The sequence below is a fragment of the Amphiura filiformis genome, chromosome 3 (assembly GCF_039555335.1).
Source record: "Amphiura filiformis chromosome 3, Afil_fr2py, whole genome shotgun sequence".
NCBI classification, from domain to species: Eukaryota; Metazoa; Echinodermata; class Ophiuroidea; order Amphilepidida; family Amphiuridae; genus Amphiura; species Amphiura filiformis.
Window position 1 is genome coordinate 7,875,815 of NC_092630.1, and position 72,089 is coordinate 7,947,903.

Consider the following 72,089-nt stretch of genomic DNA (forward strand, 5'->3'; position numbering starts at 1 on the left):
TTGGTTCCACATGCGACCATTAAACTTACCTCAAGTTTATAGGGATTGGGATCAAAAACAAAATTGAAGTTATAGCCAATGTTAGATTCACAAGCAGAATTGTTTATATATTGTATCATAATTAGTGCCATCAGCAGTAGATAGTGCTAGTTGCACAACATATCTAGTCAGGACTGCACATTCATTCATTCATTCATTCATTCATTCATTCATATTTTATTTCCATAAAATTCAATATCTAGCTCAGTGGTGAGACCCAGTAGCCCACCTCAAATGATCGGATCATTCATTCATTCATTTATGGTTTATTAACACAATGCATTGTAGCCCGCAGGCTAAATTACAGCAAAGTTTACATTAAAAGACATATATAATATATACAATAAAGAATTATGGCAAAATGCAAGTGAACAACAAAATAAATAAACAAAATATTGCAGCAAACCCTATAGCACAAACCATACGAAAGCAAAACAAGTTAATAATCCACCCCAAGAAATCCAACCCAGACTACTCACAAGCACACAACATTTGCACAGCACAATCCACTTACAGTACACTGGAAGGGCACATAACCACTCACAACAGTTGCACACCCACACCACTCAGCATGACACATCCTGAATTATACTACAATCAGAGTTCTCACTCCAAAAAAACTCTTGCCTCAAATCTTGCCTCAAATCATAACTGACACTTTTACTAAATTGTACAACCAGCACAAAATGATGCTAGCAGAGTAGAGCCATAATGAAATAATTTCAAAATAAATGTAATAATACAACTCTTTTGATCTGTTTATATAGGTGGCCAAAGACCATAGGAATGACCAGATGCAGCAGAGCATTTACCAATGGATACAGCAGGTATGTTATTTTGGGTGAAACTTAGTTCCAAAATAAAAATCATTCACTCTGAGAGAAATGTTGTGCCAGAGTTCAATTTTCAATAGGGTTGAAAAAAATTCTTTCATATTTCAATTGTAGGGTAGTTTCTGGCAAAAGTATGATGCCCATGCTAGTATCTTACAGACAAATACATATCCTAGGCCAATTTTTGCATTAACCTTATTAATTTTTGTTTTTAGATAATTTCCCCATGGTCCGATTTGAACTTGCTCTGAAATGACAAGTATTTCATTGTACCTTCTTTGTAGGCCAAAAATCTATTTGCTAAAACTTAAACATTTCTTTTGCCCACTTTCTCACTTACAGGAGAACTTGCCCAAGATGATGATAGGCTCATTTGTGTGTTGCATTTGTGTGTCCGTCATTCCATCCGTCCATTGGCAGCTATTTCTCAAGATCCGGTAGGCCTACAACTTGGTGGAAGGAAGGATATCCCGCTCCTAACACAGGTAAATTGGAAATCTTTAGCTTCAGTGCGAAATGTGTAAAAATAATCTAAATGAGTATCAGACCTTCTGCACTTATTATCGGAAGATCTATCTGGTAACTTGTAGCAAAACATGGTGGGAATATGTGGCATATGTACCTGGTTCTCATCTGATTTTGGGTGGAAAGTATACAATAGGTAATTTGCACAATTGTACAAACAACCCAGCAAACACAAAACGTTTTTGACTTAATTGGCAAAAGGTTAGAAAAGTTTGCCATCAAACATTTAAATATCGGGTTATATAAAGGACATAGAAAGGGTATAAAACATTTTCATAATGTTCAAAAACATTTGTTGATAACATACTGCAACCTATTCTAACATAATGTTATTTAAGAATTGACAAAATATTTGGCAACAAATGTTTGTAAAAATGATTTATAATAACATTTTGAAAACATTTTAAAAATATTGTTGCAGTGTGTTTTCATACAAAACGTTTTAAAACGTTTGCATGACCTTTATATAACCCAACATTTAATGTTATTACTACATTTTTATCTAAACCAAAACCCAAAATATAACATGTTTTAAAACGTTTTAAAAACGTTTTTGTGTTTGCTGGGAATACTCACAAAAGTGATTCTGAACCAAGTTGTGGACAAATCATCTCAAATCAAAATACTTGCATAATTTATGTGGAAATCCTCTAAAATTCGGTCTAATCTGCAACTCTTTATTTGAATGAAACTTGTTGGAAGTTAATACATGTATTTTTATATATATATATATTTGTTTTACTTGAACTTTTTTTCTTTTTCCTAAGGTCACTTGAGGAGATCTCCCACCTTACAATTCCTGCCTCGTTAACAGGGGATGAGATGAGAATGGACATAAGGCAACACCCTACCTGATGTAACAGCTGGTCATTAGTACAAATCCTTCATATACAAACTGGAAAATTTCCACTGCAGATATATTTTTTCATTACCAGAGCAAGCATGTTATGTGTTATATGTAAAAGTATTTGAAGTTTATTACCTTATGTATTCATACCGTTGGTCGCAATACATCGCGGCGTACGTGAAGGACAAGATACATGTTTCCGAGCAAAACCTGTTTGAAGGATACTACTAATAATAGAGTCGATACTACTCCACTGTTATCTCTCAGTGGCCCGATTCCATTTGAAGGTTCAAACTATTAAACTGAATAGTTAAAAGGGAATAACTATTATAGGATATAGCTAGTTCTAATCCTTTACGCCACTATGTGAAATGGAAAATTAGGAAAAATCACTCTACGCCACTGTGTTGCAAGTATCATGCAAAACACAAAAAGTCTCCTCCCGCAAAATGCTAAAATGCAGATACAACCTTTTTGCACTCAAGCAATGATATGCTATTTACATAAATATTGGCAACAAATACGGGTACTTGAAACGAATTGGTGTTTCAAATCTATCTGATGTTTTTGGTTGTGTAATTCCCCCATAATTTTGTTTGTGGGTTTGGACTTTAGTATAGTGTACCTGGATCATTATGCAGCCAATGATACAGTGAATTATACACATAATCACTTGGTTTTTATAGGCTAGCATATTGGGTTTTTTTCTTTGATTCACTAAACTTAACTGTGGTATGGTATATGAGAATACATTGTGTATCACTTTGAGGAAAGTAAAATGAAATAGAAGCTACATAAAATGGCCAAAACTAAGAGCAAAGGTGATAGTATTGGATAACAGACAGCCAAATATAAAGATGATCTATAATCACTATATTGTAACATCATAGCAAAATACCAGTAAATAATGTCTATTTGTGAGAGTCAGTATTTCTCTTCCAGTAAAATGATAATTAAGCATTTTTTACTTATAGATTACTAAACCTTCGTAGAGTACAGGGTGTCTATTGGTATGACAAATGTGGTGCTATCTGTAATTAATTTTTAAGCACAGATCCTATGTTTACATAATTATGTAATTAGCATATTTTTTAGCTATCTTCTAAGTTCTTACAAGACCAATTTTGTGATTTTCCTTTGACTTCAGCCAGTGGATGGCACACATCAATGTGAAGCACAGTGGCATTTCTTCTTATAATATTATTTTAATATGTTCTGTTACAAATATAAATTACTTAATTGGATAATCGAAGTATTGGTTACAAAGTAAAATGCTCCAAAAAGTGTGTCTGTGTCGTACTATTGACTATAAGTACAACTTAAAATGAAGGAAAAGAGCAGATTGGTCAAAGTTTATGTTTCATGTCATAATTATCTTCAAAACTAGTTCATCACCTTTTTGGGATATCCTATAAGGTTGAATAAAACACCACATGGTACATGTTTTATATATCTTTATGTACAGCATACTCTTTTGGATTTGGTTGTAATTTGTATGGACCAATAAAGCTCATCACATAGTCAAATTAACATGGTAGATAATTATTGTGAATTCAGTTTTTGTCTCATTAGAATATTGTATGATATCCACTGTATCCCCTAAGTGAAATGTATTCTGCAAATGGACATAGGAGAAGTGTGAGATTGGGCAGTTATTTGTTATGTACAGTATGTGTAACATGAAGCTTAACCTTGGGGTCAAAATTGAACCGACTAATCTTTATTTTGAATCCAAAAAGTATTTGGACAGAGTCCTTCACAGTGTGGCACATTTTGGCAGATCTAAGTAAAATTATGTCAATGAAATACATTATTTTATCTTGCTCATATCAGTATTAATTTTCTGCTTGACATCACTGTGTTTATGCATGCTTGTCAAGATTTCTTTCCTAGCAAGCGCAAATTTCTTCAAAACAAGGACAAGTTCATTGGTCAGGCAGATGATATACATGACCTACATTTTGTTTTCAATTACCAAAATAGGCAAGACACCAATAACATTCAAAGGCAACCAACCATTGTTGTAATATGTAAAAATTGAATCAACTGTGCACTTGTGGAGTATGGTTATTTTCAAGGGTGCAAAATCCCGAAACCTGCTGATCTGCTCAAAAAAATAAAAAAGTTACAACTTTTTGCAAAGTTTCACCTGAGTATCATGTTCTGTAACCCAAAGATCTCATATTTTAACTTTAATAGCGGCAATTTGCACTTCCAATTATTCTTAACAAAGCCTTTCAATATTCTAGGTTCACAGGGCAGTTATCCAAGACCCACAGTTGTTTTTCTTTAAAATGATATACTCCCAATGACCCCTAAAGTTAATTGTTTAGTTTCTCTTTACACTGGGTCCATCTATATTAACCAAATTTTAGTATCTATAGCTTCTCCCAGACATATTGTAGCCCGGTCCAAAAGTCCCGCGTTGCTCAATGCCCAAAGCCCGGGGCACATACACTTTTGGTGGGTATGCTCCCCCGAAATTTTGAAGTGGTGGGTCTTTGGGTCAATGCTGACGGCGTAGTAAACGGGTGGAGGTCTTTTGGAGCTGCGAACAGGGAGGGAATAGGGGATCTTTTGGAGCTGTGAACAGTAAAAATGAAGGGTGCATTCATTGCTTTCTGATTGAAAATTGCCTTAAAAACATAAATGCAAGGAATGATGAATTTAGAGGCCTTTTAGAGCTTAAATGATCACAATCAAGGGTCTTTCAGAGCTTTGTTTTGGTAAAGAGTCGGGGATCTTTCAGGGCTTCGCAGGCCAAAAACAGTTCTTTCCGTATGGTCATTTGTGTTGAGTGCTCCCCTCCCCTGAATACCCCACATTTTCTTATTTTATTCACGAAATGACCATTGAGTGATAGGTTCAGAGTTATTTGTATCGATTTCAGTTCCACCCATGCTTTTGGGGCTGCGAACAGTCAAAATCAAGGGTGCTTTGACTGCTTTCTGGTTGAAAATTGTCTTAAAAAACAGACTATGAAATGTGAGAATCTAGGAATGATCAATTTAGGGGCCTTTTTAGAGCTGAAATGATCACAATCAAGGGTCTTTCAGAGCTTTATTTTGGTTAAAGAGTCAGGGGTCTTTCCAAACACAGTTCTTTCCGTATGGACTTTTGTATTGAGTGCTCCCCTCCCCTGAAGCGCGAAGACCCCACATTTTCTTATTTTATTCACGAAATGACCATTGAGTGATAGGTTCAGAGTCACTTGTATCGATTTCATGTTCCACCATGCCCTCAATTAAATTACAATCCTTCCCCAGTCCCACCAGTCAGTTCATGTATTAAGAGAGGGATCATTATTTACGCCAGGGGTGGAACGGAGGATGTTTTGATTGACTTGTGGGGCTGGGGACATGACATTTTGATCTTAATATTGGAAACGTAACACGGAATACAAGGAATAGAGGATTCAAGGGGGAGGACGTGAAAGTTTCCCTTCTATATGAGGAAAATATATGAAAATCCTCCGCCCCCCCCCCCGCGTAAATAATGATCCCTCCCTAAAACATGTAAAATGAAATATGTTCACGCATTCGGAGGCTACGCTTTGTGTGCTCGAAAGTTTTTTTAATCGCTTATAACGGCAAAGAACTATCTTCAGTATATATAACAGGCCTTCTCAAAGGTCTAGTTGTTTCTGCCATCATGGTCATGCATTCACTCTTATATTCCAAAAGTCCCTGAAATTTACAGGTTCTGCAGCCTCTTTAGAAAACCAAAAAAAGGTTTTTCAGGGTGATGATCAAGGGTGCTTTTATCAAGAATCATCAAGGGTTCTCTTGAACTTTTTTCTAAAGAGTTGTTATACGCAAATTCAACAGAAGATAATTTATAATCTACACTTTATCATGATGACGCCTGATCGTGGTCAAGAAATCAAATTTACAAAAGGGGTTGGTATTAATTTTTACCCCCAAATTTGGACTTGCTCCTCCTTCATGAGTACAAAAAAAACCCTGAAAATTAAATTTTTAGTGGCAATAAATGCCAAATTTTCTAAATAAATGTTTACACCCCCGCAATTTCATTCTCAAATGAAGGACTATGCAATAATTATGAGCCCGGGAGGGTAAAATTAGGCAATTTTTGGCCGGGGGATCAATTTTTGGCACACATTAGCTCACATTCATGGGTGACTTTTAAATGAAAAAAAAAGGCTTAGGAAAACATATTTGGCATGTGTAAAGGGGGGAGGGCAATGTTTTTGGCAGGCCGAGAGGGGAGGGGCACAATCATTTTTTGGCCGGCGTTTGTAAATCCCCCCCTCATAATTATTGCACAGAACAAAAATTCTGAGATGTGCGATCACCCAAGTGGCAGGGCCATCTCCCTTGAACTTTGTAATAGCCAGAGTATACAAAAAAATGGGCAAGTGGACTACGGGGAAGTCTACACTCACGTATTTCATGATTGGGAGCTATTGCGAATTCGATTTCTTAAATTATTTTGTCGTGGGTTTGGTGGCATGATTTTATTGAAGTCAATGAATTGTTGAATTTGTTCATAGCATGATGGAATAAAGCTGAAAACATCTTTGTAAAAATAATGCAAACTCATGTCCACAGTTGGTAATACGCGTTTCGAGAGGCCTAACGCAGGCCGTATATAGGGGAGCATGACCTATCGGTGTTTTCCTGACACACGAGAGGTATGGTTCCCGGGGTATGGTTTTATAAAGGAGATCCACATGGGGTGTCATTTCCGCCCCATCATGTGCATGATTTGGGGAAACGCTTAAAGCTTTGTTTTGCTATTGTTTTATTATTAGCCTTAACTCAAGAATCGCAAGACCTATATGGAAATGTAGATCTATATGCCACACTTCCGTGACTCATTTCCTATCAAACTATGGCTCCAGTGCCATCCGACTTCCCTTAATCAAAGAATATTATGCAAAACTTATCTAGTAAAGGGATGAAGAATACTTTGCTTCTAAAACAGCTTTTTTGATGGGATAACAAGAGAAAGTACGTCAGAAGGTCTGCTATCTACTGAAGATAGCGCATTGCCTTTACAGTGCATGTTGGCGTGTGCATTTAAGATTCGTCGTATAATAAATTGATTTGTGGTATATATATATTAATATAGGCCATATTCTATAATTACCATGTGACGGCATCAAGAATTTTGTCGGGGGGGTGGCTAGGGTGGCATGTGGAATGCAATGTGCGGGGGATTCCCCCTGAGCATGTGAACATTTGCCTAAAATTTGGCATTTTGTCTGGTGATTTTTGTTCCGGACGGGGGAAGGCCCATGAGTTTAAGGGAGATGCCCCGTCATACAAGACCCTGCCGCTTGATCGATCGCTCATCTCGGTGTCTCCCCCCCGAAAAACATCCTGGCGCCGCCACTGGTCTCAGGGCTGTGCAATGACTATAATGAGCCCGGGGGTAAAATTTCCAAACACCGTGCCAAAATAGCTGCCCCGCTCTCGGTCCGTCAAAAATCGCTTGTCCCCTCCCCCCCCCGTGATTTTTTCTCGACAGGGAAAAACGCTTTAAAGCCTAGCCTTTGTTTTGCTATATTTCATTATTAGCCTTAACTCAAGAATCGCAAGACCTATATGGAAATGTAGATCTATATGCCACACTTCCGTGACTCATAGAAACTATGGCTCCTATCCAGTGCCATCCGACTTCCCTTAATCAAAGAATATTATGCAAAACTTATCTATAGTAAAGGGATGAAGAATACTTTGCTTCTAAAACAGCTTTTTTGATGGGATAACAAGAGAAAGTACCTCAGAAGGTCTGCTATCTACTGAAGATAGCGCATTGCCTTTACAGTGCATGTTGGCGTGGTATTTAAAGCTTCGTCGTAATAATAAATTGATTTGTCGTATATATTAATATAGGCCCTATTTTATCATTACCATGTGACGGCATCAAGATTTTTTTTGGGGGGGGCGAGGGGCTAGGGTGGAATGGGGAATGAAATCTGCGGGGGTGGGGGTCTAATTCCCCCTGAGCATGTGAACATTTGCCTAAAATTTGGCATTTTGTCTGGTGATTTTTGTTCCGGACGGGGGAAGGCCCAAGTTTAAGGGAGATGCCCCGTCATACAAGACCCTGCCGCTTGATCGATCGCGCATCGCAGCTCAGGTGTCTCCCCGAAAAACATCTTGGCGCCGCCACTGGTCTCAGGGCTGTGCAATGACTATAATGAGCCCGGGGGTAAAATTTCCAAACACCGTGCCAAAATAGCTGCCCCCGCTCTCGGTCCGTCAACAATCGCTTGTCCCCCCCCCCGGTGATTTTTCTCGACAGGGAAAAACGCTTAAAGCCTAGCCTTTGTTTTGCTATATTTCATTATTAGCCTTAACTCAAGAATCGCAAGACATATATGGAAATGTAGATCTATAGGCCACACTTCCGTGACTCATTTCCTATCAAACTATGGCTCCAGTGCCATCCGACTTCCCTTAATCAAAGAATATTATGCAAAACTTATCTAGTAAAGGGATAAAAATACTTTGCTTTTAGAACAGCTTTTTTGATGGGATAACAAGAGAAAGTACGGTACCTCAGAAGGTCTGCTATCTACTGAAGATAGCGCTTTGCCTTTAAAGTGCATGTTGGCGTGTGCATTTAAAGATTCGTCGTATAATAAATTGATTATGGTATTAATATAGGCCCTATTCTATCATTACCATGTGACGGCATCAAGAATTTTGTCGGGGGGGGGGGGCTACGGGGTGGCATGTGGAATGCAATGTGCGGGGGATATTCCCCCTGAGCATTTGAACATTTGCCAAGAATTTGGCATTTTGTCTGGTGAATTTTGGTTTGTTTTTGTTCTAGACGGGGGAAGGCCAAAGTTTAAGGGAGATGCCCGTCATGCCCATCTGCCACTTGGGTGATCGATCGCGCATCTCGGGTGTCTCAGGCAGTGGCAGCACTACTGGGGGAAGGGGGGGTATAAACTGGAAAGATATGGCGCCAGTGCCATCCGACTCCCCTTAATCAAAGAATATTATGCAAAACTTATCTAGTAAAGAGATAAAAATACTTTGCTTTTAGAACAGCTTTTTTGATGGGATAACATGAGAAAGTACCTCAGAAGGTCTGATATCTACTGAAGATAGCGCTTTGTCTTTAAAGTGCATGTTAACGTGTGCATATAAAAGCTTCGTCGTATATAATAAATTGATTTGTGGTATTAATAGGTCCTATTCTATGATTACCAATGATGGCATCAAGATTTTTTTTGGGGGGGGCTAGGGTGGCTTGGGCAATGAAATCTGCGGGGGGATGTAATTACCCCTGAGCATTTGAACATTTGCCTAAAATGTGTCATTTTGTCTGGTGATTTTTTGTTCCGGACGGGGCCGTGCCCAGTCATACATGACCCTGCCGCTTGATCGCATCTCGGGTGTCTAGTCAGGGGTCTAGTCCCCCCGAAAAACAATTCCTGGTGCCGTCACTGGTCTCAGGGCTGTGCAATGACTATATGAGCCCGGGGGTAAAATTTCCAAACGTCGTGCCAAAATTGCTGCCCCGGTCTTGGTCTGTCAAAATTTTGGGGGCACAGACGAAAAAGTTACAGTTGCATCATACAATATATGGACGATGTGGTATTTTACACTATTTTTGTCCATTATCAGGATGGAAATAGGCTTTATATTTATAATGTTTGCAAAAATTTCGCATTTTACACTATTTTGGCCCATGATCGGGCTGAATTTCGGTAGAAAAGGGCTCATTGCCCTTTTTCTTTTCTTTTGCCCTTCTGATTTGCTCTTTTATTTTTTGTCGGGGCACTTTTTTCTTTCATTTTTTGTCAGGGGTGGGCACTCTGCCCCACCGCTGGCTACGATACTGCCCCCCCCTCGGCTTGCTAAAATTTCCCTCCCCCTCCTTTTCGGCTGCACAACCCATCAATTGGGAATGAAAATGCGTTATTTTGAACATTTGCCTAAAATATGGCATTTGTTGTCCTCAATAGTTCTATTTTCGGATGTTTTTTGTTCTGGCGGGGGAGTATAGGGAGAAAGAAAGCACTCCTTCCCTTCCCTTTCCTCTTACATTCAGAAGATTGCGTTTAAAAAGCATTAAATGGGTGTTTGGATTATTGTGAAAATTTATGAAAATGCTGTTAGAATTTGGATCTCTTAAGGGCTGGGGTATGAACGTTTGGACAGTATTTATTTTGGGACATTAGAGCACATCAGACATATCGAATTGCATTCTGAATACGAAGAATGTCATTCTGATATCAAATAATTTTGATTTTTGAAAATTGCAATTTAATACACATTTTATGGCAAATCATTAAAATTGATATTTTTGATATTTAACAGTACTTGAAGTAAACTTTATAAATCTGATGATTTATACTTAAAGTGTATGTAGGTGGGATGAAAAGCCGACGATCAATTGAAAATTTTGACCTTTCGTATTGAAGATATGGATTTTTTTCCCAATACACCAAAAAAAATTAGGTCTTTTTGGGAAAAAAATCCATATCTTCAATATGAAAAGTCAAAATTTTCAATTGACCGTCGGCTTTTCCTCCCTGCTACATACACTTTAAGAATATATCATTAGATTTATATAATTTACTTTGAGGACTGTTATATATCAAAAATTTGAAAAATATCAAATTTTATAATTTGTCATAAAATTTAGTATATATTGTAATTTTCAAAAATGAAAATTATTTGATATCAGAAAGACATGCTTCGTATTCAGAATGCAATTCGATAGGTCTGAGGTGCTCTCATGTCCCACAAAAAATACTGTCGAAACGCAATAAACGCTCATTTTGGATCCCTTAATCAAAAGAATATAATCTAATATAGAGATGCATGAGAGTATTTCGCTTTGAGAAAAACATTTTTGATGGAATAAAATTTAAAGAAATTATGTCAAGAGGCCTGTTACATATACTTATGCATGTGTGTAATAATGCCTCGCGCATGCCTGGCACGCGCATCGGAAGAAATAGGGCCTATTTACGTAATGCCGGTATCAAAATGATTGGTATCCATTGGTTTTGGTGTTTATTTAAAAGCCTGTTTCTTCCAACATGTCCAAATGCAACATGGGATCCTCTTGAAATGGCCAGAATTTATCATGAGTTTATAGCCTTTCTTCACATTAATCTAACAAAACTGGTGGATCTTAATATTGTTGCATTTTGATGAGGCGGTCTTGTCTATAATCACTGAAAACTGATGGGTACCAAATCATTTTGATACAGCCTGTATAATAGCTACACTAAAGCGATCATCGGGGCGGACTCCCGGATTTTGAAGTTGCGCGACGCAGCAGTACAACTAGTACAGTGGGTGTCTTCTTTTTTAATGAGAGGCTAAACAAAGCCATTTTGTGCACCATTTTAACAGATTTAACACAGGGGTCTGCTGCCTTTTACTGATCATTTTCCGACTGTGTCTGAGGGGAGGGATGTCCCCCTAAGAAGGACTTTTCCTTCAAAATGAAGCCATGTGATGCTCCATTTTTACACTATTTGTTATTTAGCGACTACTAATACAGAATTGGTGTCTGAGGGGATGTGGCCCATCCGAAGTTGAATTTGTTTCAAAATGAGCCATTTGGTGCACCATTTTTTACAATGTTATTGAATATTTTCCGATTATATACGCAAGGGAGTGTCTGAGGGAAGAAAGACCATTTGGTGCACTATTTTGACACTATTATTGATTATTTTCAGATATTGTTATGGATTCCGCTTAATTTTACCCTTCCTCTTCTCTTTTTTCCGTTGAGTCTCTTTTCTCTCCTTTTTCCTTTCCTTTCTCAATGTATATATGTTTCTTTCCCCTTTCTTTTCCCTGAAAGATATAAGGGCAGCGATGGCGATCCCAATATTGTGTGCTCTTGTAGCCGCGTAAAGCGTGCTCAAGAAGATGCGATGCGTATAGCGCTGCAGGACCTTTTCAGAGGGGGAGGGAAAAATAGTGGGCTAATGGGGCTAAAAAGTATAAAAAATAGGCCTAAACTTTTAAATTTTAGGGCGGCATGCAGTATCCCGGTGGGGGAGGGAGGGGGGGGGGCAAGACTTCTCACGATGAGCCGGCACATTGTAACCCGGGACCTTAAGGTTGGTAAGAACCCTGGAATTATGGAAACTTTCGGGCCTCGTAACTGCTAAATTGTTGGTGTAAAGTATATAAAAGTAAAGACTTGATAAGTTCATCTGTGATGTCAAATTTGGGCCAAATGCCATTTATCTCATCTCAGAAGGCCAGTTATATATACTGAAGATGGTTCTTTGCCGTTATAGAAGCAATAAAACAAAATATGGGGGGGGGTGGAACTATTTCGAGCATAAAGCGTAGCCTATGCAGCTTCCGAATGTGTAACCATATTTCATTTTAATACATGAACCGAGTCCTGACTGGTGGGACTAGGGAAGAAAAGTCTTGTAACTTGAGGGCATGGGTGGAACATCAATATGAAGTCGATACAAGTGACTCTGAACCTATAACTCAATGGTTATTTCGTGAAAAAAAATGTGGAGTCTTTGGGATCCGAGCACTCAACACAAATGACCATACGGATATGCTCCCCTGGAAAGACCCTGTTTTTAGACTGCCCAGTTCCAAAAGACCCCAGAATTTTAGCTCTGAGAGTTTCATTTCAGCTCTAAAAGACCTTCATTGCTCATTCTTCACATTTTGTTTTCCAGGCAATTTTCAACCAGAAAGCCAATAAAGACCCTTGATTTTGACAGTTCGCAGCTCCAAAAGACCCCCCCCCCCTTTTTTTTTTTACCTGTTCACGGCTCCAAAAGACCCCCCTTTTACTGCCAAACCGTCAGCTCCCAAACACCCACTACCTCAAATTTCCGGGAGAGCATATACCCACCATGGATAAAATTGGGTTCATATAGACTGACCAAGTGTAAAGAGAAACTAAACAATCAACTTTAGGGGGTCATTGGGAGAGTATATCATTTTAAAGAAAAACAACTGTGGGTCTTTGGGTAAAAGTGTAATTGCCCTGTGAAAGCCTAGAATATTTAAAGGCTTCATTAAGGGATCTAGAATGAGCGTTTATTGCGTTTCGACAGTATTTTTGTGGGACATGAGAGCACCTCAGATTTATCGAATTGCATTCTGAATACTGAAGCATGTCTTTCTGATATCAAATAATTTTCATTTTTGAAAATCACAATATAATACAAATTTTATGACAAATTATAAAAATTTGATATTTTTCAAATTTTTGATATATAACAGTCCTCGAAGTAAATTATATATATAAATCTAATGATATATTCTTAAAGTGTATGTAGCTGGGAGGAAAAGCCGACGGTCAATTGAAAATTTTGATATTGAAGATATGGATTTTTTTCCCCAAAAGACCTAATTTTTTTTGGTGTTTTGGTGAAAAAATTCCATATCTTCAATACGAAAAGGTCAAAATTTTCAATTGATCGTCGGCTTTTCATCCCACCTACATACACTTTAAGTATAAATCATCAGATTTATAAAGTTTACTTTAGTAATGTTAAATATCAAAATATCAATTTTAATGATTTGCCATAAAATGTGTATTAAATTGCGAATTTCAAAAATCAAAATTATTTGATATCAGAAGGACATTCTTCGTATTCAGAATGCAATTCGATATGTCTGATGTGCTCCAATGTCCCAAAATAAATACTGTCCAAACGTTCATACCCCTTCCCTTAAGAGTATGTAATAAAACGGAATTGCGAATTGCCGCTATTAAAGTTAAAAATATGAGATCTTTGGGCTACAAAACATGATACTCAGGTGAAACTTTGCAAAAAGTTGCAACTTTCGATTTTTTTGAGTGGATCAGCATGTTTCGGGAACTTGCACCCCTTGAAAATAACCATACTCCACAAGTGCACAGTTGATTCAATTTTTACATATTACAACAATGGTTGGTTGTCTTTGAATTTTATTGGTGTCTTGCCTATTTTGGTAATTGAAAACAAAATGTAGGTCATGTATATCATCTGCCTGACCAATGAACTTGTCCTTGTTTTGAAGAAATTTGCGCTTGCTAGGAAAGAAATCTTGACAAGCATGCATAAACACAGTGATGTCAAGCAGAAAATTAATACTGATATGAGCAAGATAAAATAATGTATTTCATTGACATAATTTTACTTAGATCTGCCAAAATGTGCCACACTGTGAAGGACTCTGTCCAAATACATTTAGGATCCAAAATAAAGATTAGTCGGTTCAATTTTGACCCCAATGTTAAGCTTCATGTTACACATACTGTACATAACAAATAACTGCCCAATCTCACACCTCTCCTATGTCCATTTGCAGAATACATTTCACTTAGGGGATACAGTGGATATCATACAATATTCTAATGAGACAAAAACTGAATTCACAATAATTATCAACCATGTTCATTTGACTATGTGATGAGCTTTATTGGTCCATACAAATTACAACCAAATCCAAAAGAGTATGCTGTACATAAAGATATATAAAACATGTACCATGTGGTGTTTTATTCACTTCAACCTTATACATGTTATAGAAGACAAATAAGACAATGAAGAGGAAGAAGGAGAAGTAGAAATGACCACCCGACCAAGGTGAGAGCAGAAGAGAAAAAGAAAACATTTTATGCAAAACTGTACTAGGATATCCCAAAAAAGCAAGCCTATGCCAAAGAATAGTACATGTATGTATTTTAAACAAAGTTCTATCATTTACATACATGTGACAAAGACTGGGATTCATTTGATGAAGTTAACATCACCCTCATAACAAAACTGCCTAAGTCATTTTTACATGTTTCTCATTTGCAATTTTGATTTTCTGAATAATAACCCCATAATTAATCAAATTACCAGCATGTATTCCACAAGTTAATGACTTCGGCAGTTTTGTTATGAGGGTGGATTATGCTTTGTTGCAAGACCAATCTCCTCTTTTCCTTCATTTCAAGTTGCACTTATAGTCAATAGTACGACACAGATGCACTTTCTGTAGAATTTTACTTTGACTAATAAATAGAACTATATAGTTTATAAACCATTCATTCGATTATCCAATTAAGTAATCTATTTTTGTTGATAACAGAACAGATTGAAATAATATTATAAGAAATGCCACTGTGTTTCACATTGATGCTTTGCAACCCACTGGCTGAAAATCACAAAATTGGTCTTGTAAGAAGATAGCGAAAAATGTGGTAATTACTTTAATTATGTAAACATAGGATCTGTGCTTAAAAATGCAATTGCAGATACACACCACATTTTGTCGTACCAATGGACACCCTGTACTGTACAAAGGTTTAGTAATCTATAATTAAAAAATGCTTAATTATCATTATTACTGGATGAGAACTACTGACTCTCACAAATTTTCAGTTGCATCACATGGCAGATCTCCATATATGATTAGCCATTACTTATTCTTGCAAAATTATATATTGCATGTTTTCATTTTACAATAGAGATTTTGTACAAAGTAGGTTATGATTTTGCTTTCGCCTGCACAGAACGATAGCCAAACAACCAGGCAACCATCTGGGTGATAACATATGGGTATAGACATTATTTACTGGTGTTATGCTATGTTACGATATAGGGATTTAGATCATCTTTATATTTGGCTGCCTGTAATACAATAGTCAATACAATCACATTTGCTCTTAGTTTTGGCCACCAGTGAGAGATTTTGTTGACCAGTTACATGGTTGACATGATTGTGTAGCTTCAACTTCATTTCACTTTCCTCAAAGTGATACAAAATGTTTTCTCATAAAAAACCCATTAAATAATACCACACCACAGTAAGGTAAAGTGAAATGAACCAAAGAAAGAAAGAAAATGCTATAAAAACCGAGTGAAAGGGCATGTGTATAATTCAGTTTATCATTGGATGCGTAATGATCCTGGTAAACTATACTAAATTCCGAACCCATGAACAAAATTATGGAGGAATTAAAAAAACTTTGTTTCAGGTACCCGTATTTGTTGCCAATATTTATGTCAATAGCATATATCGTCGCTTGAGTGCAAGAAGGTTGTAACTGTATTTTAGCATATTGCCGCGGGAGAAACATTTTTGTGTCTTGCATGACACTAGTATAAATAAATAAGGGAATAAACTTCAAATACTTTTACATGTAACACATAACATGCTTGCTCTGGTACTGAAAGAAATATCATATCTGCAATAGCAATTTTTCAGTTTAAAAGGTTGTAAGTGGCAAATACAACTTTCTTGCACAAACTGGAAAATCGCTGCTGTATGTCACCTACGTTTTGTTCTGCAAATAATTGGCTTTAGAAATAAATAATTTTGGAAATGTTATTGCAATTAATTTTAATAACAAGTTTCCCAGCAAACACAAATCGTTTTAGTAAAAACATTTAAATGTTCGGTTATATAACAGGTATAAAATGTTTTAATAACTGTCGGAAAACATTTTGAAAACTTGATGCAAAACATTCTCTGTTTTGCATCAAGCGCTAATAAAATATTTTGTCAAAATGTTTGCCAAAAATATTTTGTAATTAAACATTTTGACAACCTTTTGAAAATGTGCTTAGTGTGTTTTCATACAAAATGTTTTAATGACATTGATATGTGATGCGATCTGCTCCACTGGGGACAAACGAGGCATTTTTGACAATTGATTTAAAATAATTATTATTACTTTACACAAACATACGGCTCTCATATACTGAAAACAACAAAGGTCTAGCATATTTAAAATTAACGTTATGAAGTTTTGTGACATGTATTTTCTTATGTATTTTCTTGTTTTTTTACTCCATATTTTTCCCTTTATCTCAATTTCTAATTTGCTGCCTCTGGCCCCCATGGACCAATTGTGTCACATATGACCTGTCATTTAAATGTCGTTAAAAGTTTTGACCACAACCAAAGTGTGTTTAAAACATGTTTTATAACAGGGCCGTAGCAAGCGGGGCAGCCGGGGATGCCATGGCCGCCCCACTTTTTGAGAAATTTGTTATGTTTTTCTTTATATCTTTATTTCAATTTGGTGATATATTTGTATTTTGGTCACCCCCACATTTGTCATGGCCGCCCACATTTTACAACCTTGCTACGGCCCTGTTTTATAACAGGTTGTGTCTGCCATTTACCTCCTTCTTGCCAATTGCACTAACACCTTTGATTAACAGTTTAGCAAGAATCTGCACTTTCGACCATTTTTGCCTCTTCTCTTCATCATAACTTGGTAATTATTTACGCTAGACTTCATAAATAGCTTAAAATGTCATTTTCACCTAATCTTTCATAATCCATCAACTTCATCAAAAATGTCACTTACTAAACCTCTTGTACTCACATGACAATGTGTTAACTTCAAGGCAGGTTGGACCCTATGACTAACTTAGCTAATGTTTAACAAATTTGCTAAACACCAACACGTAATGCATAATTATTATATCTAAAACTTTATTGAGCTGTGTCTCTGAGAACAACATTAGCGCATGCTATTTTGTTTTATAAATAAAATCAAGTTAAATCAAATCATTTATACTTTACACAGGCACCAAATCATGTCATTTGGGTCATTTTGATCAATTTTAAAATGAATTTTAAGCCATCTTATAATGAACACACACTATTGTGTATAAAAAACCCAAAATAAATCACAACAAACAAACACCAGAATATAAATTTGAGCTGCCTTGGAAAATTTAATCAAGGAAACTACACCTTTTCCACGATTTGTTATAAAATTTTGTACTAATGACCAGCTGTTACATCAGGTAGGGCGTTTCCTTATGCCCATTCTCATCTGATCTCCTGTTGAGGCAGGAATTGTAAGGTGGGAGATCTCCTCAAGTGACCTTTGGAAAAAGGAAAAAAAAGTTCAAGTAAAACAAAAATATCTATATATATATATACACATGATTAACAAGAAACATGTTTGTTGCAAACTTGCTAGTTAATTTCCTGTCCAGTTGTGTGACTTAATTTTAGGTTAATTCATATTTTTCCATCTATGACTCTAGTGTTAACCTGGCATTTTTTATATTGACCACACACTGTATTTGTATCGTAGTGTATAAGGGGATGCAGTACCTTCAGCCGCACAAGGAAATCGTGTTCCTATATGATACAGATTGCCTCCCCCACACACTCCACACCCCAAAAAAGACCAAACAGTCCTACAGCCAAATAAGATGCGAGTAAGAATAATTCACGCTTACATAACTTCAGTCGTGCATTAAACCAATTTAGAAGTGTGAACTTACTGTTTTAAATCTTTTAAATCATATTTCAAATTCAACAATTCTGAAAGAAAAAATATTGTTTTTCTATTTTTCACAATTTGGTGTGACAGGTAGGTAGTGAAGGCCAAGCAAACAACTTTTAGTTGTCTTCTGTGGGCTACACAAGTTTTATTGAACAATATTAAAGAGCAAATTGTCCACTGTAATTTTATTGAATATCAAAACAACAATCCATCATTATTTGACCTCAGATTATTCCAACATGATGTGGATCATTTCCAACAAGTTTCATGAAAATAGGCTACAATGTTTATTTCTATGACCTTGGATTCAAATGTGTTTACACATGACGATGATGCATGTATAACTTCCAACATGTTTCATTCCAATAACAGAGCTGCAGATTAGACCGGATTTTAGAGGATTTCCACATAAATTATGCTTAATTATTTTTTTACCCCACATATGACATAACTTTAGATAATTTGTCCACAACATTATTTGTTTTGAATAATTGTGCAAATAACCTACATGTATTGCATACTTTCCACTCAAAACCAGGTAAACTTTGTATGCTTGAAAATTGCTCCATTCCCACCATGTTTTGCTACAAGTTGCCAGATAGATCTTCCGATAATAAGTGCAGAAGGTCTGATACTCATTTAGATTATTTTTACACATTTCGCACTGAAGCTAAAGATTTCCAATTTACCTGTGTTTGGAGTGGGATATCCTTCCTTCCACCAAGTTGTAGGCCTAACGGATCTTGAGAAATAGCTGCAGATGGATGGATGGAATGACAGATGTAAAAGTGTTTACACAGTCTCTCCCTGAATACAGTCCATGCAACGCACAAATGAGCCTATCATCATCTTGGGCAAGTTCTCCTGTAAGTGAGAAAGTGGGCAAAAGAAATGTTTAAGTTTTAGCAAATAGATTTCTGGCCTACTAAGAAGATTATGCATAACAAAATATTTGTCATTTCAGAGCAAGTTCAAATCGGACCATGGCTGGTGTAGAGTAATAATAGAATAGCAGATTCAGCAGTCAACCCTAAGACAAATATTAATGAAAAAATGGCCTAGGAGGTTGTTTAAAGTGCAGTGATGTAATTTTTGTATTTGCTGAAACTTTTGACTAAAACCCAATTTGAACTAACAAAATAGTATGATACCTTTATTTACATACATTGTCCCTACTTCCCCTCATTACGCGTTTGGTTTGATTGTGAGGTTCTGTAAGTTACTAACATGGGCATCATACTTTAACTATACAATTGAAATATGAAAGAATTATTTTTTCAACCCTATTGAAAATTGAACTCTGGAGCAATATTTCTATCAGAGTGAATGATTTTTGTTTTGGAACTAATTTTCACCCAAAATAACATACCTGCTGTGTCCATTGGAAAATGCTCTGCAGCATCAGGTCATTCCCATGGTCTTTGGCCACCTATATAAACAGATCAAAAAGAGTTGTATTACAATTATTTTGAAATGATTCATTATGGCTCTACTCTGCTAGCGAGTTATCAAACCTGTTTTCAAAACATCATTTTGAGCTGGTTGTACACTTTAGTAAAAGGGTTATGATTTGAGGCAAGATCCGATCATTTGAGGTGGGCTGCTGGGTCTCACCAATGAGCCATATATTATGCAATCGTGACTAGATGTGTCTACTGCTGCACTAATTATGAATATACATTGGCTACAAACTTGTTTGTTTTTACCAAAGTGATCCCAATCCCTATAACTTGTAACTTGATATATCTCACTGACTACATAGCTACCTACATTCCACCTAGGACAGGCCTTTGCTCTGAGCTGGATATTACTCCCCTTGTCCTTCCCAGGAGAAATAGAAGAATTGGTGATGGACTGACGGTTCATATAGTGTGTCTGGCCCTACTCTCTGGAACCAGTTAATGGCTCCATTACATACTTCTCTCACAGTTGAACATTTCAAACATATGTTTTCTAATGTATTTTGCTTTTTTTGGTATTATTTTGTTGTAATGCGCATGTTTATATTTTTTTATAGTAAGCGCTGTTGTTATGTTATGTTATGGTTAAGTGCAATGGTCATAATGATGGACCAAATTGGTTCTATGCAACCATTTGGAGTTGATCTCAACCGGATCAACAGGGAATACCCTACATCATAAACACAATTGTGCTCATCTAATAATGGATACAAATATGTCAGTTTTATTTAATAACCATGTAATCCCAATCCATATAACTTAGAGGCGAGTGTAAAATGGTTGTATGTTGGACCAAATTTGTTCAATGTGACCATTTGGAGCTGATAATACCAAAATCTCTCAACCTGATAAACAGGCAATACCCTACATCATTCACACAATTGTGCTCATCTAATATTGGTTACAAATGTCAGTTTTGTTAACCAAGTGATCCCAATCTCTTTACGTTGAAGTAAAGCATAATGGTTGCACTGGGACCAAATTGGTTCTCCATTTGGAGTTGATAGTACTCCTCTCAACAACCTGTTCAACAGGCAATATCCTACATCATATGCCCTACAAACAATTGTGCTCATATAACCAAGTGATCCCAATCCCTTTAAGGGTACTTGCCCACCAGTTTCATTCAGGGGCGTGTTTGAAAAACGGCACAGCGCATTAGTAAAAAGAATAAAAAATACTAAAATTTTCACCGGGGTTCGAACCACTGCCAATTGCACTATGAATGCTAAAGATGCCTACTGTGCCACGGTGACTGTGGTTAATATTAGGCGATTTTCAAAGATATACACATCAACACGTTTCTAGTGTATTGAAAATCAGATTTTGGTAGGAATACGGTCATAGAAAGACATTATGACTCTACTTGTCGGTTTGTTTTTCATTTAATACAAATTAATTTTGATGAATTGAACTGGTACGACTCTTAGGACTCGTGATAACCGACTATTTATTTAGTAATAATAAAATGAAAACGCTGGGTCATTCACGGCGTCATTTGTAATTCATGTCAAAACCTGGGGAGGACCACACATATCCGTGTTGCATGCCCGGGTTGCATGTATACGTGCGCAATCGATACTCAATGATCCAGACAATAGCGTTTGAATATACCGCCCTTAGTGTATGCATCTGCTTGACACGTACACATCATAGATATACTATAGGCCTACCCTAATAGCTTACAATAGATACCCCACCGTAAATAGCTCTCTGCATTACCTCGCTGTCCCAGTATATCTGCGTCGGGATACGCACTTTTGAACCATATTTTGTTCAAAAATGATAGGAAGGGGCTGTTTTCAGCTAAAATGTTGGTTATCAGCAGATGCTTAATCATACCGGGAAGTGTTGTAGAAAGGTAAGCGTACTCTTTATTTATTTAAAATATCACATATCAATGAATTCAATTGGAAATCCAAAAAGGAAATGTCAGGTCAAAATTCTCACCTTAGAATTATTGTGAAATAAAATCAAACCAAATTTAGGCTCCGCAAACAACGTCCAATTATTCCCAGTGGTGTTTGCTACACGTGAATATAATAAATTATGATTTGGGGCTAATTTGAGAAGAGTTAATGCCTCGAGTTTCAAAATACACCGAGTGATGTTTTTTGATCAAAAACATCGACAATTCAATACTCTGTAAAAACAAATCAAGAATTATCTGGGATAATTGCAACTAAGTATAATGAAAGTTATGATCTAAGCTACCAGGTGCATCATTAATTTCTTGACTATCATATTTAGTTGTGGGAAAAGATTACTTTAATGTTTTGGCGGGATTATTTCCCGCCAAAAATTTCAACCAAAAAGAGCATGTAGCCTTAACTTGAAGTAAAGCATAATGGTTGCATGTTGGACCAAATTGGTTTTATGCGGCTACTTGGAGTTGATTGTACCCCGGGGATTGTACTTACTAAGCTCTTCTCATCCTGTTCAACAGGCAATATCCTACATCATACACACAATTGTGCTGATCTAATATTGGTTACAAATGTCAAGTTTTGTTAACCAAGTGGTTGATCCCAATCCCTTTATTCATTGGTAATGCTCTCCGGTCATTTCCATGGTCTTTGGCCACCTATATATAAACAGATCAAAAAGAGTTGTATTACAATTATTTTAAAATAATTTCATTATGGCTCTACTCTGCTAGCATCATTTTGTGCTGGTTGTACAATTTAGTAAAAGTGACAGTTATGATTTGAGGCAAGATCCGATCATTTGAGGTGGGCTGCTGGGTCTCACCAATGAGCTAGATATTGTGCAGTCTTGACTAGATGTGTTGTGCAACTTGTGCTATCTACTGCTGATGTCAGTGGCACTGATTATGATATACACAATTCTGTTCGTGAATATAACATTGGCTATATAAACTTCAATTTTATTTTTGATCCCAATCCCTATAACTTGAGATAAGTGTAATGGTCGCATGTGGGACCAAATGGGTTCTATGCGACCATTTAGAGTTGATAGTACTAATCTCCTCTCAACCTGTTCAACAGGCAATACCCTACATCATTCACACAATTGTGCTCATCTAATATTGGTTACAAATGTCAGTTTTGTTAACCAGGTGATCCCAATCCCTTTACGTGATGTAAAGCATAATGGTCGCACTGGGGCCAAATTGGTTCTATGTGACCATTTGGAGTTGATAGTAGGCCTACTCCTCTCAACCTGTTCAACAGGCAATATCCTACATCATATGCCCTATAAACAATTGTGCTCATATAATATTGGCTACAAATGTCAGTTTTGATAACCAAGTGATCCCAACCCCTTTAACTTCATTGGAGTAAAATGTAATGGTCGCACGTGGGACCAAATTGGTTTTATGCGACCATTTGGAGTTGATACACTGATAGCACAAATCTCTTGTTAACCTTTCATATACATCATACAATTGCGCTCATCTAATATTGGCTACAAATGTCAGTTTTGTTTTAAAAAACCTAGTGATCCCAATCCCTTTACGTTGAAGAAAACCATGATGGTGCCATGTGGGACCAAATTGGTTCTATGGGAACATTTGGAGTTCATAGTACCTATCTCCTCTCAACCTGTTTAACAGGCAATACCCTACTTCATACACACAATTATGACATCTAATATTGGCTACAAATGTCAGTTTTATTAACCAGGTGATCCCAACCCCTTTAACTTGAAGTAAAATGTAATGGTCGCCTGTGTGACCAAATTGGTTCTATCACGACCAGTCGATTGTACTTACCAAGCTCTTCTCATCCTGTTCAACAGGCAATATCCTACATCATACACACAATTGTGCTGATCTAATATTGGTTACAAATGTCAAGTTTTGTTAACCAAGTGGTTGATCCCAATCCCTTTATTCATTGGTAATGCTCTCCGGTCATTTCCATGGTCTTTGGCCACCTATATATAAACAGATCAAAAAGAGTTGTATTACAATTATTTTAAAATAATTTCATTATGGCTCTACTCTGCTAGCATCATTTTGTGCTGGTTGTACAATTTAGTAAAAGTGACAGTTATGATTTGAGGCAAGATCCGATCATTTGAGGTGGGCTGCTGGGTCTCACCAATGAGCTAGATATTGTGCAGTCTTGACTATAGATGTGTTGTGCAACTTGTGCTATCTACTGCTGATGTCAGTGGCACTGATTATGATATACACAATTCTGTTCATGAATATAACATTGGCTATATAAACTTTTATTTTTGATCCCAATCCCTATAACTTGAGATAAGTGTAATGGTCGCATGTGGGACCAAATTGGTCCTATGCGACCATTTAGAGTTGATAGTACTAATCTCCTCTCAACCTGTTCAACAGGCAATACCCTACATCATTCACACAATTGTGCTCATCTAATATTGGTTACAAATGTCAGTTTTGTTAACCAGGTGATCCCAATCCCTTTACGTGATGTAAAGCATAATGGTCGCACTGGGGCCAAATTGGTTCTATGTGACCATTTGGAGTTGATAGTAGGCCTACTCCTCTCAACCTGTTCAACAGGCAATATCCTACATCATATGCCCTATAAACAATTGTGCTCATATAATATTGGCTACAAATGTCAGTTTTGATAACCAAGTGATCCCAACCCCTTTAACTTCATTGGAGTAAAATGTAATGGTCGCATGCGTGGGACCAAATTGGTTTTATGCGACCATTTGGAGTTGATACACTGATAGCACAAATCTCTTGTTAACCTTTCATATACATCATACAATTGCGCTCATCTAATATTGGCTACAAATGTCAGTTTTGTTTTAAAAAACCTAGTGATCCCAATCCCTTTACGTTGAAGAAAACCATGATGGTGCCATGTGGGACCAAATTGGTCCTATGGGAACATTTGGAGTTCATAGTACCTATCTCCTCTCAACCTGTTTAACAGGCAATACCCTACTTCATACACACAATTATGACATCTAATATTGGCTACAAATGTCAGTTTTATTAACCAGGTGATCCCAACCCCTTTAACTTGAAAAGTGTAATGGTCGCATGTGGGACCAAATTGGTTCTATGCGACCATTTGGAGTTCATAGTACCTATCTCCTCTCAACCTGTTTAACAGGCAATACCCTACTTCATACACACAATTATGACATCTAATATTGGCTACAAATGTCAGTTTTATTAACCAGGTGATCCCAACCCCTTTAACTTGAAGTAAAATGTAATGGTCGCCTGTGTGACCAAATTGGTTCTATGCGACCAGTCGATTGTACTTACCAAGCTCTTCTCATCCTGTTCAACAGGCAATATCCTACATCATACACACAATTGTGCTGATCTAATATTGGTTACAAATGTCAAGTTTTGTTAACCAAGTGGTTGATCCCAATCCCTTTATTCATTGGTAATGCTCTCCGGTCATTTCCATGGTCTTTGGCCACCTATATATAAACAGATCAAAAAGAGTTGTATTACAATTATTTTAAAATAATTTCATTATGGCTCTACTCTGCTAGCATCAATTTGTGCTGGTTGTACAATTTAGTAAAAGTGACAGTTATGATTTGAGGCAAGATCCGATCATTTGAGGTGGGCTGCTGGGTCTCACCAATGAGCTAGATATTGTGCAGTCTTGACTAGATGTGTTGTGCAACTTGTGCTATCTACTGCTGATGTCAGTGGCACTGATTATGATATACACAATTCTGTTCGTGAATATAACATTGGCTTCAATTCTGTTTTTGATCCCAATCCCTATAACTTGAGGTAAAGTGTAATGGTCGCATGTGGGACCAAATTGGTTCTATGCGACCATTTAGAGTTGATAGTTCTAATCTACTCTCAACCTGTTCAACAGGCAATATCCTACATCATAATTGAAGAGCTTTGTTTCAAAACCCCTTACATCCATTTCAGCAATTTTGAGAAGACATCAAAAAATCATCAAAAAAATCACTGATATAAGGGGTTTTCAACAAAAGCAGTTTTTGGCGGGATGCTCATCCTACCCAAGCATCCAGCCAAAAACTGCTTTTGTTGCAAACCCCCATTGGTTTTATACGACCATTTGGTGTTGATACACTGATAGCACAAATCTCTTGTTAAGCTTTCATATACATCATACAATTGTGCTCATCTAATATTGGCTACAAATGTCAGTTTTGTTTTAAAAAACCTAGTGATCCCAATCCCTTTAAAGGGGGTAACCCTATTGGTTTTGGATATGGATTGTCTTTAAAATTACATAATAATATCAAATATCTCCCCCCTTTATGCTGCTTTGTGAAAAAACGAGAGCATTTTCAGCGTAAATGTGAATAAATAGCCAAATTTGCAATCCAATACCTTGTATACGTGAATTGCATTCTGGGTAGGCATGCAACAACAACAATTCCCGTTCGTATGACGAATGCTGACATGCTGCAGTGCCGGCCCGTATTGAACGGAAAATATTTTTTTTGTTTTGTTTTTTTCGCACCGTTTCAGAAAAAAGGAAACAAAATATATTTCCCTTGCAATATGTACATTTCAAATGAATATAAAAAAGTTTGGGTTAAAAATGGAGAGGAAAAAACCTCCGATACCGGGTTTTGAACCGGGTACCTCTAGGGTAAAAGAACGGCGCTAAGCCAATTGAGCTATTTCACCAACTGAAATAATCAAGGAATTGTTTTAATTATATACGGCGGACCGTCTCCTCAGCACTTAGCGTAGTCTCGAGCCAGACTGTATGTGGCTATCGACGAGGATCGACGAGTGTCAGACCGACGCAAACTGGCTGTGTAGGAGACTACACTTAGCGTAGTTCGCTTTTTCTCTTCCCATGATCCGAAGTAATTTTATTGTTTACAAACTGGTATACCTGTAAAACCGCTGTGATTCATGATTTCTCCGAAATACATCGACTTGGAGCGTCAAATTTCAGGATAGTAATGAGAAAAATAGTATCTATTATGTGATACCAAAACCTCATCAACAATGAAAAAAATCGGGGATGATGCTGTCGATCGGGTTACGGACCTTTAAGTTGAAGAAAACCATGATGGTGCCATGTGGGACCAAATTGGTTCTATGCGACCATTTGGAGTTCATAGTACCTATCTCCTCTCAACCTGTTTAACAGGCAATACCCTACTTCATACACACAATTATATATGACATCTAATATTGGCTACAAATGTCAGTTTTATTAACCAAGTGATCCCAATCCCTTTATTTTGAAGTAAAGTGTAATGGTCGCATGTGGGACCAAATTGGTTCTATGCGACCATTTGAAGTTGATAGTACTAATCTCTTCTCAACCTGTTCAATTGGCAATATCCTACAGCATACACACAATTATGACATCTAATATTGCTACAAATGTCAGTTTTGATCCAATCCCTTTATTTTGAAGTAAAGTGTAATGGTCGCATGTGGGACCAAATTGGTTCTATGCGACCATTTGAAGTTGATTGTACTAATCTCCTCTCAACCTGTTCAACAGGCAATACCTAAGCCATGATTTCTCCGTGTTACAAAATTAAAAATCTAAGTTACAAATTGGACGATTTCTGTGATTTTCTGTTTTCCACTATAAAGCACTGAAAAGTTAAAACAAATATTTTTTTAAAGTGCACTTTGTCTTACTGTTTACTGTACCATGGCCAGAATTTGCATCATAGGCCTAGAATTAATGCTAGAATGGATTGTTTAAAATAAATGCTAGAATGGATTGTTTAATGGTTGATTATATACTGCTAAATATATTTTGCAAAATCAACACAAAGGTTCAAGACATTTTGCACAGTTTTCCCCTATTTTGTGGCATTTTCGTGAGCAAACCCCGAATTCCGTTTTACCGTATCACGGATAAATCGTGACTTTAGCAATACCCTGCATCATACACACAATTGTGCTCATCTAACATCGGCTGCAAATGTTAGTTTTGTTTAAAACCAAGTGATCCCAACCCCTTTAACTTGAAGTAAAGTGTAATTGTCGCATGTGGGACCAAATTGGTTCTATGTGACCATTTAGAGTTGATAGCAGAAATCTCCTCTCAACTCTTTCAACAAGTATATTCTACATCATACACACAATATTGTGCTCATGTAATATTGGTTACAAATGTCAGAACTGTTAACCAAGTGATCCCAATCTTTTTAATTTGAAGTAAAGTGTAATGGTCGCATGTGGGACCAAATTGGTTCTAAGCGACCATTTGGAGTTGATAGTACTAATCTCTTCTCATCCTGAGTGTGCAGCAGGCAAAACTAGTATCTTACATCGTATGCCCTACACACAATTGTGTACCGTACATCAAATATTGGCTTTAAATGTCAGTTTTCTTAACCATGTGATCCCAATCCCCTTAACTTAAGGGATCTAGAATGAGCGTTTATTAAACCTTGACAGTATTTTTTTGGGACATGAGAGCACCTCAGACGTATCGAATTGCATTCTGAATACGAAGAATGTCTTTCTGATATCAAATAATTTTAATTTTTTGAAAATCACGATATAATACAAATTTTATGACAAATTATAAAAATTTGATATTTTTCAAATTTTTGATATATAATAGTCCTCGAAGTAAATTTTATAAGTCTAATGATATATTCTTAAAGAGTATGTAGCTGGGAGGAAAAGCCGACGATCAATTGAAAATTTTGACCTTTCATATTGAAGATGTGGATTTTTTTCCCAAAGAGACCTAATTTTTTTTTTGGTGTTTTGGGGAAAAATCCATATCTTCAATACTGAAAGGTCAAAATTTTCAATTGATCGTCGGCATTTCATCCCACCTACATACACGTTAAGTATAAATCATTAGATTTATAAAGTTTACTTCGATTACTGTTAAATATCAAAAATATCAATTTTTAATGATTTGCCATAAAATGTGTATTACATTGCGAAATTCAAAAAATCAAAATTATTTGATATCAGAAGGACATTCTTCGTATTCAGAATGCGGTTCGATATGTCTGATGTGCTCTAATGTCCCACAATAAATACTGTCCAAACGTTCATACCCCTTCCCTTAAAAGTTTATAAATTTAATGGTTGCATGTGGGACCAAATTGGTTCTATGCGACCATTTGGAGTTGATAGTACTAATCTACTCTCAACCTGAGATCATACTAATCTCTTCTCATCCTGTTCAACAGGCAATATCCTACATGTGTACATCATAGACACAACTTCACACAAGTGAACCCAATCCCTTTAACTTGAAGTTAAGTGTAATGGTCGCATGTGGAACCAAATCGTTCTATGTGACCATTTAGAGTTGATAGTACTAATCTCTTCTCATCCTGTGGGAGTGCTCACCCAACTTAATTGGAAGTGACATGGGCGTGAAGACCAGTGGCATAGCCAGCCTTCTACATTGTAGTGTTTGTGTGTATTGTGTGTGTGTGTGGGGGGGGGGGCAGGGGCGTAGGCAGCTTTCTTGGTCGGGGGGGGGCAAAATAAAATTTTCGGGGGCAAAAGCGAAACAAAAATTCCAGTTGAATAAGTTTGACCCGGTAATATCGGAGGGTATTATACTTCTACCGTTTTTTTAGAGAGAAGTGTTTGACCTTCACCTTCCAAATAGCATGCATGCAAAAATGTTGTGCCCCTTTTCTTTTCCTTTGCCTTCCTGATTTTCTCTCTCTATTTTTTGTCAGAGAGGGGCACTTTTCTCATTAATTTTTTGTCAGGGGGCACTCTGCCCTAACACTGGCTACGCTAGGGGGGGGGGGGTGCAACCCAAATTTTGTCCCAACTGTCAATTTTTCGTCCCAATTGTTCAAATTTTCATCTTCATTTGGCACAAGTTTCATCCTGGCATTTTAAGTCAGTTTTTAGACACTTCTCACTCTTTGCCACCAGCCCACCTGCTTCCTAGGGGGGTACTTGAATAACATTTTGACAGGGGTTCACGCTTTATTTGTACACACGTCTCAGTTACACAGTGGCTCCAGAACCGCCCCCAATAATTTTGGTGACTATGGAAAAGTACCATTGGGCCCCCCAGGTGCCATTTCCCCCCCCCCCCATATTGAAAAACTTCCAGAGCCTCTGCAACCTACCGGGTACCGTATTTCCTCGAATAGTGGCCCCCTCAAATAAACGCCCCCACCACTATTTTCAACCAAGATGTTTAAAAAATGCCGAAATTTTCATGGTTTCTTGTGTAGTGGAGCTTACCAAGTTGCTCACATGGTCGATGTCGAATAGACAAAATTCAAACAGACTTTACCGGTGCATGCGATCGCAGTCATGTCCTATGCATGCTGAAAATATAATATTGCACTTGAAAATGAAAACATGGTTGTGTAAGCTTGTGGGGCTGGCATTTTCTTCGGAAGGGGTCCCAAAAATACAGGGGGGGTCATAGAATTTTTAAACCAAAAATAGGAGTGTTATCATTTTTAACACCCAAAATAGGGGGGTTATAGAATTATTAAGGGCTGGTGACTCAATCGGAATGTGCGTACAATCTATGCACATTGCACAATTTTTACGTGTTCCGCGCACCTTCTTTACACTTACGATAAAAATTTTAATGCACTCTGCACACTTTCTTCACTCTTTAATTTTGGCGCGCTCAGCGCCTTAGTTCCGGCAATGAATAATTTGTCTTGAGTCTACAGGGGGGGGGGTCATAAAAATTTCGACCCAAGATAGGGGGTCGTAAATTTTTTGCCCTTGATAGAATCATAGGGGGTCATAAAAAATAACTCCGGTCACTGACATATTTTGCATATTTGAACATGTACCTAACGTTTTCCTACGCCTTCTTAGGGCGTAATATAGAAACGGTACTTACCCAAAATATGTGCCAAAATGGCAAAATTGCTTGCACCCCTTTCGACCTGCCAAAAATCGCTTGACCCCCTTTTGACCTGCCAAAAAATCTTCGCCCCCCCCCCCCACCTATAATTCACCACCCCGGGGGTACACATAATCATTGCACCACTCCTTACCTGTATTATTTTTTTTTCCGATAATTGATTGACCAGATTGTGGTTATAAAGAGCATGTCGTACCACTTTTTAAATTTTTCATCAACTCAGGGGGCCTCAATCAATCAATCAATGTAGTCTCTTACTCAATATTAAAAAGACGCTGGCCACAATGCATTTCCAATGGGACTGATACAGCGACATGTCTCATACGACCAGGGTCGTAGGAACCAAGTTGGTCCCAAAATATAGTTGAGCCATGTGATGAAATTTCTTAACCGGAAGTTCGTCATGGATACAATAATGTTGAGACAGGTAATATTTGTTGTCTGTTATTTTATAGTTTTCAAAATTCTAACAACTTTTCGGTAAAAATGTCTTCCAATTAAATGTGTTTTTGCATTAAATTGAATTTGTTATCCATGTAAAGGTTCATTGGTATTAAAATGATAAAAGAAAATAGCTTAATTCATAACCTAATTAAATGTCTCCCTCCTTTACAAAATAGACGAGTCCTAAGTAAAGGGTCAATCAATAGGTTATCAGAGGTCAATGTAAATTAATGGTCTGGCAAATATACGATTTGGTAGCCCAATTGGGCAACTTTTGGAGATTTTTTGCGCGACTTAAAATATTTTTCTCATTTTCTGCACGCACAAAATGAATGACCAAGAGAAATACGTTGAACGACGTTTTAGCATTAAATATATCCAACTATTCTTCCAGTTTTATATCCCATATTTAACCACTATGGTTTACAAGAAAACAATTGGGCGACTTATTCCAAATACAATCCACGAATCGGGCTAAAAATATTTGGCAACCCTGCCACATGTGTGTTGTTGTTGATGACTGGCAGATGACTGATTGACTGGATGATGTGAGCAGGTGAGTGTGTCACGGTATGAAATTCATGAATTTGTAAATTGTAAAATAATAAAAACATGATGCATGATGGATTGATAATTTGAATACAAGTGATGAGCTGTTGAGGTGTCACTTCACAATAAAAGCGTCATCAAAGAAATGGCTAGTCAAACTATCAACTTTTTTTATATGGGTTTAAATTAAAATTTTAAGCTTTCCTATATAGGGGCTGTCATTTTCTTCGGAAGGGGGGGGGGGTCATGAATATACTTGGGGGGGTCATAGAATTTTTAGACCAAATATAGGGGTTATAATTTTGACACCCAAAATAGGGGGGTTATTGTCTTTCAGCAATCCCTCGATACTGGAGAGGTGCCATCAGATTGGAGATTGGCCAATATATCACCAATTTTTAAAAAGGGTGATAGAAGTGTACCATCAAACTATAGACCTGTATCAATAACTTCAATCTGCAGTAAGACCATTGAGCACATCATATTCAGTACCATCATGGAGCATTATGACAACCACAAGATCCTCGTTGACGCCCAGCATGGGTTTAGACCTGGCCGCTCCTGTGAAACACAGCTTGTTTTAACATCTCAAGACCTTGTCAATTCATTGGATGATGGAGAGCAGGTGGACGCTGTTGTGTTGGATTTCTCCAAAGCCTTTGATCGAGTGCCTCATAAACGTTTACTTCAGAAACTACATCACTATGGAGTTAGAGACTCTCTTCTGCTTTGGATGGAAAACTTCCTCACAACCAGATCTCAGCGTGTGGTAGTAGACGGTGCAGCATCGGAGTGGGCTCCAGTAACATCAGGAGTACCACAAGGAACAGTCCTCGGACCGCTATTATTCCTCTCCTTTATCAATGACCTTCCATCTAACATAACATCCAAAATACGCTTGTTTGCGGATGATTGCCTCATCTACCGTACAATAGCCAGCTCTGATGACACAGTAGCTTTTCAACAGGACTTAAATACTCTCCATCATTGGTCAAACATCTGGAACATGAAGTTCAACACAGATAAATGTCACATCATGCAAATATCCCTCCGTCGCCATACAACAGATGCGAATTATCATCTTGGAGGATGTCCCTTAGTATGGTTTCCGAATATCCATATCTGGGCCTGACCTTAACCAACAACATGTCATGGCAAACTCATATAAACAATATTTCAGCCAAAGCCAATAGGATGCTGGGCCTCATCCGAAGAAACCTTCGTGGTTGCTCCAGGAACCTTCGCCAACAAGCATATCTCACTCTTGTCCGTCCGCATCTAGAATACTGTAGCCCAATTTGGAACCCACACACCAAGAAGAACATCACTAAGATTGAGAGCACACAGCGCCAAGCAGCCAGATTTGTACTCAACACCTACAGTCGGCAAGCCAGTGTTTCCAAATTGATCACTCAACTACAGTGGGACTCCCTCGAGAGACGCCGCCAAGCTGCAAGCCTTTGTTTGATGTATAAGATCCACAACAACTTGGTCGCCATCAACCCAACTGACTATGCCTCTCCTATGGCTCCTAGCAGCAGAAGATCATATCATCCTGACAAATACCAGATCATAACATCTCGCCTTCAGATTCACAAATTTTCGTTCTTTCCTCGCACCGTCATCTGGTGGAATGCTCTCCCCGAACATATAATAGCCTCTCCATCCATCGAGGCATTTAGGGGAGCCGTTGCAGCCCACAATTAAGTGGATCCCAGTTTTACTGCACCTTGTACATACGCGACTGCAACTTCCGCACCGCACACAAGCATTTTGTCACCTTGGCACGACATCCTGACAGAAGGACTATGCCGAGTACAGATGTAGATGTAGATGTAGATGTGAATAATTAAGGGCTGGTGCATGGTGACGGCCAACTCAACCCAAAATTGGCAACCATGATGAGAGTTACCAAATAGCGTGGAAAAGGGCTAATTTTTTTACCAGTAGCAAGGACCGCGAAATTGACAAAATAGGGGGTATTTAATTTGGACTGTCTGTGAAATTTGACCATGAAATCGGCAAAATAGGGGGCATTTAGTTTGCATTGTCTGCAAAATTTGAATAAAAGGGGTACTTGAGAAAATCCGGTAATTTGATGTCAATATTTATACTATAGTGTTGTTGAAAAGAAGTGTTTGAAATTCTAGTATATTAAAAAGTGGTGTTTGAAATTCTAGTCATTGAAAACCACAAAAAAGGGGTTGTTTTTGGCCAAATTCTGTCCTCGATTTGAAAAAGGGGGGTAAAGTTGATGAAAAATCATTGCAAATGGGGTCTTTGAAAGATTTGGTAACTCTCATGGTTGCCAACTTTTGTGTTGAGTTGGGGTCCGGGTGACTGACTCCAAATTTTTGCGCGCTGTATGCGCATTCTTTTCTTTAATAATCAAAATGTGCGCACAATCTTTCATTATATAAATAATCATACGATCAAAATTTTAATGCACTCCGCACACTTTCTTCACTCTAAAGTTTTGGAGCGCTCTTTGCCTTTGTTCCGGCAATGAACAATTTGTCTTGAGTCTGTGTAGGCGGAAGGTGGGGGTCATAAAATCTTTTGACCCAAGATAGGGGGGTCGTAAAAATTTATTGCCCGCGATGGGGGGGTCATAAAATTGACTCTGGTCACCGAAATATTCATGACCCCCCCTGCCGAAGAAAATGACATCCCCCTAAAACTCATGTACATACATATGTAGTGAGAAACATCCCACCGTCCCATCCTTTATGATTTATCATATGGGTGTCTATCTCGCTACGGTGGGAATTTGTTGTACATTTCCCCGATAGCAAGTACCACCACACAAATTCAATTACTGCGGGTAATAAAAACCTTCCCGCAGTTCACCATGTCATGTTGGCTCCCAATCTCCAAGCATGCTGTGCAGATAAACTTTATACCGGGGACCATCACATTCTTCCGCTACGTGTTTCAGGATTATCTATTGTCCAACTTAGTGGAGAGTCGGGTTCCGTTAAAAAAATATCAGTATGATAACAGTCGATGTCTGTGCTGACGAAACTAAGTTGGACATGGACAACTATGTACATGTGATGACTGATGTGTAGTAGAAGTAGTTGGGGCATTTTAAAGAAAAACATTAAATTTGATACACTTCTTATCTTATCTTCTTACAGCTTTTGTAAGCTTTTGTTGGAGTGGTGCAGCCCGGGGTACTCAAGTTTGGTTTTGGTAGGGACGTGCAGCTGAGATTTTGAAGTGGACCCATAAATATACCAATTTTTCAAGAAATTTGGACCCATTGATATATTTAAAGTCAAAATTTTCGGCCGAATTTAACCAAAATTGTCTTAGTTTTTACAAATTTTCCCAAAATTTCGGGAAAATTTTGGCTGGATTAAGGAAAAATTGGGCTGTTTTCCGAAAAAATTGAGAAAATGTTGAAAAAAGGACCCATTCATATACCAAAATAGGCTTTGAAAAAGGGGTCATTGATATACCGGAAGGCCGAAAATGCTACCCATGTTTGCGGCACGTCCCCGTATGGGCATTTGTACTAAGTCCCCCCCCCCCCCCCGGGGGTGCAGCGTACATAATTTTCAATATTTTTCCTTATGCCAGCTTCAATTTAAGCCATCTGAAGTGACTAAATTGTATTTATGCAAAATATATTATGTGACCAGCTCCAACAAAACCCGGAACAAGTTTTTGAGTTATAGGCCTTTAAAGATGACATTCCCATAAAAAAAATCTAATTTTGGAATTCTTAATTTCATGGTATTTGACCTTTGGACTGAGTGGACTTTCAAATCCTTGAAAGTACTTATTAAAAAGAGGTTTAAATCAATAACTGACAGTAATGTTGAACTATGATAATCCCTATTCAATCCTGTGTAAATGCAGGAAACTAATTAGCCTATTACTCAGAATAACAGTTTGGCAAAAATATCAAGGTATCATTAACAAAATTATCCATATCTTGAAAAGTATTGAAGCTATGTATATAATTTTGGTATCATTTTGAAGCTTATCGTCCTGTGCTTACATTTTTATTCTAATCATGAAATATCAAAAATGCAACTTGTTTCTGGTTTTGTCAGAACGGGTCACATATTTGGTCTACTTAATGTGTTCTTTGTAGATACATGTATGTGGGCAGGATGACACCATGAAAGGAAACTCACAATCAAGTGCAAAGGGCCTTATTGGTTGCTGTAATACTTATATAATATTGAATGGCTTATTTTCGTGTGATACAAGAATATATTGCACGAGATAGAAAAATATTGCACGAGTCGAAGACGAGTGCAATATTTTTCTATCAATTTTAGCTTAAATTTAAGCTTACCTAGCCATCGGGCTTAACCAATGTGTATTGTAATGTAAGCTTACCTTTTGACCTTCTTGTTTTCTGCTCTTTACTCTCCAAAGACAATTTCGGAATAATTATATAGATGTTTATTTGTAGATGTGGATTATATTTCCTAAGGTTATCATCATCCAGAATTGCCGTGAATTATGTTTGTGATTTTACTTGTTTATACAGTACGAAATCTCCTGTGAGTCGTTACGATGTCTGTATTGTATTGTTGTGCTGTTGTATCATGGCGAGTGTTGGTGCCGTCACCATGGTAACACGCGTACGTGATACGCGTACAATATTCAAGAAATATTGTATTGCATCCGGGTATTTTGAAAATATTGTATAATATAGCCTACAGTTTTATTGTATCGCTCAAAAGCCTGATATAAATAATAATATAAAATATTGTTCTTGAATGTCTACATTATCTTTGTATGATCAGATAGCCATACTGACATCATGCGAAGAAGATGGATGACAAGTACCAACATCCAGGATGTTGCATATGTCTTGTTGTTATGTGTGGACTGCCAGGAGCTGGAAAAACCACATTGACAAAGAAACTAATCAGCTGCAACTCACTAAATTTCAAGTGTACCTCTGGCTCTGCCACCTCCAGCTCTGACACTTCCACTTCCACCTGTGACACTTCCGCTTCCACCTGTGACACCTCCACTTCTACCAGTGCACTGATGATGGCGAAGACTCCAAGTATACTACTTGTGCAGTTTGATGACATCATTCCAAGAGAACTTCCTGTAAATGATAGAGTTACTGCGAGACAAGACACAGATGATAGAAGTGACAAAGGTGATGGCATTGGGAACAACAAGGCGGTATGTAACATTGGAAGTCACAAAGGATATAAAAGTTTGAGAGCTTTTGAGTTTGTTTTTAAAATGCTTATGCTGGTTTGTGAATTTTAGCCAAAAGTGCAGGGTTGTTTACTGTCACACATTGGGTGTGCCCATTCTCATGCTCTCATGGCAAGGAAGTAAAATCTCACGCCAAGGTTGTAAATCTCATGCCTAGAGCTGCCAAAGTAGGAAAATCTCGCACATCGTCAAAATAACCAAAAGTAATGTAAAAATGATGCACCAAATGGCTTCATTTTACTTCCATGTTGATACATTTTCCACGGCTGATGGGGGGCACACCCCCTCAAAAGACACTCCTTGTGGCATGCAAGCACGTCGGATGGTGCTGATGAGCCAAATAAAAGTTTCTTATTCAACTTTATCACTTTAGACAGTATTTCATGCCAAGCAATTCCGAAAAGTTGACAGCCATAAAAGTGATCCATATCATGACACAAATGACAAAAGTGTACACCCCAGATAAGGCTAGTGGTGTTAATGACAATATTGACACCCTCATATCGGTCTGTTTTACCCACTTTTACCATCTTTTGCTGTTCTTGCCCAAGTTGTTGTTTCCATGTAAGTTTTGGATCTCATCTTCATCTTCATCTCTTTTACGATTGGGTATCAAAAAGTTTTAGAAATCGCCCAGAAGTGAAAGAGCTATATCAATGAAATTTTGTCAGTGCAATCACTGGTCCTTATGTACATTATGATCCAAAAATGGTCTCATAGGTATGTTTACTTTTTTTACAGGTGGCACTAGATGCCGATAACCTGCTGCCCCAGTTACTGCGCATAAACTGCAAGATTGAGAAAATTGAGGCAAGCAGCATTATTAAGATCCTGCTTTTGAAGGGTTGCAGTGCCTAGAAAATTGATGATGAAATGAAAGTTATCTTCGGTGGTGATTGTGATATGTCACTGTCACGTTTTGGAAAAGGAATTTTTATTTTATCACAGATTTTCTGGGCACTGTAACCCTTAAAATGGAACTTAATCATGCTGCATGCCTCAATTTTCTCCATTTTGCTGGTTATGCGGTTTACATAGGCAGGTAGTGACATCTAGCTCCTGTAAAAAAAGTAAACATACTTATGAGACCATTTTTGCACCATAGTGTACATAAAGACCAGTGATTGCACTGACATAATTTCATTGATATAGCTCTTTCACTTCTGGGCGATTTCTAAAACTTTTTGATACCCCCTCGTAGATGCACACAAAACAAAAAGAAAATGTTAATAATTTCCCTGATGTGTGTACACTGAGTACAATTAAGATCCATCTTGGCATTTAACATAAAAATGAGAAAATAAACATCTACTTTATTATATGTTAATAATGTCATTGAAAAGGTTGTGGTGTGTACCACCAGTGGTGGCATCAGAGGGCATAGGGGGGAAAATTCCCCCAACAGAAATCTTTCCCCCCTCCACCAGTTTCTCTCAGTAAAAACCCAAAATTACAAACATTCTCTTTCTGCAGAATTTGTTAATTTTGCCACCCCCTCCCCTGAAATTCTCTTTGCCTCCCCCCATGTCCCCCCCCTCAAAAAAAAAATTCCTGGTGCCCACCACTGTGTACCATCAGTAGGCCTACTGATCATTCTGAGACACCCTGTATGTAAACTGAACTGAGGTAAAAGTGAGGTTAGCACAAATGCTACATTGCAAGGTACATTATATATTTTTAAAATAATCTTTGTCTGTTTTTACAGAGTTCTACCATATGGAAGCAGTACAGGAAAGACATCCACAGTGTCATTGAAAGACTTCTAAACAGAGTGACTCAATCGTATAAAAACTCTGAATGTTTAACTCAAAAATCCCTTCATGATAATGTAATATCAACTCTTGAAACACTGTGCGAAGAAAATGCTATAAATGGAACAGTTGTTGAAGCAATTAGAAATGCCATTATGAAGCAGACCTGGGGTAGTGATCCGGAGGAGATGGATTTGAAGCAGGAGGGCTGTGAATGTTTGGTTCTAATTTTAGATGACAACATGTTTTATAGGAGCATGAGATTTGAATATTACCAACTGGCAAGAAAATGTGAGTATCACAACAAAAAGTCAAATTTGTAATTCTTAATTTCATGGTATTTGACTGTGGGACTAAGTGGACTTTCACTTTGAAAGTACTTATTAAAAAGAAGTTTATATAATCAATAATTAACAGTTGAAGTATTCAATCCTGTGTAAGACAGGAAACTTATTGGCCTATTACTCAGCATAGCAATTTGGCAAAATATCAAGGTACCATTTACAAAATTATCCATATCTTGAAAAGTATTGATGCTATTTATATAATTTTGGTATCATTATAAAGCTTATATGCTTACATATTTTTATTCAAATCATATAATGTCAAAAATACGACTTGTTCCTGGTTTTGTCAGAGCGGGTCACATATATTGTCTAGTGGGCATTAAGTCAGGGCTGTGACACTCGTATTCAATCCCTGTATAAAAAGTGAAGTCACTTCGCTGGCATTCCAGTGGCATTCCACGGCAGGTTGATTGACGGTTGCTAGGGCATTTGAGTGCGGGTTGCTATGCAATCCAGTGCGTAGCCTAAAACATACATACTTGTGAACGGCTATGATGCGCGTATGGTCAAAAGGACTTGTCCTGTATTTGATTGACAGTTGCTAGGGCATTTGAGTGTGCAAAATTTGATTGGTTAATCGCCAATCTTGAACGTCTGTCGAGGAAGTCTATTTCGAGCTATTTTTCCAAGATGGCGCACATCGACTGCCAATTATTCGGACCCTTTCCGGCAAAAAAATATTTAGCCAGTCTCATCATGGGGTCATCGGTTATAATATTTTCCAAGCATATTAAGGTAACTCCTCAGCTACTTGGTTTTTCAAAATATGATAGTAATGGAAAGAAACGAATTGTTCGCCGTAGTGGCCATTTTTTTTTTTTTTGAAACGATGACGTAAACATGCATCAACTCTTCCACAGAAAATACACTCCTACACAGCGCGTGCCATCACATGCATGATCGTGCATTGGCTGTGTGACTGACTTCATTTGCGCAAACAGGTGGCTTATCCTATAGTATATGGTCATTTTCACAGTAAAGGGTGTAACTTTTGATTTTTAGGGTCAAAATTTCAAACCACTTAAATATGTTTCTGTTTACTGAAATCATGCATAGAAGCAACTTAAATTCCAGTAAAATAATGTTTCAAGGCTTAAACCTTTTGATTTCTAATAAAAATTTGACATTTCCTTAACATTTTGGTTAAAATCTAAGAAAAATGTATTTTACATAAGCTCAGAAAATTATGACATGAAAGCTGGAATACATGTGAAATCCCATTCCAAAGTAAGTCAACAGATATAAGTTACATTTTATACCATGTTTTGCTATGTTTATAATTGCAGTTTTGAAATTTTGTTACATAAAGTGTCATTTACAATGGAAATTTCCCAACCTTAAACATATTTTTTAAGTTTTAATTGGGTTCCTAAAATAATTTGAATGTCTAACTTCATGTACAAATACTACTTTATAAAAGGAACCTCCCAGCCAAGTTTCACAGAAATTGGAGTTATTTTTTAGAATTGGCAATTCAAGCGATTTGTGTTTCGGAGGCTTCAGTTAACAACACAGGTGATCATAAAAGTAAAATATTTGGCTAATACTGCAAGTTGACATGAAAAAATAGGTAAACAATATCACAATTACCAATTTTCATGCTTTGATTCCAAGTATTGAATTTCAGTTTTGACAAAAATTAAATTATCACAGCAAGTCATTTTTTTTTGTTTCGGAGGCTTCATGTTAACAATGGTTAAACATTGCAGAAGTAGTTTTTTTGAAAACAACACTGTTGGGATCATCTAAGCTGTTATTTTCTTGTGTGTATTGAATCAATGATTCTATGTGGCAGATATTGTAGATTTATAACATGTTAACTTTTTTACCCATTTGTTAAGTATGGTGTTTTTTGCATGTGAAGCCTCCGAAACAGGCTTTTTGGGTATCAGTATATTTTTCAAACATTAACCATAATATCAAAATTTTTTTTAATTTATGACATTCTGCACATATCAAGTAACAATTACAATGCAGATATCAGTATGAAACACCAATTTAGATATGCATAGATGATAATTAATCTTATTGTTGTTTCGGAGGCTTCATTTGTTTCGGAGGCTTCAATTGTTAACGGAAAGTTTGTATTGGGTCCCATTTTCAAACGGTGATATATATCTCCACGATTTAAAAACAAGTGACTTGAGGATCTACTTTGCTACATTTTGATAAATAGATTGGATGAGCTCTTTTATTTATATTTGCCCAAGCTTGCTGAACAGTTTGTTTCGGAGGCTTCAAAAAGTTAACGGAAAAAGGGCTCTTTGAAGTCAAGATTTTATAAAAATCTTAAAAGCTTGCAAATCAACTAATTTTTGTTACCCATTTCAAGTTAAGATATCAACAGTTATGAATCATGAAGAAGTGAAGAAATAACCAAGAATTATGAACCAAAGCTATACCCACAAAGTTTGTTAACAATTGTTAACGGAAAATGAAGCCTCGAAACGACAAATATCGAAGTCCGGTTCTCAAAAATACAGGGCTGTTCACAATTAAATCTAATGTGGCAGTGTTTACTGAACATATGACCATACTTTCAGGATAAGAAAAATTATCCATGAAGTAACTGAAGAAAACACAGGGTTTTACAAAAATGTTACTGTTTTTATAGTTTTTCAAAATGGCAATATTAAGTACATTTAAGCCTGCTAAAACTGAACGCAGTAACTCCCAAAGATGACTATGCTACCCAAGGTAGCTGCTAACTAGATGACTTATGTGGCCAAAAATCATGGAATTCTGTGGCTTTATTAGAACACTACAGATCAAAATGTTAAAAATCCAAAGTTACACCCTTTACCGTGAAAATGACCATATTAGTACTCGAGAATCCTTCATTAAGTTAAGTGCCTTTATTTAATTAGCTTAAATGATGTCTGTTTAAATCTTTGTCTTACTTTGGATAATGTCATTCTTCCTCTTTCAATGTCTTAAATATTGATACTGCAGATGGAACTGGTTTTGCCCAAATATATCTCCAATGTCCTGTGTCTATCGCCATGGCTAGAAATGAATCATGAGAGTACCCTGTTGCCATGGATACCATCATCAATATGGCATCCAATATGGAAGTGCCTGATCCTGTCAAAGCACCCTGGGAGGAATACACATCTGTTGTTGATGCTGAGAAACAGTGGAGTGAAGATGATCTGTAAGTTAAAAATCACTAAAATCGTGTATTTCAATAGCTACAACTTGTTGAAGTCATTGGGCTCTTCCACACTACCCCTGTGGGAGATTCATATCTTCCACAGGGGGAGTATGAATTTCAAATGGAATTTACACATTTGCAGCTCCATTTGAAACTCACTAGCCCTCAGGGGAAGATTCAGGTTGAATCTTTCTCAGAGGGTGTATGAAATTCAAATGAATCTGCCTAATGTGCTCATTCCATTTAAAATTCATTCTCCCTCTGTGGCAGATATTTACAAAATCTACAACAGGGGAAGTGTGGATTTTAAATGGAATAGTCCAATTTGTTGATATTGCTTGTCACCTGCAAACAACATAACATTTTTTTGTAGTAGTAATGTCTAATTATTTTATTTTGCAGCTCCAAGGCTGAATTACATAAACAATTTAAAAACACATAAAAAATATATGATATGCAACAATGTATATTTTGCAAAAAAGCAAACTAAAACAGTACCAACTGACCAGCAGGGAAACTTTGAATGGATCTTAAAAAGATTCAAGTAGTGTACATATTCATAACCATGCAAAGATGTATATTTTGAAATAATTTTAAAGGCCTGGCCTATACTTGATACGTAAACAGGTATGCCAACGAAATGAAAAGTTGGTTTGATGCTGTAACATAAATAAAATGCAAAATGAGAAATTAGAATTTAACTTATTCTTTGCGCTCTCTACCCCTAGGAAAAGAATTTGGCGTGTAATAGACCAAGCCCTTGCCAAACCAGCTCCACCATACCAAGAAATAGATACCAAAGAACAGGTGAGGGGGGGTGGGTGTGTGTGTGTGAGGGGGGGGGGGGAGGGTTGTATTACAAAGGGATACAAGTCCTTGCCAAGCCAGCCCCACCATACCAGGAAATAGACAGGTGGGTGTGTGTGGAGGAGGGAGGTGAGGGTTGTATTACAAAGGGGAACAAGCTCTTGCCAAGCCAGCCCCACCATACCAGGAAATAGACAGAGGTGGGTGTGTGTGGGAGGAGGGGGGGTGAAGGTTGTATTACAAAGGGGAACAAGCTCTTACCAAGCCAGCCCCCATCATACCAGGAAATAGATACCAAAGAACAGGTGGGGTGGGTGTGTGTGGGGGGAGGAGGTGTGAGGGTTGTAATACCTTGTGGGAAGGGGAACAAGCCCTTACCGAACCAGCTCCAACATACCAACCAGAAAAAGGACACATGAAATTGCCTGTGGGTGTGTTTGTTGGGGAGGGAGGATGTTGTTTGAGAGATAGAGAGAGAGTGTCAGTTACAGGGTGTCGCAGAATAATTAGTACCCAAAGAAATTTAAGAAACTCTAAGGAGTGTGGACTCAAAATTGCTCCTGCATAATATAATACTATGTTTAACCCACAATATTGGTTTGTCAGGCATTGAGACTAAAATAGTGTACCTCAGCCATTTATCTGCAAACGCCAAATATCAAGCTTGAGCATTACAGAAGAATGGACCCAAACACTTATTGCACATTATCGGTCAAATGCATACTTGCAGAACGCAAACAAGCACACACTTTAAATTAAAGTGTACTGGGCACATGGCAAAATAATATGTTAGTACACTATTTTATCCTCCTTGTGCAATTCACAAACATGCAGACCTGCCAACTGTCCCTCATTTGGGGTTTACCAAAGTGAAAAATGAAGGACAGTCCTGTTTTCTGAAAATTTCAGTGATGGCAAATTTAAATGAACATATGGAAAAGTTTTCCTATGAAAGTCTCTTTAAATAAATTATACTTGACTCCAGTGTGTGCACGCTGTGTGTACAGAGGCGTTCAAGGTCAATGCACAATGCATACATTACCACACAACACACTAAGCAGGGCTGAACGGAAGAGGGTGTGGTTTTTCCTATGGTACGACAGCATTTTGTAACCAATCAGATTCCTTTTTAGAGAGTAGAATCTGGCAAAGTATTTCTAGGAAATACCGTTTGAGCCAAGTCAATCGGACTTTCTATTATCAAGTGAGGGCCGTCCTATAGCACGCTACTTTAATGACACAGGGTGCATGTCAGTGTATTTCGCCGTAAATCGGGTGAGATTTTGGGAATACCTTGTGGTGTTTAGTGCTCCTGTACGACAAGATCTTTCATCAGATTTCCTTGGAAATCGGGGAAAGTAAAGTTTAATATATACATGAGACAATTAAGAGTGAGCCAGAAAATAAAAGACTTTCCCTTTATAATAATTGAAGTTGAAAGTAAGAAAAGACAATATTTTCTCCAATTGCTTAACTTTGGGACCCATTTTATTTGAGCAAAAGACTACTTTTCCATATGGAACAGCAAAAAATGATGAAAATGTCACTTTAAAATTTGCTATAGCATTCTCTTTAGTCTATTATGATAAATTCAGACCTGCAAAACCTTCTCTGAATTCTGAAAGTATTACACACCTCAAGTCTTTGCATTTGTCGGTATCTAGTTTGTGTACATGTACAAGGTTTTGGTCTCAATGTCTCACATTCTAACTTCGGTAGGTTGGCAGGTCTGAAACATGGCAGAGTTTGCTCTCTTTGGGTCTAATCTCCATGGTTGGTACCAATCATTTTTGAGACACCCTGTAGAAGTAAATAATCAATAAACGCTTATATGATGAGTCTGCCATTTTGATTTTGATATTGATTTTGTTATTTATTGTCCATTTTCAGGAGGAATCTCATAAGCGTCTCTTGCTAGTGTTTTACATCAAGCAGATGTGACTCTGGAAATCTGTTGCAGAAATGATAAAAACAAATAAATGTGAGTTTTTGTTTCAAGCAGTGACAGTGTTAAATGTAAAAAAAAAAACAATTGACAATTTTTAGAGTTACGGATCCCAAAATGATAGAAATGTATTTGCATACATGACCTTTAATAACCTCTAAATGCCTAAAGCTAAGAATATATGCACCTACGATGGAATGACCCCTTCTATAGCAGATTCAACCCATCGTGGGACGTTTTTCCAACAAATCCAGGCTGCCGGTCCATCATTTGCCAGTCATGCATAGCGTGATTTGCATGATCGCCCAGTAGCCTGAATTTGTTTGGAAAACGTCCCACGATGGGTTGAATCTGCTATAGTCATCACTACCTCTGATTTCAAGCATCTGCAAGTTGCATCTAGATTTTGTAAAATAAAACAATTTTCCTAGTAAATTCTCAGTAATCGTAACTAATAAACCAATATTGGTTCCCTGAACTTATATTGTAAAATGTGACCCGGCAGCACAAATGAGCCGTAAATTCCCTAAATTGTATTCTGAGTTACGGTGTAAAATGTGTACGAAGGTCATATTCATCGGTAACTTAAAGCCATATTATAACATTTGCTGAGGAGGACGCCCTCACTGATTTTTTTTTAATTCACTTTTTACACGATTATATTGTACTTTATTAAACCAATATACCCTGCAAAATTCAAAACTCTAGGTGCTGTAGTTTTGTCAAAATCCGAGATTTTGAATAAAACGCCGGAATCCGCGCTTTATTATTACGATGGAATTATTAGTCGAACGCATACACGATGTTCATAACACATAGTACACACGGCGTGCGGGCCGGTGATCTACACAACAAAGGGTCGTACCATAACATGACCGAAGGAGTGGTACGTATTGGCGACATACGCGCTGGTAGTAAATTCCAATTTAGTTTGCTTTGCCGTAGTTGTTCGCTCAAAAATAAAAGGGGATATATCTGACAGTAAAAACTAACATTTTATGTCAAAGAATTGCTAATCTATTTTGTATGATAATGTTATAATATTGCTTTAAGGATGCACACAGGATCACTGAAGTGTTACATGGCCAAAATTGAGTTTTCATCACTAATGTCATCTTCAAACCGTATTTTATCTTGTCATTAATAGATTTTAAAGAAATCTTAAAATTTGAACCATAAGAAAAGCTATTTTAAAGACCCTTTTTCATTAAAAATTCCGTCAAAATGCAAAAGCAAATAAATCATTGTTTTCCCGCAATAGATCGCGTTCTCGTAACGCGTACTGCGGCGTATAGCTAGCAAAGACACGCACACATGGTCAACTGGATGGGCGAGGTGATTACTGATTGAGGCGCTGGAGTCGCCAATCGCGATCACTACCGTATTTTATCGTATTGATCTCTTCCAAGGTAGGTAAAGCTTGCACCATTGCATTGTGAAACTGCGGGCCGACAGACCACCACCATCCCCGTCCCAGAATCAGTAGGCCTACTCGATAAATTTCGCCAAAAAAGTGCTGATATAGTGGTATAAATTTTAGGTTTTTTTATATATGAACATAATAGTGAATTTTTTGTTTGTTTTTGTTTTGAAAAGTGAAAAGATGAAATTTATCTGTAAGAAGTAGTTACCCGTAAGAAGCCCTGTAATGATTACGCAATCTGGTAGATACGATAGAAAACGTAGGCCCTAAATATTTTGCTAGTAGGCTAGACTTAGCCCGTATAGTACATCATTAGGCTTATTATTTTATGTTTAAAAATTTGTTTTGTTATTTCATTCATTCATTCATTCATTCATTCATTCATTCATTTCATTGTTATTATTTGATTTACCAATTAGTTGGTGTAGTTGGACAAGAATATAGGCCTATTATATTAGCTTATATTTAATGCAGTCCCAGCCTTGGTTCGGGAGCCTCTGCAGTCGTTCAGTCTCGTCTTCATTTTGAAGTCCATAAAAAACAGTTACTATAATACCGGTAGGCCTATAATTAAAAAAAAATAATATTAGATACCTAAGGCCCTGAATAATGTTTCAAAGTTTTATTAAAACACGGATTTAAGATTCGCTTTCAAACGCTTTTCTACTCCCGATTGACCGCTTGACAATTCAATACATCATATCGACCATCTAGGCATAGGCCTACAACTCTAAGTCAAAAATGTCGATATTTGAAATCGGCATAGCGAAAGCAGCGCTTATGAAAGCATTTTCATGAATGTTTTAATGCTAAATAATAATTTCAAACGAGAAATATAATCGAAAACGCAAATTGCGTGCTTTTTTCATAACCCATTTTAACTACATTTCCATTAGTAGGCCTATTAGGTCTACCATATACCATGATTGCGATAAAAGCCTTTGGTTTTACAACACTTTTTGCGAATGTTTTGGCCGAATGCCTTTTTATTTGCAATGTTTGTCTGGCTTTCAACTTTCACGCTTATAATGTTTTCTGCATACTTTAAAAGGTAAACTGCTTTAAAGCATTTTTTTTTTTTTTTTTTCATGCACTGTTTTAAAACGCTCTTTATAGCATGATGCCTATATACGGTATATAGGCCTACTGCATAAACCACAATCTATAATTTAAAGCCATAAGTGTTCCGCTTTTCTACTTTTGAAATTCGGTTTTGTTAGGCTATGTAAATGTCCGTGTTTTTTTTTTCAGTTTTCTTGTGACCTCTCCGTGTTTTGCCCGTTTAACATATATAAAGGCCTACTTTTTGTCCGTTTTACAAGTTTATTCAAGACATATTACAACTTTTACCCCACTTTTTACACGTTTATTTGATTGAAGACAACAACAGGTTTTTTTAATTTTTGTTGTTGTAGTTTTATTCACTTTTTATGCGGTACAAAATATTTTACAACCTAGGCCTATAATAGGCCTATGACTTTTGTACGTGTTTGATATTCCGTAAAAAGTTAAAAATAAAATATGATAACAACAAACAATTACAATAACAAAAACCGAATATTGAGTATAAATGCGACACATCAGAATCCTTTAAAATTTTACTTGGGATTCCTGTGGTGTAGGCCTAGCTATATTCAAACGGGTGTTAAAATGCATATCTTTGGCGCGGACGGGCCGCTGTGGTGCCTCTCAAGCACCAACTAAAAAGAAAAAGCAACGAGTAGTAGGCCTAACAACATCATGTTTGCGGTTCAGAAAAGGACAATGAACATAAAAATGCAATATTTGTCAACACCAAAAAAAAAAAAGAAAAAAAACAAAAACAATAAATTAAAAACATTGCATTTTTAAAGCAATATTATGAAAATTAGTACAAAACAGAAATCGCAATTATCATGATTATGTCTCAATTTATTCATAAAACTTCCTGATTATCTGCTAAAATAATTGCTTGTCAGTTTTTCTATGCTAATTTTAATGTTCTGGTGTCCGTAAATATTGATACAGAGCATGATCTTTTTTTTATACGGAACAGGACAAAATTGTGCTTAAATAATCATGGTTTCGTTCGCGGCAACACGACCATGCACTGTGCAACTTATTCGCGTAACCTGTCTGTCTGTCCGCGCGCCCTGTCGCTCCTCAAACGTCGACGCGACACCGCGTCCTTGCCGGAAGCTCTGCTGCACCATGGAAACAAGACTGCAGTAAATAAAATGGCTGCACCATGTGGATACACATCTGCCGAATGTGCACGGATAATTTTGTCATATTGTATTTTTTACCTTCTAAATCACCAAAAAAATGCCAATCTGCTGCAGTTGGACGCCTTCTCATTTTCTAACTTGACCAAACGTCACAAGTCACCGGATTATATCTTTATGGAATAATCTTCAAAGATGGACCTAAAATCCGCTGTATTTTTCTAAATCGCGATTTTCGGCAAGTTCACTTTTGACCACTTTTAACCATTTTTGGTCCGCCATAGCGTCTAAATGAAGCATCACTGAGGTAAGTTTTTAAGTCAAACGCTTAGATATGGCCAAAATCTAGATAGTGTTTTTAATTTTTTTAAATTAGGGCCTAGAACTTTTTTATCACCCATGATTCAAAAATTTGAACACGGGTGATAAAAAAGTTCTAGGCCCTAATTTAAAAAAATAAAAAAACACTTTCTAGATTTATTTGTCTAAATTAATAAAATTCATGTTTTACAGTTTTTGATTTTCAAATAATTTTTTATGGCGGACCAAAATTTTTGGTCAAAAAATCCGTTTTTGGGATTTTTTCAAAATTGTAGTTTCTGACCCAAAACTGACATTTTAAATGGATTTATGAGCTCATTTCCATTCAAAAAATGTATACTTTTATATACTTTACATAAATAGTTTTCGAGTTATGAGGTGAATAATAATGGATAATTAGTGACCCTGTGTGCCTCCTTAAGCTGGCCCGACATCCGTCTCATTTTTATAGTCAAAAACTAATCAATAATCCTATTGTTGAAGTGGATAATAAGCTTCTACCTTAGATGGCTATAGAACTTTTAATAGCTCTGGTCTTTGTTTGCTTTTGCTAAATCCTGTTCAAGTGGTGGGTTACCAGGCATTGTATTTTGTACAGGTATGCATAACCAACAATTAACAATGAGAGAACTTTCTTAAACCTCGTTGACTTGGGGATGATTTGAAATGGCCACCAATTATGACTGTTTGATATTTATTGCCAGCAATGTGGAAAAAGAGACACATGTAAAAACGTAAAAAGCTATAATTTTTTGAAGGAGCAAAGTTTATTAAACCATAACCCCGCTTCTGGATATCGTATGAAGTCAAATGATATACCATTTTAAAGTTTATGATGTTTATTTTTTAAACACGAAATAAAACAAAATTGACCGGGGGAGGAATTTACTGCTCATTCGCCGTGGACGGTCACAAATATTTATGTTGTGTTACACTGGTCCACATTTTGTGACACTTTGTTAAGACTTCAGTCTGGCAATCTTGAAACAATTAAATCCATCAGGATTATGAAGTAAATTTAAGTTCTCAGTTATGTAGACAAATCCAAACAATTTCTACTCACTTAAACAGTTTCATATTTATGATCCACTGTTAAGAACTGTGCACCCGTCCCTAGGGATGAGTAGTCTCGCCGGAAACCGGCGGATCATCGTATTATTGAAGAAGTCACCCGACCTGGGTGACGAAACTGTCTAAGTGAATAGAATTTTTTTGGATTTGTCTACATAATGCCTACAAAAGATTTGTTTGATTGGCATAACAAAAAAAAAAATTAGGGTAGGTAGGTCGGGATCTTTTTTTTTACTTTGAAGCTGTAAATTGCATTAGATAAAGTCCTTGAACTTTTCTCCTTTTTTTAAAATTAAATTAAATTTTTTTTAAATATTTTTTTTTGGGTTTTTTTTGCAAAAAAAGTCGGGTCGGGCCTAATTTTATGGTCGTTCTGGTCCGCCAACCAAGCAATTATTTTAGGCCTAACTGAGAACATGAATTCAGAATTCAGACTGGCAAATCAACAACAGGTAATGACATGGCTTGATGTTGAAGTCAAGTCACTTTTTGTGACTTTGTGACAAAACTTTACAGGGTATCATAGTTACTGTCCCGCAGTAATTTTCCTTATGGCCTTATTTCAAACACTGTAAATTCTCGGTTGTTATGTCCCCTGTATGGATGTGTAGGGGGCAATATAACCAGCCCTTAATTCTGGATTTGGATGGGTGGGTGTATGAGGTATGTTACTTTTGAAGGGATCTCAATCCAGTGGAGACTGGGCTATTCGAGTTGAAAACCATACACCCCCATATGGAAGACATGACCTTAATCTTCCACATAGGGGTGTAGATTTCAAGTGGAGTCACCCATTCGGGTAACCCCATTTGAAATTCACACTCCCTCTGCGGGAGATTAAAGTCATGTCTTCCATAGGGTGTATGGATTTCAACTGGAATAGCCCATTGTTAAAAATGGGTGTTATGTGATTTTTAATTTATTTGGTGATTTTTATACATTTACTGTTTTACAGTTTTTATATTTTGTTTCATTTTCCTTTCGTCATTTCAGCTCAAAATCAGCCATCAAAACTTGAACTCCAGCATTTAGCAAGAACACTGAACGGCTTGCGAACGGAAATTCTCAATGAGATCCGGCGTAAACAACTGGACGTCCCACCGATACTGACTTGCGAAGATCAGGAAACACAGGAAACCCAAAATAAGGATTTTCAGGACTTTATTAGGGAACACTTTCGTATTAGATATACAGATGTGAGGAAGGAGACGCCAAGGTGACCAGCACCAATGAGTGGGCTATTCTATTTAATATCCACCCACCCCCTGCGGAAGGTTTCAGTGCCATTCCAATTCCAGTTGCGCCTTATTGTCAACCCAGCTGGAGATTTTTGCTTGTTTTTATTAATTCCAGCTGAAAATTATAAAAATTGATAAAATCCAGTTGAATTTGGCCAAATTTGGACTAAATTTTGACAATTTTGTAGTGCTGTAATCGATAAGCTTTCTGGGTATCGATATGTCAGGAGGCAAACATCCGACATGTCGATACTATTATCGATACTCACGCAGTTTGAAACACGGATTTGAGTTTACCAATTTTATTATCAGTAAGTTCCAGAAACAAGTTAACAACAAGTGTATTGAAGCCTAACAGCTAAAACTACATGGATCATGCATCAAACAAACGAAAGTGGTATTGCAAATCCGCAATTTGAGATAATCTAAGCATGTGTGCCATGTCGCTTTGTGTATCGATACTGACATTGAGTGTTTCGACATGTCGGAAGTCTATGTATTTTCCGACTATCGATACTTACGACAATCGATTACAGCACTACAATTTTGTTTGTAATTCTAAGAATTTTCCACACCTTGTCCACTTTTATATATGAAATGGTTCTTAGCCTATACTCAAAGCTTCTGAAGATTTTGAATGTTTAGACGTGTGCCAGCCCAAGTCAGAGATTAAAATTGAACTGTCATTGCCAGTTAGAACTAACTAAAGAATTGGGATTTAGCTATATGTTACTTGGCAAAACAGGATAATATTTTTTAATCCAAAAAAATTAGTGCTGTATTTTTCTGGAATAGGGACTACGAATTACTATATGTATTATGTAATGATCAATAAGAATAAATTAGCAATAATTCACAGAATTTAATATGTATAATTGAAGTACCACCAAATATCAATACTTCCTTTGTAAAGTTTGTAATGTATAACATGAATAATAAATAAAAAAATGTTCAAGAGTACTATATTGTACCATAAATAAAAAAATGTTCAAGAGTACTATATTGTACCATAAAGAATTCATTATTCAAGATTATTTTTATCATTTCAGAAAGACACAAAAATAAAGAAAGCGAAGGATAAATTTGAATCTGTGTATTTTGAACTAGTTGTTGAACCCAGTAGGTTGATCATACAGTATGAGTGACAGCTACAGGAAAAGGTTATTAAAGCCAATATTGTGACATCATGGGGATACCCCTGACAAAAGAGGAAAGTGCCCCTCGGACAAGAAATGAAAGAGAAAATCAGGAAGTCAAAGCAAAAGAAAGGGGGCAAAGGAGCCTGTTTCCCAACAATATTCACCCTGAATGTGAGCCAAAATAGTGTAAAATACCAACTTTAGTGCATATATGCACATTGTCCTAATAGAGCCCTTTTTGGAAACTTGAAGACTTAATAATTATGTGCAGTCGCTCTAACAAAGCGATTATATTAGAGTCCGAAGTTTACCGTTTTCTAAAATCCATTTTCCGTGTTGTAATCCGTGTTGTAAAATTTGTAAACCGTGTCACGAATAAAGCTTAAAATGTTATAAACAATAATATTAATGTCACAATAAAGTGTTCAATATCGCGATCAATATGCTCTGATTGGAATATTCTCACGATAATAGGCCGGCTATTACGATGTTGAAGGGATATAGGGGTACACGCCTTGGTAATATACCTTTATTTCTGTATTATTAAACAGTATTTTTATCACACACAACTCATGATTGTTTTTAACATTTATTTCTCTTATCTTTTAACAATTGTTGTCACATCATACAAAAATGTCATTTTCCGTGTTGTACCTCCGATTCTGTGATTTTTTTCCGTTTTCCGTAAAATGGAAAACTTCGGACTCTAGATTATATGTATTATATCTCAACGATATAATACAGGGTCAAAATGATGCAACTGGGAACTTTTTTTTGTCTTTTCCACAAATTGGTTTATTTGGCATTCCCCCCACCAAGAAAGCTGGCTACACCCCTGAATGAAGCTGTATTCAACGGAACTAGATACATTAGGAGGGAGATTCAACTGTATGTTGATTACGTTTGTTGTATGCTCTTAAACAATGTGTTCATTTTTACCCTTTTCAGTTTTATTACAATTACTGGTGCGGTGGGGGATGGGATAAAGAGTTTCGATGCAAAATCGATATATCCATATTTTTTTTTCAATTTGAAGAAAAATTGGGAGCTTTTTTTTTCCATTTGAATTCTGATATTCTGATTGTGGTGGGGAAAGTGGCATAGCCAGGGGGGCAGTTACCCCTGTGAGAACTCTTGTGATGCTGCTACCCAAATGTTTAAGATTTCTGTATTTTTGCCCCATTTTTGTCAAATGTTCTTCCTTGAAAGTTGCTCCCCCCCCCCCATTTTCCCTACCCCCTCTGACAAAGGCCTGTGTATGCTACTGGTGAGGGAGGGTCAAGAAAATTGTTGGCAAGCCAAACGGACACTCGGAGCCAAATTTTGGCAGTTCAAAATCATGAAAATTGGTGGGCCGTGGGGCAATTTTGACACTATGTTACGTTTTAATTTCAAAAGTGTAGAAAAACAGTATGAATATGTTCATATAAATGTTCCGCTTCGCTTCGATTGCATCATTTTATGGTTTGAATAATAATTAGGTTCAGTTTTGGCATATGTACTGGGGGTAAGGATCCGGTATCCGTTTGCGCAGTAAGGCTGGTTTTATGTAGTAGGTTTTTGACACTTACCCACCAACCGGTCGACGGTCCCACACTCTCTCACTCACCTAATCACCAACTCCAATATAGCCACTAGGCTCAGGCTCAGCACAATCAGCCGGCACATTTCTCTGACAATTACTCATTCACTCACCCGGCTCCACTCGTGACATAGGCCTACACTCACTCGGTCACTCCACCATTCACTCGCTCACTCTCCTCCACACTCTGCACCCACTCTCAGTGCTCACAGATTCACACCCACTCCACTTGAACCATTCACCATAAAATCACTTACAAACTCACTTGACTCACTTATAAACACTCACCTTGACATCTGCAAACTTTGGCACTCACCCAACCCCCGGGGGAGGGGGCACTTCCAATTTGAAATGGATATAGGTGTAGGGCTGGCACTTTCGCACTCATTCTATCGTGACATAGGCCTACACTCACTCGGTCACTCCACCATTCACTCGCTCACTCTCCTCCACACTCTGCACCCACTCTCAGTGCTCACAGATTCACACCCACTCCACTTGAACCATTCACCATAAAATCACTTACAAACTCACTTGACTCACTTATAAACACTCACCTTGACATCTGCAAACTTTGGCACTCACCCAACCCCCGGGGGAGGGGGCACTTCCAATTTGAAATGGATATAGGTGTAGGGCTGGCACTTTCGCACTAAGTGGCATTCGGTGAGAGCAAAATGTAAAAAATATGGGGTCATTGGGTGAGAGCATGATTTTTGGCATTCGGTGAGAGCAAAATGTAAAAAAAATATGGGGTCATTGGGTGAGAACATGACCTTTTTCTTAAATGGAATCTGGGTGAGAACCAAAACAGCGCCACAGAAACCTCAAAAATCAAATTTCTAGATCTAAATGGCTTCAAATTTCTTTCTTTTTAAATAAGTAACAAAATCAGTGATAAATGAAAGTTGCTGTTCAAATTGACCTTGTAAGTGTCTTTGGGTGACAGATCGAATGGAAAAATAGGGGGTCTGCGGATGACAGAGCATGTGTTTGCAAAACAATATGGGGTCTTTTGGTATGGGTGACAGCGATGCTGAAAAAGGGGGTCTTAACAGCCCTACATACGCGTCACCTCCAAAATTGGAGTGCCCCCGGGACCCAACCACACTCTGATAACGCTCACTCATTCTATCAGACAAGACGCTTGATCTTAGAATCTGTCACATTCAGCATCCGTGGCGGCGCCGGGGGAGCATGAGGGAAATGCCCCGGTCAGAACTCTTTCCCCTGTTTCCCCAGTAAAACCCAACATCACAAAATTTCCATACTTTGCTGCAATTTTATGCAAAATTTGGCGATTTTGCCCCCCTGAAATTCACTTTGCCCCCTCAATGCCCCCCCCCCGAAACAAATTTCCTGGCGCCGCCACTGTTCAGCATACTTATATATGCATTTTAGCCTGGGTTGAGTATTTTTGGGAGCCTGGTCCCATCAGGACCCGAGTTATCCCACCACGAAGGAACCGTTTAAACAAAAAGCTTACAAACAAACCGAGACCAGTGGCGTGCCGTGGTCGCTCTCCTGCCCCGGGGACTGAAGAAAATTCAATTTTGCCGCTTCTTCCTCAACAACCTGAAAAGGTTGACCCAATTTTTTTCGGTCGTTTGAAAAAGTGAAGAGCAAAAAAAAAAAAAAAAAAGATTTTAAACGCTAGCGCCCTAAAGCAACACATTTTGATGTATAGTACAAATTAAATTTTTTATACGTTTTCAAATTTTTCTGCCCCTTTTTTCATTATTCTTTTTGCCACTTCCGCCGCCCCTTCTTCATCCGCCGCCCCTTCGTTTTGGCTGCCCCCTGCCTTTACCCCAGGGGGCTGGCACCCCCAAAGCCCCCCCCCCCCAAAAAAAAATACGCGCATCGAGACAATGCATGTGTCTGCACTCTCGGCAGTGGCTATTTTAGCGTGCCTCTTGACACGTGCGTGCAGTGAGATTAAAAATCCGGGCAGTGAGAATTAAAAATCTGTGCTTAAAATATTTCTGTGACTATCAAGTTTCACCGCAAATGACCAAAAATGAAGTCCTGTGTTCTTACGAAATGATATTTAGTAGCAGTAAACAATACTCTTTTTTTATAATTGCCTTAAGACGCCGCGCCTCTAGTATAATTAGTGCTGTAATCGATTGTCGTAAGTATCGATAGTCGGAAAATACATAGACTTCCGACATGTCGAAACACTCAATGTCAGTATCGATACACAAACGACATGGCACACATGCTTAGATTATCTCAAATTGCGGATTTGCAATACCACTTTCGTTTGTTTGATGCATGATCCATGTAGTTTTAGCTGTTAGGCTTCAATACACTTGTTGTTAACTTGTTTCTGGAACTTACTGATAATAAAATTGGTAAACTCAAATCCGTGTTTCAAACTGCGTGAGTATCGATAATAGTATCGACATGTCGGATGTTTGCCTCCTGACATATCGATACCCAGAAAGCTTATCGATTACAGCACTAAGTATAATAGTCAAACTATTTGCACAGCTAATGCCTCAGGACGAGAGCAGGGGCGTGCCGACATGCGGTGCAAGTTGCCCCATGGCTCGAAATACCGGGAGAAAATTGACCAAATGTTTTTTATGCATTATAAGCGGTGGAAGCGTGGGGAGGCCCTAAATTTTCCATGGGGACATCCACCTAAGAATCCATAGAGAAGAAAATCCAAGCAATAATTGCGTGTGTCTTCTTATTTTAGCCTGAAATACACTGTTTGTTTGGGTTAGAGTGGTATTATCGGCGTAGTAATTCTTGTACTGCCAAACTTCACTCCACCTTCAAACCCCTCCAAAGCTGTTCTCATTATGTCTTCAGAGCATGATGCAGTCATGTCTACAGTAGAATTCATCTCGCCCTTTGCAGGACTTAACCCCATTAAAAGCTATTAAACCAAGATAACACTCATTGAAACAGCTCAACTGATTAAATCGGATCTTCTCTGGTTGTGCACAAGTGACTGTTTTCATGTGCGATATCGCAATAAAGCTCATATTCATAGCTTCAGTTGGGTAACCGATTATAAAGGAAACGAAAACAATGTTATGTGTGCTTTGTTCACGAAATCAGACAATGTCGTGCTTTTTGTAAACCAGCATTCTTGAAAATGAGCAACATAATGATTTTTGACTTAACACGGTTTAAAATAATTTCTTCATATTTTTGATGTTATCTGTCGTTTACATATCCTTCCTAAAACACCAAAGTACGAGTATTTCCAAACATCTAAATTTGCTAAAAAATTAGGACATGTTACAAAACTATATTGTCTAGAATTTTAGAAGCGTACTTTTAATATTGGCCGGTTATTTTCACAATACGTTAACTAGGCAATGTACTATTACCTATAACATGTCCTAAATTTTTAGCTAATTTAGGTGTTTGGAGAGGGTATACTATTGTGTTTTAGGAAGGACATTTAAACGACAGATAACACCAAAAATATGAAGAAATTATTTCAAAACCGTGTTAAGTCAAAAATCATTATGTTGCTCATTTTCAAGAATGCTGGTTTACAAAAGCACGCCATTGTCTGATTTCGTGAACAAAGCCACACATAACATTGTTTTAACGTTTCCTTTATAATCGGTTACCCAACTGAAGTATGAATACTAGATTTATTGCGATATCGCAATGAAAAACAGTCACTTGTGCACAACCAGAGAAGATCCGACAGTTAACTCAGTTGAGCTGTTTCAATGAGTGTTATCTTGGTTTAATAGCTTTTAATGGGGTTAAGTCCTGCAAAGGTCGAGATGAATTCTACTGTAGACATGACTGCATCATGAATAGATTTGGTGATAGCACACAGCCCTGTCGTAAGCCTCTTCCAATCTTGAACCAATCTGTGTCCCCACTACTTGTTCTGACTGTCGATTCTTGGTCTTCATATAAGCAGCTGATCAGATCCACAAGATGACTTGGGAAACTCATCTTTTTCATAGTTTCCCACATCTGAGGGTGGCTAACACAGTCAAAAGCTTTACTGTAATCTATGAAGCACATGTAAAGACGAAGTCTATCCTCTCTGCATTTCTCAATCACATTCCTGATATTGACAATTTGGTCCCTAGTCCCCCTTTCTTCACGAAATCGTGCCTGCTGATCAGATATATTCAGAAGCACTTTACTTGCATGACAAATCAGGCTGATGGTCCGGTGATTGGCACACTCTTTCAAATTTCCCTTCTTTGGCAGTGGAATAAATACTGCCCTACACCAGTCTCTCGGCCATTTCTTCTTTTTCCAGATGATATTACATAGACGCCACATTAGGTCTATCCCTTCTTTCCCAGTTGCCTTCCACAACTCAGAAGCTACATTATAGCATTTTTCATTTGTTCCATGGCAAGCTCAACTTCAGATCTCAATGGTGGAGGTTCTTTCTCACTCGTTTCACACTGTACATATACCTTGTCATCTTGTGCCTCAAACAGCTGGGAACTATACTGAACCCATCGCCTCTTGATGTCTTCACTTTCGATAAGAGTGTTACCTTTTTCATCATTTATAACATCCATCCTGGGGGTCCACTTCTTACATCTTTAGTAAGTTATTTAGCAATGCCAAAAGCTACTTTTGAGTCACACTTACATCTTTCCATTTCCACACACTTCCTTTCGATGTAGGTTCTTTTGTCCCCCTTAACACTTTGTTTAAGCGTGCCCACTCTTCCTTTCCTCCATCTGCCTTTGCTCTCTTCCTGTCATCAGCTTGGTCTAAGGTCTGCTGAGAGATCTATACGGCTGTTTCCGTTTCTTCTTTCTGGGGGCTACGCTGTGCTCTGGACTGCTTCTTTCATGTCTTCCCACAATTCATTTGGGGTCTGCTCCTCTTCATTAACTTTCAGTAACTCGTCAAACTTGTTCTTCACATCTACTGAATATTGAGTGGGAATATTGTCAACATCATACCTGGTAGGTACATCGTAGATAGGTCAAACCTCAGGGTCAAACTATACTTTTTCTTAATCCTAATAATGAGAGCAATACGATTAGATGTATTTTTAAAAATCCAAATGGCGTATTCGCCCAATTTTTAAATTGGGAGTCCTGCATAAGTGGCCATTTTGGATAATGCAAATTACCATTTTTTTGTCTTTTTTGGATATGTTGTCCAAGAGAGTGTTTCGAGTCACTAACTAGCAAGCAAACTTTTTTCCAAAAAACAAAACAAAAAAAACCCGTACCTGTGCATCTCTCTCAGTGGCGTAGCCAGGTTTTTGGAGTCTTTTTGGAACCTGGGGGAGGGGGGGGGGGGTCACAATGGAAATATTTTTGCCGACGGAAAGGAAGTTGTCAATTTCTTGGCCCAAATTTTCTTTTGGCCAAAGCCTGTTGTGTACCGACGACCTAACATGTACCACGGGAGATGTACCGACGGACGGTCCATAATGAGCGGGGGCCTCCCCCACCCCGTCTCACTGGCTACACTACAACCGTTCATCACGTAATATTACAGCCCGCCTGCGCGGGTATAACAATCGCTACTTACTTGCGATTTGTAGTATAAATTCAGCTTGAGCAGTGTTCAATAATCATACAGGGTGTATCAAAATGGTTGGTACCCATCAGGTTTTGGGTGTTTATTGGCAAGTCCGCTTCTTCAATTAATATGCAACATTGGATCCTCCTGAAATGCCCAGGATTTATAGTTTTATGACCTGTCACAAGTTATTATAACATTCATCTATAAATCAGGTAGTTCCTTTGTGGCAGTCTTGTCTACAATCACTGGAACTGATGGGTACCAATCATTTTGATATAGCCTGTAATATCGTTAATATCTGGGTTTCTACACGTACGCTTAGCGCGAGAGCTGGCATCGACTTATATTATCGTCTGGCGTTCTATTATTTTCTTACAATACAGGCTAATTTGTGTTGCTGTTGATTACTAAACTTCAAATTTTACGGCATTTTAGAGTCTTGAGAAAACATTTAAAATCTCAGTTTAATGACCACTTATTGAGGTTTAGACAAGTAATTTACATGGGAGCGGCAAGATTATTTTAAAAAGAAATATAGCTTGGAATTGAATTGTGTGGCCTGAGTGAAAGCGAAATCGGTATAATCAACGACAAATGAGAGGGAGGAGAAAAGGACTATATTCCTGCTGAGGTGCAAGAAATACAGTTGGTAAGTTTTCACATTTATCTTTTCTAATTTACTTTTTACTCGTATGAGACTTGAACCCATGACCTCAGGGTTCGACTGATTCCATTTAGGTGTAAGTCGGGACTTGTGTAAACGTTACAACCATGCTAGAAAATCAAGTTTGAAAAAAAAAATCAATAATTTCTACATTATAAGATGATACATTTAGGGTTTAATTACTCCACTCTACTGACGTGTTCGGTTTGTAACTAACAGCAAACAATACACCAAAAAGTAAATTTAATAATTTTATATTAGGGGCTCGGATAGCAACGTTTGAACTGTATTTTTGTGGGATTCAGACACATCAAATCGCATTCTGAATACGAGGAATATCAAATATCAAATAATTTTTAATTTTTTTGAAATTCGCGATACCAATTTATTAAAACTTGATATGTTTAACATTTAACAGTCCTCGAAGTAAACTTTATAAATCTGACTCTGGGATAGACTTTGGCTGTGTTGACACTATGGAAAATATATTCTTTCACATTCCTAAGAGATGGTAGTCCACTCAAAGCATTTATCGTCTGATGATTGCCTTTTAGGCATGAAACTCAGAGTAACGACTACCTATTCTGGTAGGTCTGTTCTTTGAATTTTTAAATCTAATGATGTACTTTAAGTATAGCTGGGAGGAAAAGACGTCCATCATTTGAAAATTTTTGACTTTTCGTATTGAAGATATACATTTTCCCGAAAAAAGACCTAAAGAAATTTGTACAAATAATGTGCATTTGTGTCACTAAAATATCAAAAAGTCGGATATTTTTACCACTCAGCATGGTCTTAGATATATTTTGTATACGTTGTAAAAATATTATGGAACAAAGTATTTGTTTCTTGTAAATACAATCCAACGGGGGCTGTGTCAGTCTTTTTTTGTTATCAGTCTTATTTTTGGGGCGCCCTCTACGGAGGCGGCCCACAATATAGGCATGCGTTTGTGAGAAGCTTCTAATTTCACTCTTACTAGATTTACTCCGCAATTGTTTTGCTAAAATTATGCCCTTGCTGAGAAATAAAACCACAATATGCATGATGTGCTTGGATTTTATTTTATTATTGTTTTCTGTTATGCACAGGATAAAATGGTGTGCGTATATTCTTTGTTTAAAAGACAAAATTAATGGATTTGTAAAAACACCAAATAAATCGAGACCTTTGACCTTTGTAACCACTTTGACCTTTGTAATCAGTTTACCGCCTCTTAGAACCCGATAGACGGTGACCAACACTATGGACTACAATAGCCTAATCTGAATGGCATAGTCCAATAACCTCAAATAAACAATCATAGTGCAAAATTTGACCTAACTTGCAGAGTATGAGTTTTTGTACCCAAAGTTTCAAAGTCAGGCATCTTATCAAGATCAAGATAGTGATAGTGACATAACAATTAACATGCTTATCTTACCAAGGTCTTATCTATCTGCATGGGGTAATTGGAAATTATGGTGTAGCCTATTTGTTTTAATTAAGGATGAAACAACTGGCTCCTTTTGCATGGAAATTAGAACAAATTACTATACAAGCTGTATCAAAAGTTTGGTACCCAGCAGTTTTGATAGTAATTGAAAAGCCTGGTTCTTCCAAATGCAATATCAGGTCCCCTTAAAATGATAAAATGATCAGACCATAAATCTTTTGTGACTGTTTATGACATTAATCAACAAATTATGCGGATCCTAGATGTGTCGAGGATGTTATGTTTATGAACAAAACGTTACGTTTGTATTTTCAACATTGTTAATCATTGCTACGTGTATGTTAACAAATGAAAGTTCTGTAATTATTTTAATTCTTCAATGCTAAGTTAGTAAGTATTCTTTTGGATATCATCAAATTGTAAATCTCTAGTCAGATTTTCAGCGTGTTAACAACTATGTATCAAAGATGTTACGTTCATATACAAAACATTAACGTTCTTATCTTGTAAACATTGTATACCCATATAGCTACTTTTATGAAGAATGAATGTTCTGTAATTGTCTTTTATCCTTCATCGCTATTAGATTTTCAGTGTATTAGCAAGTAGATGATGTATATGTATCACAGACGTTATGATGTATATGCCATGGAATTCACCATATCACGTCCAAGCTCACATAATTTGGGCGCCCCATTCCTTTTTTAAAGGAATTTTTATTAAACCTTGAGCCGCAGCTATCTCCCAAGCTAGCTATACCGCATATTATTCCTTATGATTATATCGATCCGCAGCACTATAAACACAGACAGAGAAATCTAAAAACATCTTTGTTTTTGAATTAATTCGCTTTTCACTCAAATCTACCGTTTACTAAACTTAAAATAGCATATTTTTCTTGAGATTAGTATATACCTAGTAATATAAATTTATATCAGGTATACTAGTCTCAGATGTTTTCTTATTTATCTTGACGGAAATTTCTATCGCCTAAACAAGAACTGTGTTTGTATGTAAATAAAAAAATTCCCTTTAAAATGGAAAGCCAGCCTCAATGTAGAAGAGGTCTTGTAATTAGTTTGGGTCACCGTGAATGGCGGTTTTTAGGATCACGCTTAATTCCATGATACATGACAGTCCACCAAACCATCAATGATGAGAATATGCACACTGCAACAGCAAAAAACATTAACTCCTATAACTTCTGTAAACTCTTTAACTCATTACTCCAAATTGTTCTGTCTTTTTGTCTTTTATGCTTTTTACCCATGTATAAACTCACCTTACATGCATATTTTATTTTAAAATGATTTTATAATAATTCGCAATGTATAGTTTACTATATAGTAGATAGTGGCAAGCACATTATAAAGGACTGATTACTCATATACAATCTTCACTTTTAAACTGTATTTTTCTGAATGTGTTGATTGTTAGTCCGAAACTCCTGCGAAGCTATGGACATGGCATCTTACCTATACTCCATTTTATAATAGTCTGCATTGTGTGTTTTCTCAGTCTTCAATCATTTTGTTGAATGTAATTTTATGGATCAAATAAAAAAGATAGAATTGGCTGCACTTTCGAAAGAAAGGAAGATTTCCAAAACTACAATTCAAGTGAGATGGTTATAACCAAGTTCAGTGAATAGATTAAGCAGATTTATACTACAAATCAATTGGCAATTTTTGCTTGACAATTTAATTTACTAATATTTTGTCCATCTCATCGGAGGACTTCTGCATATCTGAGCAAAAGCAAAAATGCACAAAAAACCCTTAAAAATATACTAGTCCACTCCAAATTTGAGAGACAAGCTTAAGACATGCAATTGTATTTATAAGATTGGCTGCCAAAACTGCGATCTCAGCAAAAGCGGACGTAAAACCTAGCGCAAAGAACGATCGCAAGATTGAGGACAAGAGCAAGCTTGGTAGTGTTCCCTTATGTGAATGAAATTTCTTAATGAGAATTTTCAAGAAGCACAAAAGTCGACACCGCAATGAAACCACATCAAACCCTTAAAAATATACTAGTCCATCCCAAAGATAAGAGGGACAAGCAAAAGATAGGCAATTGTATATACGAGATCGGCTGCCAAATCTGCGATCTCAGCTATGTTGGTAAGACCTCTCCCATGTTCGGGATTAGGCTTGTGTAATATAAAGCGAAAGTTAAGAAAACAAAACGAGAATAAGTTTACTTGGTCAGAACGCATGGCATCCGAGCACGAACAAACTAAGACAGCCATACTAACCCAGCGAACTAAGTAGAATAATTTTCTAAGCCAGCCATATCTAATCATGTCGTCAATATTGAGGACTTTATAATACGTGAGCTTACGTGGCAGGGAGCATGTCAGGAACTCTAAAGAAGTACATTAAAGGAGGATTTCGTGATCCTAGCATCCTCTTTTTATGGCATTTTTCAGCACATATCCACGAAAAAGCCTATTCCCAACATTTCAGTTGATTCCGATTTTGCGTTTGTGAGTTATGCATGATTATGTGTATACACTGCTCCATAGACAATGCGTTGTAATTTCGTTCTGGTGCACCAGAACGAAATTCAAATTTCACGATATCTTTGCAAAACGAATTAATCTGCAAGAAATATTTTGTACATAAACATTATGTAGCCAGAGGTTTCCAGTGATATAAAAATCTCAACTTTTTTGAGAAAAGTGGGGGATGAGGCTGTGGATCACGAAATGCCCCTTTAAGCAATGGAGATCAGAAAGAGGGGGATAAATACCATGAATAGAGAGGAAGGCACTTATTTCCTAAGTCACGTATATACGACCCACCTTTGAAGACTGGAAAAGAACCTGCTCACAACCAATCAATTTACCTAGAAAGTGGATCCAGATGCTCAGATCTGATTAAGTCCTCCGATATTAGATGGACGGAATATTAGTAAGTAAAAACTTACTGGTTTTGTCAAGCAAAATTGCTAATTGATATTAACTAAGTTGTCTGATGTCGTATGTAGAATCCAGAAATCGCCACAGTCGAAACCAAAAGTTGTCAAATTTGATATACGCGCCCCCATGCCATTCCGAAGTTCGCAGATCTGTTTCTGAATTTTTTTCTGTAAAAATGTTGAAATCGGTCCTTTTTCATGCTTATGTTTGTGATTTCCATTTGTATGCTTGATGATCATATAGCTTCATATATTATCTTTATATTTAAAAACAGGTAGGCTATATTCAATACAGTGACAACACGGTCAACATTACGGCAACGATGGTATAATAAGTCAGTGGAAAAGGTAGATAGACTCAACAATATGTCGAAAGTACCCTTAGGTTAATTTTCCAATCGTCAGAAGGAGTTTGATTTGAAGCTGTATATTTCTGAATGGTGAACATCTCAATCTATTTATCGGCATCGGTTTATCTATACCACATTGATTAACTGAATCATTGGCCAAACCCAAGAAGTCCCAAGCTAGCTCAAGCTTCTCTCCAGCATTCATTCGCATCACTTAAAGTAAATTTCAAACTTGATACGCGGAAATAATATCTCCCGCTAGCTTTAGAGCTGGAAGAAAGATCATCTCAACAATCCGTTCTTAATCAATAACTGATCACGTAGGCCTATTCTTTCTGGGCCATGCTTTACTATCGTGTGAATCAAAATCAACTCAATGAAAAGTCATCGGTCCGCGTGAACAGCGAAATAACCTCTCTAGCCTAATGAGCTGAAGCCAAGTAGGACCAATCTTAAATAAACTCGCTCGGATTTTGTGATCAAACACAATAACCGAGTTGACATGAATAGTATTTTATAACAATATATTGTCTTATCAAGAAAATCAGTGAAATTTAGCAAAGTTGTCACGACTTACATTGTGGAGGTTGGTGGCCTGCGACCAGCATCCACTGGTCCAATAGAGGTTCTGTACTTTGTTAACGACTATTGTTAAGTTCTCATCGTGCACACACCATATTGATGGGCCAGGTTGTGATTTACACGTCACCTCTATTGGACCAGGTGAGCCATTAATTCTGTCCCGGTTTCTGTGAAATAGAATAGGTTTAGTAAGCATTAAACACAATGTAATATGTTTTGAATTTGCAATACATTCAAGAATAACTTCAAAATGGGAATTTTGAGTATATTCCGAATCAAAATTGTTCGTATTCTTGTTCTCCTTATCTTTTTCAATCTGGTGTTTCATGTCATTGCTGAGTTGCAAGTTGTTCCTCTCTGGCATTCCCCTCTCTGGTGCTCTCTCACCAAGGATAAACGACAAACAATTGATGAAACCACGTTTACTTTCAATGGAGATCCAGTCAAAACTTGTAGCGTGCAATTAACAACATCAAAAGGAACTGGAATTTTGTTACGCGTACTTCAAGGAATACCGTCTGATACATTTATGTATGTGGAAAAACAAGGAGATCTTTTGGATTGTCATGGTAAATATGTGGTTGTTGCAGCAAATGAATCCTGTTCAATTGTGTTTCCCCACAGTGAACTCCAGCTGAATCTGCATGGTAATACTAGAGTCCTTATAAATAATATACCAATAAACAAGTCTCTGTCTTTGTGCTCAGAAAGTGATAGTGAAAAACAACAGGTTATTTCAGAAGAAGACACAAAGCATTGTGATACAACTGAATTCAACCACACTATTTTCTGTTTGCCGTTGTCTGGCTATATGTGTTCTTTTGACCTTCCATCTGATTGCAATGCTACTGTTGGTAACAGATACGTAGAATTCACGTGTCACAGCCCCCAGATTAGTCATAGAGCTTTAGTCATTTATCCAGATGATTTCACCACATTAGACCTGTCGGGACAAACTATAGTGGAAGTCTCCCGAAATGCTTTCAGCAGCCTGCCACGTCTGGAGAGGATTGATATCAGTTGGAACAGAATATCCAGACTCCATTCCCAGTCGTTTATTGGTTTAAAATTCCTATCACATCTGTATTTAGACTATAATAACCTGGACACAATAGATATTGATTTATTTCAAGATTTACCGCAACTTGTTTTACTGGTATTAGATGGTAACCAAATTAGTTCACTTGATGACAAGATGTTTCGTGGGACAACTAGGCTGACTACCTTAGCTGTTGCCAACAACGACCTTACACTTTTGCCAAGTGGGTTGTTCAAAAGATTGATATACATAAAAGAGTTGTACCTCTATGGAAATCGTATCATTTCATTAGACGATGATTTGTTCAATAGAACGCATAAACTAACTTTACTGACTTTGTTCAACAACAACTTGACCATTTTACCAAAAGGGTTGTTCAAAGAATTGATAAACCTGGAAGAGTTGCACCTCTATGCAAATCGTATCATTTCATTAGACGATGATTTGTTCAATAGAACGCATAAACTGGCTTTACTGACTCTGTTTAACAACAACTTGACCATTTTACCAAAAGGGTTGTTCAAAGGATTGATCAACATTGAAACGTTGAACATATCTAGAAATCAACTCATTTCATTAGATGCGAAATTGTTCAATGAAACAAGTAAGCTGGCCCGCCTGTCTCTGTCTGACAACAACCTGACAGTTTTACCGAAAGGGTTGTTCAAAGGTTTGATGAACCTTGAAGCGCTGGACCTCACTCGAAATCAGATCATTTCGTTAGATGATGATTTATTCAATGGAACGAGTAAGCTGACCACCATGTCTCTGGGTGACAACAGCCTAACCATTTTACCAAAAGGGTTATTCAAAGGTTTAAAAAACCTTTTATTGTTGACACTCGCTGTAAATCAGATCATTTCATTAGATGATGATTTATTCAATGAAACAAGTAAGCTTACTTTCCTGTATCTGATTAACAATAATCTGACCGTTTTACCAAAAGGGTTACTCAAAGGATTGATAGACCTGGAATTTTTGCGCCTCGATGGAAATCGTATCATTTCATTAGATACGGAATTGTTAAATGAAACTAGTAAGCTGGTTTTCCTCTCTCTGTCTGACAACAACCTGATAATTTTACCGAAATCTTTGTTCCAAGGGTTGAGTAAGCTCACTTTCCTATCTTTGTTTAACAACAACTTGACCGTTTTACCAAAAGGGTTACTCAAAGGATTGATAAACCTAAAAGAGTTGGACCTCCATGGAAATCGTATCATTTCATTAGATGCGGAATTGTTCGACGAAACTAGTGAGCTGATTTTCCTGTCTCTGTCTTATAACAACTTGACCTTTTTACCGAAAGAGTTATTCAAAGGTTTGATAAACATGGTAGAGTTAAAACTCTCTGACAATGACCTGACCGTTTTACCAAAAGGGTTGTTCAAAGGATTGATAAACCTAGAAGAGTTGGATCTCCATGGAAATGATATCATTTCATTAGATGCGAAGTTGTTCAATGAAACTAGTAAGCTTACTGAACTGCATCTTGATGACAACAACTTGACCGTTTTACCAAAACGTTTGTTCAATGGTTTGATAAACATTGAAGCGTTGAACATATCTGGAAATCAACTAATTTCATTAGATGCGCAGTTGTTCAATGAAACGAGTACGCTCACTTCCCTGTTTCTGTCTAACAACAACCTGACTGTTTTACCAAAAGGGTTGTTCAAAGGGTTGCCAAACCTTGAAATGTTGTACCTTGATGAAAATGAAATAAGTTCATTAGCTGCGAAGTTGTTTAATGAAACTAGTAAGCTGACTAATCTGTATCTTGATGGCAACAATCTGACTGTTTTACCGCAAGGGTTGTTCAAAGGTTTGATAAACCTAGAGAAGCTGGCCCTCTATGAAAACCAAATCATTTCATTAGACGATGATTTGTTCAATAGAACGCATAAACTGACTCATCTGGGTCTGTTTAACAACAAGTTGACTGTTTTAGCAAAAGGGTTGTTCAAAAGAATGACAAACCTTGTAGACTTAGAACTCTCTGGAAATCAAATAATTTCATTAGACAATGGTTTGTTCAATAGAACGCATAAGCTGATCAGCATGTCTCTGGTTAACAACAGCTTGATAGTTTTAGCAAAAGGGTTGTTCAAAGGATTGATAAACCTTTTATGGTTAGAACTCTCTAGAAATCAAATTAATTCATTAGACGATGATTTGCTCAATGAAACGTATAGTCTGACTTTACTCTCCATGTCTGAAAACAACCTGACCGTTTTACCAAAACGGTTGTTCAAAGGTTTAATAAACATTGAAGAGTTGGACATCTCTGGAAATCAACTAGTTTCATTAGATGCGGAGCTATTCAATGAAACGAGTAAGCTTACTTACTTGTCTCTGTTTGAAAACAACCTGACCGTTTTACCAAAAACGTTGTTCAAAGGGTTGATAAACCTTAAAGAGTTGATTCTCTCCGGAAATCAAATCGTTTCATTGGATGATGATTTGTTCAATAGCACGCGTAAGCTGTTTAAATTGCATCTTGATGGCAACAACCTAACCGGTTTACCGAAACTGTTGTTCAAACGTTTGACAAATCTTGAACAGTTAGACCTCTCTGAAAATCAACTAATTTCATTAGATGGAGATTTGTTCAATGATTCAAGTAAGTTAACTTTACTCATTCTGGGTAACAACAACCTGACCCATCTACCAAAAGGATTGTTCAAACGGTTGATAAACCTTAAAGGGTTGAACATCTCCGGAAATCAAATCATTTCATTGGATGTTGATATGTTCAATAGAACGCGTAAGCTGACTGCCCTACATCTGGACGACAACAACCTTACAGTTTTGCTAAAAGGGTGGTTGAAAGGTTTGATAAACCTGGTTAACTTAACACTAGATGGAAATCATATAATTTCAATAGATAGAGATTTGTTCGATGTAACGAATAAGCTGACTCTCCTGCATCTTAGCGGTAACAACCTGACCATGTTACCGAATTTGGTGTTTAAAGGTTTAATAAACCTTGAAGTGTTACACCTCTCTGAAAATCAAATCATTTCATTAGATGGAGATTTGTTCAATGACACTACTAATCTGATTACATTGATTCTCAGCTGGAACAAATTGAAACAATTGCCAAAGCAAATGTTCCGCGGGCTTCATAAGCTCCGTCAGTTAGAACTCTCAGGCAACGAACTGATATCAGTAGATGACCAACTGTTTCAGGATTTGAACTTGCATGTTTTGACTCTAGCACATAATAGATTAATAACAGTGACACATGATATATTTCGGAAGCTTGTTAACTTGGAAGGTCTATCTTTGGAAAACAATACATTAACTGATTTATATCCCAAAACATTTAAAGGATTGAAAAAATTGCAAGCTTTGACACTCTCCAATAATCAGCTGCATGTTTTGGATTCCCAACTATTTAAAGATACAATAAACATCCGTTATCTGTTCTTGAGAGGTAACCAGTTGACAAATATTCCGAATATTACCTATTTAAAGCAACTTGCTTTCTTTGACTTGCGAGACAACAAACTGACTATGATAGATAAGAATACGTTTATTGGTCTACCAAAGCATTCAGAAATTTTGGTAAGCCAAACTGAAATATGTGAATGTTATATACCAAGTGACATTAATTGTGCAGCTTTGGAGGTGAGATCCCCATATTTGACATGCGATAGATTATTGTCTAATAGGGTGATCATGAGCATGATGTGGTTTATTGGTGTGAACGCCCTAGCTGGAAATATGTTTGTTTTAAGCAGGAAAAAAACAAAAAACGAAAAAGGTAAAATTCAAACATTCATGCTTACCAATCTGGCGCTGTCTGATTCACTCATGGGCATGTATATGCTAGTTATCGCATCCGCTGATATTTATTTTGGCGAATCTTTTCCAATGCATGCTGAGTCCTGGAGAAGCAGTATTACCTGCAGAATTGCGGGAGCAATCTCAATAGCATCCAGTGAAGCTTCTGTTTTCTTTGTGACATTGATAAGCATTGACCGGTTCATGAACATTCGATTTCCTTACTCTGATCGCAAGTTGAGAAAAAGTCATCAGCTTTAGTAGCTTCATTTCTTTGGCTGATTTCTCTGGCACTAGGCTTTGCTCCATCTGTTTTATCCGGGGAAAATTATAAATTTTACGAAAACTCTCACGTGTGTATCGGACTTCCTCTGGTTAGAATTGAAAGATTTGACAAGAATTCATCAGCCATTTTAGAGTATTCTCAAAAAGCCAAATATCATTATGTAAAGTATGTTGTTGATTCTGAATCTCTTGGCCATGTTCCCGGTTTGTATTATGCGTCGGCACTATTTCTAGGTCTTAATGGCATCTGCTGTATTATTATACTGGTGTGTTATGTAGAGATTGTGCGATCTGTTAAGAAGTCATCAAAACAAGCAGGACGTGAACTAGATATGAAACACCAGCTAAAAATGACGGCCAAAGTCTCTGCCATCATTCTTACAGATTTCTTTTGCTGGGCACCAGTTATTATGCTTGGGATATTGGTGCAGAGTGGGGTAATGACCCTGCCCGCTTCAGTATTCGCATGGTCTGTTGCAGTTATTGTACCCATTAATTCTGCCATCAACCCGTATTTGTACACCATTGCGGCACTTGTCAGCGACTATCGCAAACAACGTAAAACTGCCCAACTTGAAAACAGCAGAGATCCATCTCGACCATGGGATCAGAAGCCTTTACGACAAACACCTCCCGGTGGAAATCTAGAAAAGACAAAAACATTGTCCATAAACTAGCCGGTAATTCTAAAGACATAGAGCTATACATACTATATCTAGTGGTCAGCAAAAGCGTGGTAGTGGTCAACATCCTTTAGAAGAGGATGCGTTGCCTAATTAATCCACAAAAGTCGGGGCAAACGTATAATATAACGGATATGATCACCAAGAGCTATTCATCATGTGAGGCTATTTATCATACTCTATAACATAATATCTTACCACCAGGGCTGGTCATCTGGTCTGTCTTGCTGTTTTGGTCATTGTTGTGACCATTCAAACGCACTAGTAGGCTGGCTGTCCTAAATTTAGTGTTGTTCGACATGGTGATTACAATTAATACATCATTATAACGATTTCATTACATGAGTGTTGTGACACAGTGATTAAAATTAAGATATCTTTTTAATGATTTCATTACATTAAGGTTTGATAACAGTTTGGTATATCTTTGGTATAAATCATAATAATCACCATACAACGTATCCGAAAGCAGTATAGTACTAGACGTAGACGCAAGCTTTCATGCGGGAAATATAAACACACTCGAAATAGTCGTGCTCTTTTTATGAGATATATGGCACCAAAGACTACAGCTGTTCCGAAATCAGCCAGGAACTCTGTTTCCAGACGAAAATTTCAATGTTGTCTCAATGGATTCAAAGTAATAATAGCGTCAAGAGACTCACATAGAGGAATACGACATCTATCGTAAACCAATCTGCATTCTGTTGCCTGCAAAAGCCGACGATCAGAAATAAATTTTAAAAGGAGCATGTCCGGATATCTGCTCATTTTTGCAGGGAATCCGCCATGCTAGTTGGATTCCTTGCATCATTTCCTTTCTGAAAATGTATTCTGTTATATACTTTATATATATTATTTTTAAAGATACAATACAAAACAATCTCTATATTTGCCACTCTGTGTTGTGATTGGCACTTACATAAGGTATCGCTTTGTATAGTGCCCTGCTATTCAGCAAACCGGC

General features: G+C 37.3%; 2 protein-coding genes and 1 long non-coding RNA gene across 3 annotated transcripts; 2 read left to right on the forward strand and 1 right to left on the reverse strand.

The window, feature by feature from the left end:
- Positions 1-16,708: 16,708 nt before the first annotated feature.
- Positions 16,709-31,068, reverse strand: LOC140147955 (uncharacterized). Its single transcript, XR_011858423.1, has 7 exons — positions 30,840-31,068; positions 25,159-25,322; positions 23,662-23,825; positions 22,346-22,509; positions 19,835-19,894; positions 19,155-19,329; positions 16,709-18,055 (listed from the first exon to the last, which is right to left on the reverse strand). It is a non-coding gene; the product is annotated as an uncharacterized lncRNA (long non-coding RNA).
- Positions 31,069-31,686: 618 nt separating this feature from the next.
- LOC140147047 (L-seryl-tRNA(Sec) kinase-like) lies at positions 31,687-43,628 on the forward strand. Its single transcript, XM_072168820.1, is given in 6 exon segments — positions 31,687-31,706; positions 36,469-36,862; positions 38,607-38,943; positions 41,952-42,153; positions 42,882-42,970; positions 43,567-43,628. Coding segments are annotated over 5 exon segments (1,056 nt in total). The 5' UTR covers positions 31,687-31,706; positions 36,469-36,496.
- On the forward strand, positions 32,846-33,406 carry LOC140147046 (uncharacterized). The gene has a single exon (XM_072168819.1). It carries the CDS (start codon positions 32,846-32,848, stop codon positions 33,404-33,406), a length of 561 nt encoding a protein of 186 aa, XP_072024920.1.
- Positions 43,629-72,089: the final 28,461 nt, after the last annotated feature.

Bases quoted from the DNA above. Each gene is read 5' to 3' on its own strand.
- LOC140147046 (XM_072168819.1), top strand. From the start codon at position 32,846: ATGTCATGGCAAACTCATATAAACAATATTTCAGCCAAAGCCAATAGG.